Genomic DNA, 70,800 nt, shown 5'->3' with positions numbered 1-70,800 from the left:
TTCCACCTGGTGTACCCTGGTCAATAATCTCCCATTATCACTACTTCATCGTACGTAGATGTGAGGTCAGCCACTTTAGGCCTAAAAATAGAGCGTACATTCTAAATGGTAAAAAGCTATAAACAGTGGAGGTCCAAAGAGACCTGGTAGTCCATGTGCGTGGATCATTTAAGTGTCATGAACAGGCACAGAAAATAATCAAAATGCTATTGGAATGCTGGCCTTTATATCTGGACAATTAGAATACAAGAGGGTAGAAGTCATGCCCTGGTCAGACCGCACCTGGAGTCGTCATTGAGACAGTCATTTACGACCCAGAAGAAAGCCATTCAGCCCATCAAGTTCATGGCAGCTCTCCACAGAGCAATCCAGTCAGTCCCCCCCCCCCCCCCCCAATTATTGTTTCTAAAATCTTACCCAACACTGATGTTAAACTATAACTAGCCTGTAGTTATTGTTGAATAAGGGTGTCACATTTGCCACTCTCCAATCCTCTGGCACCTGCCCCATATCTAAGGAAGATTATGGCAAGCCCTTCCATTCTCTCCACCCATACTTCCTTTAGCAAACTGGATGCAAGCCATCTGGACCAGGTGACTTATCTAGCCAGCCTTTCCAGTACTTTCTCTCCCTCAATTTTTACCTTATCCATTGCCTCTGCTCTCTCTGCTTCTACTGATGTTTTGTCAGATTGCTCTTCCTTAGTAAACACCGATACAAAGTACTCATTATTCTAGCCTTGCCCTGTGCCGCTAAGCATATATTATCCTTTTTGTCCCTAAGAGGCCCCACTCCACCTTACTACCTACTTATTATTTACAAGCCGGTAGAAGATCTTTGGGTTCCCGTTTATGTTGACTGCCATTCTATTTTCATATTCTCTCTTTGCTAGTCTTACTGTCCTCTTCACCTCCCCTCTCAACTTATTGTATATGGCCTGGTTCTCACTTGATGAATTTACCTGGCATGTATCATGCACTGTCTTTTTTGTTTCATCATAATCTCTATCTCCCTCGTCATCCAAGGAGCCCTGTTTTTGGTTCCTCTACCTTTCACCCTTGTTGGAATGTACCTAGCCCGTACCTGAAGCATCTCTTCCTTAAAAGATAACACATTAATCTGTTACAGTTTTGCCTGTCAGTCTTTGGTCCCATTTTATCCTGGTTAGATCCCTTCTCATCGCATTGAAATTAGCCCTCTTCTAATCTAGACATTCTACCTTATATCATTCCTTGCTTTTCTGCATTACAAGTCTAAACCATATGATACGATGATCACTCTTACCCAAGTCCTCCCCCATAGACGCTTGGTCCACCTCATTTCCCAGCACCAGGTCCAGCAATGCCTCCTTTCCGGTTGACTAAGAACATACTATCAAATAAATTCCAGAGATTCCTCCCCCTTTACTCGAACATTATCCCAATCAATATTTGGGGAATTAAAGTCCCCCAATATCAGCACTCTATAGTTTTTTCACATCTCGGATTTCCCTGCAGATTTGCTCATCTCTCTCTCTCTCTTTATTTGGAGGCCTATAGAATACCCCTAAATAGTGTGATATGCCTTTTTTGCGTCTCACCTTTAACCAAATAGATTCTGTCCTTGACCCTCAAAGACATCCCCTCTTTCCAACACTACGTCTTCCCTAATCAGTACTGCCACCCCATCTCCCGCTTTTCCTTCTCTATCTTTTCTGAACATGTTATATCCTTGTATATTAAGTGCCCATTCTGCCATTTTAACCCACGTTTCCGTTATTGCCACTACATCATATTCCCATACTGCTATTTGTGCTTGTAGCTCACCAACCTTATTCACTACACGTTGTGAATTTACATACTTGCATTGTAATTCTGTCTTTGCATTCCTCGTAGCCCTTCTCAGTCTGTTCCTATCCAATAACTACTTCCTTCTCTAGTCCAGTTCAACACCCTCACATTATGCACCTTATTCTTCTTTTATATTTCTATATGCTGGTGCCCATCCCCCTACTAATTTAGTTTAAACCCTCCCCAAAAACACTAGTGAACCTCCCCGTGAGGACATTGGTCCCAGTTCTGTTGAGGTGCAACCTGTGCCTTTTGGATAGCTGCCTTCTGCGCAAGAACTGGTCCCAAAGCCCCAAGAATCTGAAGTCCTCCTTCCTGCAGCATGCTTAAGCCAGGCATTGATGCTCCCTATCTTCCTATTTCTACTCTCGCTGGCATGTGGCACCGGGAGTAATCCAGAGATTACTACCTTCAGATCCTACTCTAACTTCCGCCCTAGCTCCTGAAAATCTGACCCAAGGACCTCACTGCCTGTCCTTGCTATGTTGTTGGTACCAACATGTACCTCAACTTCTGGCTCACTCCCTTCCCATGATGTCCTTTACCCTGGCAGCAGGGAGGCAACATACCATGCGGGACTCTCGATGACTGTTACAGAAATGCCTGTCTGTGCCTGATTATGGAATCTCCTATAACAATTGCATTTCTACACTTTGCTGCTCCCTCCTGTACAGTCCCTTGCCCATTGGTGCCATGGTCAGGACTGCACTCCTTCAGGGTATCGTTGCTCCCAGCAGTCTCCAGTGCTAAGTACCGGTTTGTGTGGCACACACCCTGAAGACTCCTGCACTTCCTGCCTCTTCCTAGTCTTCCGGATGGCCACCCACTTAGTATCCTGAACGTTTACTGCCTGTGAGGTAACTACCTCCTGGAAAATATGATCCAGAAAACTCTCCTGCTCCCTGATGCTCCGCAGTGACTCCAGCTGCCCCTCAATCTTGGAAATCCTCAGCTCACACTAAAGCAGCTGGAGACACGTCCTACACACATGGTCACCCAAGATATGTGAAGGGTCCTGGAGTTCCCACATGGCACAAGAATCACAAGCAACAGGTCGCAGCTGCCCATCCATGATCTAAAAAAAATTCCCTCTTTTAGAATCAATTTGGTACCTTGTTTAAACTATTAATTTTAATATATGCCTCTACACCTGCTCTGTGCTACTACTCTTATTAATTCACTTATGGTTATGTTCACCCTGATTGAGGTTATTAATTTCCCAGCTCCTTATTTGGAAAACTGCCCTAGTTTAGGATAGAAAGAGAGAAATACTCACCACCCAATCACTTACCCACTTTCCTGTGATGTCGCCCCTTGATTTTCTTCTGCTTGGTTTCCTCTTGCAGTGCGCTCTCTCTGTCCGCTGCTATTTTATCCCCACTGTGCTCTCATATCTTCTGCTATTCTCACAGTGCACGCTCTCTCTCTGCAGCTGCTTTATCCCTGGTGCTCTAGGACCTTCCTTGCTGTGCTCTCTCAATACTGTGAGCAGTTCTGGGCACCACACCTGGATAGGATATTTTGGCTTTGGAAGGAGTGCAGTGTAGATTTACCAGAATGAGACCTGGATTCCAGGAGTTAAATTATGAGAAGCAATTATATAAACTAAGCTTGTATTCAGAAGGTTAAGGGATGACTTAATTGAAGATTAAGATATTAAGGGGAACTGAAAGGGTAGGTAGAGCGAAAATATTTCCTCCAGTTGGGGAATGTAGGACTCTAGGACTAAGGGACATAGTTAAAAATTAGCACCAAACTTTCCAGGAGTGAAGTTAGGAAATGTTTCTACATGCAAAGGGTGGTAGACGTTTGGCACTCTTCCGCAAATGGCTATTAATACTAAGTTAATTCTAAATCTAAGATGGATAGATTTTTGTTAGTCAAAAGTATTAGAGATATTAGAGATAAAGATTAGGGCGGCACAGTGGTTAGCACCGCAGCCTCACAGCTCCAACGACCCGGGTTCAATTCTGGGTACTACCTGTGTGGAGTTTGCAAGTTCTCCGTGTCTGCGTGGGTTTCCTCCGGGATCTCCGGTTTCCTCCCACATGCCAAAGACTTGCAGGTTGATAGGTTAATTGGCCATTATAAATTGCCCCTAGTATGGGTAGGTGGTAGGGGAATATAGGGACAGGTGGGGATGTGGTAGGAATATGGAATTAGTGTAGGATTAGTATAAATGGGTGGTTGATGGTCGGCACAGACTCGGTGGGCCGAAGGGCCTGTTTCAGTGCTGTATCTCTAAACTAAACTAAATATGGGGCAATGGTGCATATGGGGAGTTAGGTCACAGATCAGCGATGGTCTCTGACTGGTGGAACAGGCTTCAGGGACTGAATGGCCTCCTTCTGTTCCTATTTTGACCTAACGTTCAAATGTTTGGCTATCTCCCTGACCAATTTATTGACTGTAGAAAGAATGTGTATTTAGATAGCACTTTCCGTGCCCACTGGATATCCCGAAGCACTTTATAGCCAATGAAGTACATTTGAAATGTAGTTACTTGTAATGTAGGAAACATAGCACCCAATTTGCTCACAGCAAGGTCCCACAAACATTAGTGATAATGACCAGATTTAGTGATGTTGATCTGAGGGATAAATACTGGCTGGGGAGATGATAAAGCTCGGATCTATGAACACAGATATATTTTTAGATTTTCTTCTTTGGCCTCCTTATCTCGAGACAATGGGTAAGCGCCTGGAGGTGGTCAGTGGTTTGTGGAGCAGCGCCTGGAGTGGCTATAAAGGCCAATTCTAGAGTGACAGGCTCTTCCACAGGCGTTGCAGAGAAATTTGTTTGTCGGGGCTGTTACACAGTTGGCTCTCCCCTTGCGCTTCTGTCTTTTTTCCTGCCAACTGCTAAGTCTCTTCGACTCGCCACACTTTAGCCCCGCCTTTATGGCTGCCCGCCAGCTCTGGCGAACGCTGGCAACTGACTCCCACGACTTGTGATCAATGTCACAGGACTTCATGTCGCGTTTCAGAGGTCTTTAAAGTGGAGACATGGACGGCCGGTGGGTCTGATACTAGTGACGAGCTCGCTGTACAATGTGTCTTTGGGGATCCTGCCATCTTTCATGCGGCTCACATGGCCAAGCCATCTCAAGCGCCGCTGACTCAGTAGTGTGTATAAGCTGGAGATGTTGGCCGTCTCGAGGACTTCTGTGTTGGAGATACGGTCCTGACACCTGATGCCAAGTATTCTCCGGAGGCAGCAAAGATGGAATGAATTGAGACGTTGCTCTTGGCTGACATACGTTGTCCAGGCCTCGCTGCCATAGAGCAAGGTACTGAGTGCACAGGCCTGATACACTCGCACTTTTGTGTTCCGTGTCAGTGCGCCATTTTCCCACACTCTCTTGGCCAGTCTGGACATAGCAGTGGAAGCCTTTCCCATGCGCTTGTTGATTTCTGCATCTAGGGACAGGTTACTGGTGATAGTTGAGCCTAGGTAGGTGAACACTTGAACCAGTTCCAGAGTGTGGTCGCCGATATTGATGGATGGAGCATTTCTGACGTCCTGTCCCATGATGTTCGTTTTCTTGAGGCTGATGGTTAGGCCAAATTCGTTGCAGGCAGCCGTAATCCTGTCGATGAGACTCTGCAGACACTCTGCAGCGTGAGATGTTAAAGCAGCATCGTCAGCAAAGAGGAGTTCCCTGATGAGGACTTTCCGTACTTTGGACTTCGCTCTTAGACGGGCAAGGTTGAACTAAGGGATACTAAGGGAATTAAGGGATATGGGGATAGTGTGAGAACGTGGAGTTAAGAGTCATAGATCAGAGTCATTTACAGCACAGAAGGAGGGCCTTCAGCCCATTAGGTCCATGCCAGCTCTCCATGCAGCTATCGATTCAGTGAGTTAGAAGACTATGATTGTATTAACAGTGGAGCAGGCTCAAAGGACCAAGTGGCCTAATCCTGCCCCTATTTCTTATGTTGTGTCCACCTGAAATTCTGAAAGGTACCCGACAGTGCAGTGCACCCTCAGTACAGCATTGCAACACCAGCCTAAATTATGGGTTCAGGTCCTTGCCATCACTACCTTAGGACTTAGAGACAAGAATGAGTCACAAGTGAGCAGAAATTCCCCCTCTGGAATCCTGCAGGTCAAATTTCAGTAACACAAGAAATAGCAGCAGTAGGCCATTTAGTCCCTCAAGCCTGCTCCACCAGTCAGTACGATCATGGCAGATCTTCTCCCTCTCAGAATTATTACAGCACAGAAGGAGGCCATTCTAACCATGTCTGCACCGGCTTGCCGAATGAACAATTCACCCAGTGCCATTCCCCTGCCTTCTCCCTGTGACCCTGCACATTCTTCCTTTTATAGAAAAGTTTAATTCCCTTTTGAATGCTATCAGGCATACAAGAAGTGCAATGATACAAATTGTGGACTAAATCTGAAGTTATAAAAAAAACTGTCTTTTAAAAATGAATCTTTATTTTAAAAAGTGAACAATGCATCCAAAATTGCCAAAGAAAAAAGCTTGTCCTTTGTGCATTCAAACTGTCTGACAAGGACGTGTCTTCAAAGCTAAGAGGTATCAACTGAACCCATCCCACACCCACCCTAAAACATTCCAGAACTGAATGTCTACTTCTGAAGCAAAGAACGTGTAAAGTTGCCACATCCTGGGCCATTTTGCAATCACCATGGGGAGGAGACCAGAGCATCTCCCACCAGGAAGTGAGAAGTAATGGCTTTCCTTTAAAAAAAGACAGCCTATAAAGAGACTCCAGAAAGAGAGAATAAAAACAGGGTAGGCGGTGGGGTAGTGGTATTATCACTGGACTGGTAACCCAGAGACCCAGGGTATTCCTCTGGGGACATGGGTTCGAATCCCACCACAGCAGAAGGTGGAATTTGAACTTAATAAAAATCTGGAATTAAAAACTAGTCTAATGATGGCCATGAAACCATTGTCGATTGTTGTAAAAACCCATCTGGTTCACCAATATCATTAGGGAAGGAAATCTGCTGTCCTTACCTGGTCTGGCCTACATGTGACTCCAGACCCACAGCAATGTGGTTAACTCTTACATGCCCTCTGAAATGGCCTAGCAAGCCACTCAGTTGTACCTAACCGCTACAAAGTCTATAAAAAAAGGAATGAAACTGGACGGACCACCCGGCATTGACCTAGGCACCGGAAACGACAACGGCAAACCCAGCCCTGTCGACCCTGCAAAGTCCTCCTTACTAACATCTGGGGGCTTGTGCCAAAGTTGGGAGAGCTGTCCCACAGACTAGTCAAGCAACAGCCTGACATAGTCATACTTACGGAATCATACCTTAGAGACAATGTCCCAGACACTGCCATCACCATCCCCGGGTACGTCCTGTCCCACCGGCAGGACAGACCCACCAGAGGTGGTGGCACAGTGGTATACAGTAGGGAGGGAGTTGCCCTGGGAGTCCTCAACATCGACTCCGGACCTCATGAAGTCTCATGGCATCAGGTCAAATATGGGCAAGGTAACCTCCTACTGATTACCACCTACCGCCCTCCCTCAGCTGATGACTCAGTATTCCTCCATGTTGAACACCACTTGGAGGAAGCACTGAGGGTGGCAAGGGCACAAAATGTACTCTGGGTGGGGGACTTCAATGTCCATCACCATGAGTGGCTCGGTAGCACCACTACTGACCGAGCTGGCCGAGTCCTAAAGGACATAGCTGCTAGACTGGGTCTGCGGCAGGTGGTGAGGGAACCAACACGAGGGAAAAACATACTCTACCTCGTCCTCATCAATCTACCTGCCGCGGATGCATCTGTCCATGACAGTATTGGTAGGAGTGACCACCGCAAAGTCCTTGTGGAGACGAAGTCCCGCCTTCACATTGAGGATACCGTCCATCGTGTTGTGTGGCACTATCACCGTGCTGAATGGGATAGATTTCGAACAGATCTAGCAATGCAAAACTGGGCATCCAAGAGGCGCTGTGGGCTATCAGCAGAATTGTACTCAATCACAATCTGTAACCTCATGGCCCGGCATATCCCCCACTCTACCATTACCATCAAGCCAGGAGACCAACCCTGGTTCAATGAAGAGTGCAGGAGGGCATGCCAGGAGCAGCACCAGGCATACCTCAAAATGAGGTGTCAACCTGGTGAAGCTACAGGACTACTTGCATGCCAACCTGCGTAAGCAGCATGCGATAGACAGAGCTAAGCGATCCCATAACCAACAGATCAGAACTAAGCTCTGCAGTCCTGCCACATCCAGCCGTGAATGGTGGTGGCTCCACAAATATCCCCATCCTCAATGATGGGGGAGCCCAGCACATCAGTGCAAAAGATAAGACTGAAGCATTTGCAACAATCTTCAGCCAGAAGTGCCGAGTTGATGATCCAACTCTGCCTCCTCCTGAAGTCCCCAGCATCATAGATGCCAAACTTCAGCCAATTCGATTCACTCCACGTGATATCAAGAAACGATTGAAGGCACTGCATACTGCAAGAGCTATGGGCCCTGACAATGTTCTGGCGATAGTACTGAAGACCTGTGCTCCAGAACTTGCCGCGCCCCTAGCCAAGCTGTTCCAGTACAGCTACAACACTGGCATCTACCCTGCAATGTGGAAAATTGCCCAGGTATGTCCTGTACACAAAAAGCAGGACAAATCCAACCTGGCCAACTACCGCCCCATTAGCCTACTCTCAATCATCAGTAAAGTGATGGAAGGTGTCATCAACAGTGCCATCTAGCGGCACTTGCTTAGCAACAACCTGCTCAGTGATGCTTAGTTTGGGTTCCGCCAGGGCCACTCAGCTCCTGACCTCATTACAGCCTTGGTTCAAACATGGACAAAAGAGCTGAACTCGTGAGGTGGGAGTGACTGCCCTTGACATCAAGGTAGCATTTGACCGAGTATGGCATCAAAGAGCCCTAGCAAAACTGAGGTCAATGGGAATCAGGGGGAAAACCCTCCGCTGGCTGGAATCATACCTAGCACAAAAGAAGATGGTTGTGGTTGTTGAAGGTCAATCATCTGAGCTCCAGGACATCACTGCAGGAGTACCTCAGGGTAGTGTCCTAAGCCCAACCATCTTCAGCTGCTTCATCAATGACCTTCCTTCAATCAAAGTCAGAAGTGGGGATGTTCGCTGATGATTGCACAATGTTCAGCACCATTCGCAACTCCTCAGATACTGAAGCAGTCCGTGTAGAAATGCAGCAAGACCTGGACAATATCCACGCTTGGGCTGATAAGTGGCAAGTAACATTCGCGCCACACAAGTACCAGACAATGACCATCTCCAACAAAAGAGAATCTAACCATCTCCCCTTGTCATTCAACGGCATTACCATCACTGAATCCCCCGCTATCAACATCCTAGGGGCTACCATTGTCTGAAAACTGAACTGGAGTAGCCATATAAATACCGTGGCTACAAGAGCAGGTCAGAGGCTAGGAATCCTGAGGTGAGTAACTCACCTCCTGACTCCCCAAAGCCTGCCCACAATCTACAAGGCACAAGTCAGGAGTGTGGTGAAATACTTTCCACATGCCTGGATGGGCGCAGCTACAACAACAGCTCTGACACCATCCAGGACAAAGCAGCCCGCTTGATTGGCACCCCATCTACAAACATTCACTCCCGCCACCATCGATGCACAGTGGCAGCAGTGTGTACCATCTACAAGATGCACTGCAGCAATACGCCAAGGCTCCTTCGACAGCACCTTCCAAACCCGCGATCTCTACCAACTAGAAGGACAAGGTCAGCAAATACATGGGAACACCACCACCTGCAAATTCCCCAAGTCACACACCATCCTGACTTGGAACTATATCGCCGTTCCTTCACTGTTGCTGGATCAAAATCCTGGAACTCCCTTCCTAACAGCACTGTGGGTATACCTACCCCACATGGACTGCAGCGGTTCAAGAAGGCAGCTCACCACCACCTTCTCAAGGGCAATTAGGGATGGGCAATAAATGCTGGCCTGGTCAGCGACACCCACATCCCGTGAATGAATAAAAAAAAACATCCAACAGCTTGTTATCCAGCAAGCAGAAGGCATGTGCCCTGTAGAACCCTACATTTACACTAGACAGCAGTGAACTGGAAGTAATCCACTGTCTTCACTGAACTTAATCAAAAGAGAAATCTACAATCATCTCAGGCCTGCACCCATCGAGAACTTGATTTCCAAGAGAATTCAACAGGTTTATCATGACCTCTTTCCCCCTCACCCACTAAAAATCACTATCTCCTTTTTCTCAATCTCCTCTTGTGCGTGCGTGCCCAAATGTGTGCGTGGATGTGGTTGCAACAATTTCGGGATAAGGCGTATTGATCAATAAACAAGTAGGTTTATAAACAGAAAATCACAAAACCTGTTGCTGTCTGCCTGTTTGAAAACTAAAATACCAAGGAGCTAATCCCCAATAAAAATACACTTGCCGAGGTCAGGTGGGAAGTTGAACAGCGGGAACCACCATCGCGCCACATGGCTGTAGCAATGCCTCGTTTAAACCTGCCTCCACCACGCTCTCAGGCAGTGCATGCCAGACCTTAATCACTCGCTGCATGAAAACAGTCCTAACTTCTCTAATCTATCTTCATAACTGAAGTTCCTCATCCCTGGAACCATTTTCCACACGCTCCAATACTTCCACATTTTTCCTAAAGTGCGGTGCCCAGAACTGGACGCAATACTCCGGCTGAACTAGTGTCTTATACAAGTTCAACATAACTTCTTTGCTCTTGTACTCCAAGTCCCTATTAATAAAGCCGAGGATACTGTATGCTTTATCAACCACTCCCAACCTCTCTTACCACCTTCAATGTCTTATGGTCCCTCTGTTCCTGCACTCCCTTTAGAATTGTACCCTGTATCTTATATTGTCTCTCCATGTTCTTCCTACCAAAATGAATCACTTCACGTTTCTCAACTTTGAACTTCATCTGCCACTTGTCCACCCATTTCCCCCAACTTGTCTATTATGTCCTTTTGAAGTTCTGCACTATCCTTACAGTTCACAATGCTTCCATATATGTATATAAAATATAAATAAATCTATTCATCAGGAAGAGCAAAGGTCCTGGCACTGACCCCTGGGGAACTCCACTGCAAGCCTTCCTCTGGCCCAAAAACATCCATTAACCACTACTGTTTCTAGTCACTCAGCCAGTTTTGTATCCCAGTTGTTACTGTCCCTTTTATCCCCACCCCCCTTATTGAGCTTTAACTTTGCTCACAAGTCTGTGTGGCACTGTATCAAATGCGTTCTGAAGTCCATGTACACCGCATAAATAGCATTGCCCTCATCAACCCTCTTACCTCTTCAAGCAAGTCAAACACTATTTTCCCTTGTCAAATCAGTGCTGGCTTTTCTTAATTAACCCACATTTGTCCATGCATCTATGAATTTTGTCCTGAATTCTTGTTTCTGGAAATCTCTCCACCAAAGATAAACTGACAAACTACCTCAACTCTACTTTCCTGCCATATCCCTTGATTTCCCGATCTGTCTTGGATATACTCAACGACTGAGCCCTTTGAGATAGAGATTTCCAAAGATACACTGAAGAAATTTCTTCTCATCCCAGCGAGTGCTCAACTGGTTACTGGCAGGAACTGTGCAGATCCAGGCACCACCATGTGGTTGCAGTCAGAAACACCAGCCTTGGAATATTTCAGCAGATATTTGATACAGCATCATCCAGTGATATGTAATGGAACTGCAGAATCGGAAATTCCTAAATAGGAAAATACAGCAGACTTAGAACGATACAGGGGGCGGCCATTCGGCCTGTCGTACCTGTGCCAGCTCTTTGAAAGAGCTATCAATAAGCCCCAATCTGCTGTTCTTTCACCATATGTCTGATTCTTTTCCCTCAAGTAACCATCCAATTCCTGTTTGAAAGTTACGATTGAAGTCACTTTCACCACCCTATCAGGCATTGCATTCCAGATCGCAACTTGCTGCGTTTCCTCATGTCCCCTGTTTTTTTTTTGCCAATCACCTTAAATCTGTGTTATGACCCTTCTGCCAATGGAAACAGAGAAAATAAGGCAAAACTATCAAAGCCATTCATGATTTTGAACAACTCTATCAAATGACCTCTTAAGCTTCTCTGCTCTAAGGAGAACGCAGATGTCGACATCTGAAAGGCATAAAGACAAGTGAACATTTCTGACACAGACCTTTTATTCTCACTTCAGATTTATTTTCCCTCTTTACCTCTAGGAACTGCCTTTTTACTGGTTCAGACGGTGGTAATTTACACACATTTGGTTAAAATCGGCAATTTTTCAATTTGCATTATCAAACTGAAAGTTTGCAGTTTTCGGAAATGGAACATTATTCCAGCCAGAAAAATAAGTAAATCCACCATCCAACTGTTGTACAATTTCTGATCGTCACATGTTGCTTATTTAAGAGGAACCTCAACATGTCTGACTACTTGATGGGCCAATGGTAATCTCTAATGGTATTTGTTTTCTAATAGATTAGATCATCATATAAATATAGATCGAGCTGGATGTAAGAGTGGCTGAGAAAAAGAGACATGTTAGCATTACAGGAGTAGAAGTGAAGGGCCTACAACCTGACAAGACTTGCTGTGTAAAGCCAGCATCTCCTGGCTTTGATTTTCAGCACCATGCTGAGTTTGTTTTTTTTAAAGTTTTGATTATGGTGCTGCGATAACAGTACAATGAAGGCAGGAGCTGTAATCTTATGATTTACTCTGTTGATGCTCAACTACTGAAGGAAGCACCATCAGTTTAGTAACATTTCGCCTGGAAACTTCCCCACGTGAATAAAGACCCGAGGAAGCTTTAGCTCGTGGGTTTGGGATGGATTTGGGCTTTTCAGCCTCAGCTGAAGGCGTTTAAGCAGTGATCTTAAGGGAGGTATACAAGATAGTCGAGGGAATGTCAAAAAGGTACATCAGGAAAATTAACTTAACAATGGGGCAAGGGGACACAGCTTAAAACTAGCAACAGCTAAATTTAGTACCGATCCCTCGGAACAGACTCCCACATAGTGGAAGTGAAAATCCTGGAATCATTTAAGAAACTATTGGATGCCCTGAAGCCAGGGACTGGAGGATTTATTGAGATGGATAAGTTAAGGTAGCTTTCCTCAATTGTCTTGCGATTTGGATGATTGTATAAGGGGTAAAAGATGGAACACTGTGATGCACTATGCCAGCCAAATATCGTTCCATTAGCAGAGCGGCATATCAAGACTCTTAAATATCCTAAAGTTGTTCTCGTACAATGAATGAACTTGAAGTCCAGCAACTGTTTTGATGATTAAAAACCCAGCCTCGTTTGAAGACCAGTTTTGATGGTGCATGTTTTAAAACTCCTGAACTCGTATGTCTGACTCGATCACTGCAATGGCGAACAGCTAGAGAATGCTGAACCTGAGATAACAGCGGATATGCTCAAGCAACACTGCTACTAGGGTCTTTAGTCCTGTTGAACAACAGCTGTCTCCTGCCCTCAAATAGTAAAATACTCGCTGCCACGGCCGAGTTGAGGCTGTCCACACTAGGAATCATGGGGATGTACAATCGTTGCCCTCTCGTCTTCTCCACCAACAAGAGGGCTTCGAGGCTGAGCCCATGAGTCTCGCCGCCGATCACTATGGCAGTCTGCTCCTGTGCCCAGGGGTGATAGTAACACTGAGCTTCCAATTTAGGCAATGAGAGTGGAAATTCTCTCTCTTCGTCCTCACTATCGCTCTCCTGGTATTCAGTCCAACTCTTGCTGGTGCGCAAGGAGGCCCAGCTCTGGTCACCGATTGCCCGAGATTCAGGAGGCACCACGGAGTTTTCAGCACCCCAGTAGGAATGGTCTGCTACGTGAACACAGGTGCTGGTGGTCAGGTAGTTAGGGACTACGTCCCACTCTAGATTTGAAATGACAGGGATTCGGAAATGAGCGCCCATGCCAGCCCGAAGCACTTTGGGTTCCCAGGCATCCACGCAGCCTGCAGGGGAAAGCAAAAAACAAATTAATTCCCAAGAAATTTTTCTTCAACATCCCAATTATAGTTTGTATAGGAGCATGAGTGCAGTACCTGTGCTTGGCAGTACAAGGCCACTGTAGTGCAGAATCCTCGCTATGCATTACAGGGGGACTTTGGTGCAGGGTTGGGGTGACCAGGCAGTACAATGGGTTAGCACACTGCTTCCCTCACCTTGGAGGTCTTGTGCTACAAAACCCCTCTTTCCCTGCCGGCTACAAGTGAAAAGCATTTGTGTGATGGATACAAGTCCATAGAACACGTGTTCATCGCTCTCAGGATAATGGAGGTGGGACACAAGTGTCACATTGGTACATTTTAAGGAGCACTATGGTGAAGTCACTTTGTTAGGAGCAGAGCTGAAGAATCCCTGCTCTACATCTGACCTCGTGCTTTGTGACCGTTCGAGATCTCTGTGCTGCTACAATTCTGGCCTCTCGGACATCCCCAACACCCGTGCCTTCAGCTGCCTAGGCTCTAAGCTCTGAAATTTGCTCCCTAAATCTCTGCCATTCTCTCTGTCCTTCAAGACACTCCTTATAACCTCCCTCTTTGACCAAGCTTTTGATTACCTGTTCAAATACCTCCTTATGCAGCTCGGTGCCAAATTCGGTTTGCTAACGCTCCTGTGAAGCATCTTAGGACGTTTTACTCTGTTAAACGAGCCTATAAACAAACAAGGAGTACTCCATGCTGCCACTGGCAGCCACAGTAACAGTGTTCCTCAGCGCTGAAATCCCTCACCTTGATCAGCAAAAGTTTATCCTCGTTTTTCCAAGGACCTCCTGAGCATTTGCTGCACAACCGACAGATTCTGTTTAATGGGATGTAGATCAAGAGTTCTCTAAGGATACTTTACAGCTCCATCAGAAACAATGTCGAAGAGGCAATTATTTGCTGATAGTTAGGGGACAGCCTGACATGTTCAAAACAAGGCAGTGGAGAATGTAAACAGTTCTTTGTGGCTGTCCTGATGTGACACTCAGCAACACTCATTGTTGATTTGCCCTATCTGTTGAGTTAGCCAATCAGAGCCAGGCTGGAGGTCAGCATATGACAATCCAATTGGGTTCAGAACAGGGCTGAGCGTGGCAAGGTCCCCCACAGTCAATTAGCCAACCATCATTGTTTTGGCTCCTGTGTGGAGAGTAGCTATATAGGGGGAGGCATCAAAAGTACTGCTAGAACCCATGCAAATAATGCCCCATGTGAGTCAGTGTCAGAGAGGGGAAAATTGAATAAGCGTGTGGGGTTATAATAGTAGAGAGAGACATTGATGACACTAACCTTTTGTCAACAATACTTTGCTGCATCCAGCAGCCACTGCAGATCGTAATATTGTCCCCAGGTTTCCAGGATCTCGGATGTTGTCACAGATAAGGAAGAGGGGTATGGCATGCTCCTGCTGAACTGCTGGATACTTCATCTTGGAATGGTCTGGTCTGACAAAAATCCCTATCAGGAAAAATAAGACCAAGAGGTTAATTTACAATTTATATCCCCTCGCATTCTGTTTGGTCACTGTCCGGTAGCTTTATGGTCCCTATGTGGTCCCTCAAGAGCAGTTAACACCAGAATTTCTATACTGTGTTAAGAGTGAGCATACAATTTTATACTTTCATCCCATAGAGAACATTAAACCAAAGCTGAGCCAGCTTTCTCCAGTTAAAAGACATTTGTTTGAAAAGCAGAGTTCCTCCTTCAACCACCAAGATCAGAAAAAAACTAGTCATGCATCTCATTGCTCGGCGAGATCTTGCTGTGCAAAAAAGGAGCTGCCATTCACCAACATGCCATGCACACAAAACAGTTCTGTGTTAAAACACTTTGGGAATGGGTCAAAGCAATATGATCATAACTGTCATTCATGAAGCAGTATAATTTTTGTAATTTTAGCAGACCAGTGTTGCTTTTCTTTTGCTGTTACATGCCAATGTTTTGTGTCAGCTACCAGTTCTGGAGCCTGTCCCTTGAGCCCTGACATTAACATAACAAAATGAGCATCCGAAAGCAGTCATTCTGAGGACATACCCATTGCTCCCTGGGGAGTTACAAGATCAGACCACATCTTGATCTCTTCAAACTTGACTTTGATTAACTGCACGTGTTTTAATTTCTCCAGAGGCAACTCCTTCAGGCTGTCGACAGTACTGAAGAAAAGAGTCTGCAGTAATGCTCCAGCTCCCAAAGCATCGGTTATCAACCGTCTACCCTCCACCAGGATCTTCCCGTGCTGGTCACGGAATTTCTTGGACTTTGCAATGGTCACGACTTTCCTATTGACAAGAATGATGCATCATTAAGATTCTTAAAAAAATAAGGAACATTGGAACAGCTAGACGCAGAGACAGCAGTCCACCCAGATCACTTTCTACAATCCCAACATTGGCAATGATATAATAACAAAGTAATCACAGTAATCAATCCCCATCAATTAGTCTGCAACAAACCCATAGGAGTTAGGCCATTCGGCCCTTCAAGCCTGCTCCGCCATTCAACTAAATCATGGCTGATCTACCTCAACACCATTTTCCCACACTATCCCCATATGCCTTGATACCTTTAATATCTAGAAAATACCCAGATACAGGATCAGATATTGGGAATCATAGCAAAGTTATTTGTTCCACTTAAAAGTAAGAGAGGGGTAGAGGGGTTTCATTCATAGGATGTGGACGTCACTGGCTCGGCATGGATTTATTGCCTATCCCTAAATGCCATTTCAGTGTCAACCATATTGCTGGAGGTCTGGAATCGCATGTAGGCCAGACCAGGTAAGGATGGCAGATTTCCTTCCCTAAAGGCCATTAAGTAAACCAAATGGGTTTTTACAACAATTGACAATGGTTTCACATTTTTTTTATTAATTGAATTCAAATTTCACCATCTACCAAGCCTGGCCTCTGCTAAGCCAGTGACATTACCACTATGCCAGTGACATTACCACTATGCCACTACCTCCCCACAGCTTGGGTGCTGAAGGCACAGCCACCAATGGCAGAACAATTATCAGGGATGCACAAAAGGCCAGAATTAGAGGCAGACAGATATCTGACTTTTTGGGCTGGAGATTAGAGATTGGTGGGGGGGAGGGGCAGGGGTGCATAGCAAGGCCATGATGAGATTTGAAAACAATGATAAGAATTTTAAAATTAAGCCATTACTTAACCAGGAGCCAATGTAGGTTAGCGAGTACAGAGGGTGAGGGTATGAATTAAGACTCTTAATAAGCAACACGTGGATGATGGAAGATGCTACATATGTAGAAGCTTGTGTTAGAGAGGGTACTGGGTCCTCTCCCAGTGATTGGGTGAAAGAGGTTAGGGTATTAACATTGCTGGAAAGGGATACAGTGTCAGGTCAGTTTTATCCCTTACGCCAACCGCTTGTCGCCGGGAAACGCCTTCTCGTAGGAGAGTCCGTCCAGCGAAGAGGGACTGAGGCGGTCCCGGAGCTGATCTGGGCTCCTAGCCGCCGGCCAGCGCTGCTGAGCGGGATGCGAGTGGCTGTTAGCCTCGGACACAGGGCTCGGCTCCACCCTGGCACCAGCAGCTCCCTCATTCCGCGGATACAGCGTCTCAATCGGCCTCCTCCTCAGCGCTCGAACGTGCCGTCTCCCCACGATGAGGAGCTGCAGTCCCGGAATGCGGGCAGCTCCCCAGTGGCTCACACTTTTACTAAGCGCCGCCATCATGGTCCAGCCAGGAGCTCTGCACATGCGTAGCAATGTAGCAAACCCGAGGTCAGGTGACCACTAGATACAATTTGGTCACATGATCCTCTGTGTACCGCTTATGTGGCTCCTCTTGGGCTCTTATTACCTTTCTTAATTGATAAATACCTCTTTGGGTCAAATCTTAAATCTATTTGACCGCAGTGCTTCATCACCCCCCCCAGAGATGTTATGTTAATTTAATTGGTTAAGTTTCCTTAAAATTTTTGGTGCATCTTGTCTATAGTTTATTAGCGGTGCCCCTGTAATAAGGGGGCACTTATTCTCAATTAGTCAAAATCTTTGCCTTGGTAGAAACCATCCCCTTGTTTCAATCTATTGGTGCTTAGTGCTACACTAATAGATTGGGGGTAGCGCAGTGGCCAGCACCACAGCCTGACAGCTCCAACGACCCGGGTTCAGTTCTGGGTACTGCCTGTGCGGAGTTTGCAAATTCTCCCTGTGACTGCATGGGTTTCCTCTAGGTGCCCTAGTTTTCTCCCACATGCCAAAGACTTACAGGTTGATAGGTAAATTGGATATTGTAAAAATTGCCCCTAGTGTAGGTAGGTGGTAGGAGAATTGAGGGAAGGTGGGGATGTGAGAGGGAAAATGGGATTAATGTAGGATTAGTATAAATGGGTGGTTGATGGTCGGCATGGACTCGTTGTTTTGTTGCTGTAGCTCTCTGACTTTTAAGAAGGGGGGGTGTACTTATTACTGTTACGTATATGCTGGTTACTGGGTTTAGTTTGTAATATCTGATTCAACTCAGAGCAATGCAGATATCACATTTGTGTTAAATAACTAACAGGTTTATTTACAATACATTAACTTAAAAGTTCTTACAGGATTTCAGTACATGTCTTGAGAGCAGTGTGTTCTGTGCAAGTTTCTAGCAGTCAGTTTTAGTTTCGCTTTCAGACTATTCACACTACAGCTCCACCTGGAGGCTTAAACAATCAAACACAGTGACCACAGATAGTGGACAGACTGATACCATCAAACATTACATTTTCCCCTTTTTGAATAAAGACATTATGTTTTAAATGAAAGTGTTCTAAACACAAACATACATACATTGAGTTGTTTTTTAGTGTTCAACTAGTCTGTTTTCTCAAAGTACAGAAATAGTTTTTGAGATAGGAAGGTCTCTTAGGTCTTCGATTAGATCTACGAATTTGAGGTTGTGGATCTGTTTGATCAGCATTATAGGCGAATCATTGATATCATTCATAGGAAAAGGAAATGTATCCTCATAACCACTGTCCTTGAAATAGCCTGGTCTGCTCCCTATCAAACTCTCCTCTATATCAATTGTCAGCTCCTGCACCTGCTTCGTCAACTGTTGAAACATCTGTGACGTGAGCTTGTTCAGGGTGCTTCTCACTTGTCGGTATAGTTCCAGTGTTTTTGCATGTCAGAATCATCAGAAACATCATTGCATTTTAATGTAGGTTTCCATGCATTCTCAGACTTCTTCAGCTGTGTATCATCATTTACAGTTATATTTGCAATAATCTTCCTTGGCACTCTCCTTTGCCCTTGCTGTGATGTCCTTGGTCCAACATTTATCACTGCTCCTGCTCGCCCACTTTGTGGCTGCCTTCCAAAATCTGTATAGGATAGTGTGAGGTCTGGACCCTGAGACAGGATTCATGAGCGGTCCAAAGGTCTTGCAATTGGTTTGGTCTGGTTAGTCTTGTCAAGAACAACATCACTGATTGCTGGCAATCCATCTGGCTCATGGGTACTAGCTGCTATGACCTGGAAATTCCCGGTCATATCACTTCTTACCTTCTGGATTTAGCAATTTCCCGTGCTCTTCTTTGAAGCCGGACACCAGGCTGTCAACAAGGCTTTCTTTGGTGCTTGTCTCAGTGCTTTCACTTTCGGAAACAGACTCTGAACCATTCTGTTTAGGTTCTAGCTCCTGATCCCCATTTTCTTCCATGTCTGCTTTATCAATTTCATTAATGTGTACTCCAGTGGGGTCAACGGGTTTGAATCCAAGCCGATCAAAAAGGTTTACCCCCATAAGGCTTCAGCCTTTAGCTACATAGAAAGTGAAGCTGTCTAGGGTGACATTTTTGTAGCGTACTAGAACTACGATCATCTCCAAAACTGGAATGATAGTGTCATCATAAGCTTGAAGAGTGCCTGTTGCAGGAGTGAGAGACAATTGTGAAAAGTACTGATGGTAGAGTTTGCCGCTCAAAATAGATATTTTCACGCCAACATTGATAAGAAGTGACACTGAGATGCCTGCGATCTCGACTGAGCACTCCTTAAACTGACCTGGTGCTTTACTTTTTGTGATGGGATATGCATATTGTACCTCACTCTCAGGAAGAGACTCCCCTATGTGTCAAAATGATGAAGTCTTTTCCTTCGACAACCTGCACATCTTTGCAAAATGGTTCCATTTTGAACATGAGTTACCCTTTTCCCCTCAAGCTGGACAATGGCATTGTGACTTGATGAGGATTTTCACAATTTGGGCACAGTTTCGAAGGTAACTGACCATGATGGGGTACAATTTGATGAGCTTGCTGTGGTCTTCTTGTCTTTAACCACTGAAGCTGGTTGGGCAAACTGTGCCTGCAGCCCTGATTCTAAGGTGCATGTGTATGTAGCCTCTTTGAATGTAACATGGCAGATTCAATCTGGACTGCTAAGATTATGACTTTTTCCAAGGTTAAATCATCATCATCCATGAGAAGATGTTCCATAATTCGTGGAATTGAAGTGTTTTCAATTCATTGGTCACAAATTAGTTTGTTGTTTAGTGTGACAAATTTACACGTAGACGCCAATTGCTGCAATGCTGTCATGTGATCTCTGGTGGAATGCATATCGCTCTATCATCATGCTTTTCTTTGGCCCAAAATATTTTTCGAGAGCAATTACCGCCATATCAAATGTAGATGTATCTTCTGTGAGCTGCTCGAAGACACGTTGTCCTTCTGCTCCTAAACAATGTACGAGTATTGCTTTCATATTGCTGCTATATCTGGGCTGTCCATCCCCGTAGTGAGCAAGTAGGTCTTGAACCCCAAAATCAATTGCTCCCATCACAAAGGAGGATTTCCTGGCATCGTAAGAATAGATTCTGGAACTGGTAACATTAGATTTTGTTGAATCATCTTCATCGCCACATTTTTGTTATGTTACGCTGGGTTGCTGGGTTTAGTTTGTAATATCTGATTCAACTCAAAGCAATGCAGATATCACACTTCTGTTAAATAACCAACAGGTTTATTTACAACACATTAACTTAAATGTTCCTACAAGATTTCAGTACATGTCTTGAGAGCAGTGTGTTCTGTGGAAGCTTATAGCAGTCAGTTTTAGTTTCACTCTCACACTGCAGCTCTACCTGGAGGCTTAAGCAATCAAACATAGTGAACACAGATAGCGGACAGACTGATACGATCAAACACTGATCGATCAAACACTACAATTACCTCTTTTATTGATGAAAGCCTTTGATTGGTCCTTATTAAAGAGGTAAAGGAGGGACTGGAATGCATCATCACCCCAGGAAATGTTATTTTAATTTCATTTGTTAAGTTTTCTTTGAAGTTTTTGATGCAGTCGTGAGCTTATCAGAAGTGTGCACTTATTACCTCAACAAAAGCAAAATACTGCAGATGCTGGAAATCTGAAACAAAAACAGAAAATGCTGGAAATGCTCGGCAGGTCAGGCAGCATCTGTGGAGAGAGAAACAGAGTTAATGTTTTAGGTCTGTGTGACCTTTCATCAGAACTGGCAAAAGTTAGAAATGTAGGGTGGAGGGCAGGAGAAATTAAATGACAAAAGATTTCATGGTGTAAAGCCAAGGGGAGTGGTAATGCGACAGGTAAAGAAACAAAAGAGTGCCTGGATGAAGTGTAAATGGCAGGATAGCAGCCATCTGAACACAAAGTAAAGGGATTAAGAAAGAAACAAGAAGGGGGAAAATGGTGAACCAGCAAAAAAAAATGAACCAAGAGAAAAATGGTGGCAGAGGTTATGATCTAAAATTGTTGAACTCAATATTGAGTCCGGAAGGCTATGAAGTGCTCAGTTGAAAGATGAGGAGCTGTTCCTCAAACTTGCGTTGAGCTTCATTAGAACGCTGTAAAAGGTCAAGGACAGAAAGGTCAGAGTGGGAGGAGAATGGGGAATTAAAAAGAGAAGCGACAGGAAGCTTGGGGTCGCGCTTGCGGAGTGAACAGAGGTGTTCCGCATAGTGGTCACCCAGTCTGCGTTTAGTCTCCCCAATGTACAGGAGACCACATTGTGAGCAGCGAATACAGTATACCAAATTGAAAGAAGTACAAGTAAATTGTTTTACTTGGAAAGAGTGTTTGGGGCCCTGGACGGTGAAAAGGGAGGACGTAAAAGGGTAGGTGTTGAATCTCCTGCACTTGCATGGAAAGGTGGTATAGGAAAGGGGGGAGGTGTTGGGGGTAACTGAGGAGTGAACCAGAGTGTCGCAGAGGGAACAGTTCCTTTGGAACGCTGAAAGGGGAGGGGAGGGGAAGATGTGTTTGGTGGCATCTCGCTGGAGGTGGTGGAAATGGCAGAGAATGATCCATTGTTTTATGGCCTTAAGATGGGAAATGGGGTAGAACTACGGGCCATCTCAGCCATTCATTCTTGCTCTGTAACTCTGTATTTTCCTACATCCATCATTGTGTCCACTAGATGTGCTCCAGGTGGCAGGATTCTGTTAGATTTTCAGGTTGGGTCATAACAGTGCAAAACTCTAGATGACTTGAGCACATGATGCCTTTCACAGTTGAAAAGTCATTCTATCTAAGCTGAAGTGTTTTGTTTGCTTATTTTCCTTTAACATGAAATTAAATCAAAGAGGAGCAAAATGCTCTAAGCTCTTTTGTTCAGACTGTAACACCAGTTGTCTTACCGCTTGTCCTTTATTTAAACTTAAATGAACCTTATTTGTAATGAAACACTTTGCACAGCTTTATGACAGGTTATGATAATCTCAAGAGGATACATTCACTCATCAAATCCCTCAATATCCTACATATCTGTTTTAGTTCATTCAGGACTCTCTGAAGCTTCCTGGCCTTTCCACCATAGACCATAGACCTCAGTTAAGGGCTATCTCAATGCTGTTGTATAATGAACTAGTTTATCGTGATGCTACCAAATGTTAACCTGGGGATGTCCCTGTGAGAGTTGTTGAGATATTTTGCCTCGACAATCCTTCGAGCCAGCATTTGATTCCTGATCTCAGTGTCTAACACATTGCACTGACATCCAAAGCTGCCTACTCCTCACGTCTGCTATAGTAACTGAATTCTTGCCCTCACAATTTTCCTCAGTGCGGAAGGTGTTTGGGAAAAATATATAAAAGTATTTCTGTAGTGATGGTACAACTGACTTTATTGCCCTGAGCTAGTTTGGGAAAATATCAACCAGTGTTTGAATTACTATCCAGGGACCCATGCTGGATATGACACACTGGGATATTGAGTGCGGTCAGAATTGCCCCTAGCAGTCTTACCTTGTACGTGATGAATGGTCACTTGGGTGAGATTAGAAGTTTAGTGGCATATCATGGGCCCTAACTTTAAAGGCAGTATATCAATTCAAATTGTTGTTGTAACTCAGTATTTATGTTCTTTTGGGCCTCCTTATCTCGAGAGACAATGGATACGCGCCTGGAGGTGGTCAGTGGTTTGTGAAGCAGCGCCTGGAGTGGCTATAAAGGCCAATTCTGGAGTGACAGGCTCTTCCACAGGTGCTGCAGAGAAATTTGTTTGTTGGGGCTGTTGCACAGTTGGTTCTCCCCTTGCGCCTCTGTCTTTTTTCCTGCCAACTACTAAGTCTCTTCGACTCGCCACAATTTAGCCCTGTCTTTATGGCTGCCCGCCAGCTCTGGCGAATGCTGGCAACTGACTCCCACGACTTGTGATCAATGTCACACGATTTCATGTCGCGTTTGCAGACGTCTTTATAACGGAGACATGGACGGCCGGTGGGTCTGATACCAGTGGCGAGCTCGCTGTACAATGTGTCTTTGGGGATCCTGCCATCTTCCATGCGGCTCACATGGCCAAGCCATCTCAAGCGCCGCTGACTCAGTAGTGTGTATAAGCTGGGGGTGTTGGCCGCTTCAAGGACTTCTGTGTTGGAGATATAGTCCTGCCACCTGATGCCAAGTATTCTCCGGAGGCAGCGAAGATGGAATGAATTGAGACGTCGCTCTTGGCTGGCATACGTTGTCCAGGCCTCGCTGCCGTAGAGCAAGGTACTGAGGACACAGGCCTGATACACTCGGACTTTTGTGTTCCGTGTCAGTGCGCCATTTTATGTTCTTTTCTTTTGGGCCTCCTTATCTCGAGAGACAATGGATACGCGCCTGGAGGTGGTCAGTGGTTTGTGAAGCAGCGCCTGGAGTGGCTATAAAGGCCAATTCTGGAGTGACAGGCTCTTCCACAGGTGCTGCAGAGAAATTTGTTTGTTGGGGCTGTTGCACAGTTGGCTCTCCCCTTGCGCCTCTGTCTTTTTTCCTGCCAACTACTAAGTCTCTTCGACTCGCCACAATTTAGCCCTGTCTTTATGGCTGCCCGCCAGCTCTGGCGAATGCTGGCAACTGACTCCCACGACTTGTGATCAATGTCACACGATTTCATGTCGCGTTTGCAGACGTCTTTATAACGGAGACATGGACGGCCGGTGGGTCTGATACCAGTGGCGAGCTCGCTGTACAATGGCATTTTATGTAGTGTGTTTAATATAACAAAATGTCCCAAAGCATTTCACCAGAGGGTTATCAATCAAAATTTGACAATGAGCCACAAAAGAAGATATCAGGACAGATGTCCAAGAGGTTAGGCAAAGAGGTAAGTTTTAAGGAGCATCTTAAAGAAGGAGAGGCAGCGAGGTTTAGGGAGGGAATTCCAGAGCTTAGGGCCAAGGCAGCCGAATGAATGGCCACCAATGGCAGAACAATTAAAAAGCAAGGCCCTGCCACTTTAGGAGAGGAGGAATAAAATTGTTTCAGGTCGATTCTGAGCAGAAGGAAGACTATGAGAGTCATACAGTTCTAATTGCAGGGTCTGTATCGGAAACATTAACTTGTCTGCTTGCTCCACAAGTGCTAATTAACCTATTGAGTTTTTCCAGCATTGTGTGTTTTTATTTTAGCATTTTCATTTGTTTGCTTTTTTAACAAAAAAAAATACACAATTTGTTCCCCCAAGGTGCAATGGATAGCATTGAGACTTTTCCTATTCATTTACTGGGGCAGAGACTCAGTGTTGAGCAAGCAGGAAGTTGCTGGAGGTGCGCATGCGCCGATGTAGCAAAATGAAAAGGTCACGTGAGGCGGCTGAGCCTTGCTTCTGGTTATCATGGTGTTGGGCAGGGCGCTGCATTTTGTGTTCAAAGTAGGAGATCGGGCTCGGACCGCCAGGTTTTACAGGGATGTTTTGGGCATGACTGTGAGTTTGGTGTTTATAATTCTCTACCAACTTGGACGTTTAAGCAGTAGCTTCTGTGCAGGTCTCCCTGCGTTTTCAAGTTATTCAACTAGAGCAATACCCCACCACCAACAAAGCTACATGTATCAGCTACACACCCCTCTCAGCATTGTTTCATTTGGGAAAATCGTGCTTTTTTGATTAAAACCCCAGCCTCTACAAAGAAACAATGCAAAAATAGACCTGTTTAGTTTTGCAGTAGATGTACAGGCTGTTAAGGTTGGGTAAGTGATTTGTTATCTCTCTGATTCGTTCAGGAACTGCATTTTCACAACCTCCAGATATTATGTGCTAAATTTTAATGCCAAGGTAGCAAATCTGGTTAAAATAAGTGGCCTGTCAAATTGTTGCCCTATTTTTATGTTGATTTTAAGTGGCACTGACAAACGTGATAAAATTCCTGGTTTTGTAAAAATTCACAGACCCTGCAGCTTGTGGAAAAACATAAAGGTCTATTGACAGAATGTACAGGAGTTTAGCACAACCTCCGGCTAACCCCAGAATACATACAGATTACTGTTGATCAAGGCTTCCTGTCTGGATGTTACATAATCTATATGCCTTTTTCAAATGATCCATAAGGAGAGCATGAGAAATAGGAGCAGGAATAGACCATATGACCCAACGAGCCTACTCTGCCATTCAATACAAACATGGCTGATCTTCGGCTTCAACTCCACTTTCCCGCCCGCTCGCCATATTCCTTGATACCAAAAATCTGTCTATCTCAGCTTTAAAATATATTCAATGATGGAGCATCCACAACTGTCTGGGATACAGAATTCCCAGGATTTACAACCCTTTGAGTGAAGTAATTTTTTCATCTCCGTCCAATATGATTGGCCCCTTATCCTAAGACTGTGCCCCCATGTTCTAGATTTCCCAGCCAGGGGAAATGACCTTTCAGTGTCTACCCTGTCAAGCTGCTTCAGAATTTTCAATGAGGTCACCCCTCACTCTACACTCTAGAGAATATAGACACAATTTACTACTCCGCCTCATATCATAGGACAACCCTCCCATCCCAGGGACTAATCTAGTGAACCTTTGCTGTACCATCTCCAAGACATGTATATTCTTCCTTAAATATAGAGACCAAAACTCTGCACAATACTCCAGGTTGCCCCAATGTCAATGAAAATAAGCATATTTGCACCTGCCCACCCCCCCCCCCCCCCCCCCCGGCACTGTTTTGAAGGGGCACAACTAATAAAGGAACATTAACTTCAAATGTACTTTTCAACAAAGCATAAGGAAACTTAGAATTAAATCATGATGTTCATGTCTGTGAGACATTTAATTCCTTGCAATGCCCACGAGTCAAAGAATGTGTGTGACTATGTGGCAGGCACAGATTCTGACCAGTTTTATTCCTCACCTATCATTCCTTTATCCCCATCAGAACTTGGATCATGGTATAGAGTATTCCATTTCAATTCTGAAGTACCTATCCTTTGAGCAAACTGATAGTTGCAGAGGTAATGTGGTAAATTAAGGGCCAATCACACCCTAACTGTTATATTAGATGCTCTTTTGTCCCTAGAAAAGCCTTTATTGTCTCCCATTCTGGTTGTTTTCACTTGGCGTGGCCCCTATGGTCACCAGATTTGAGTGCATCTGGCTGAACCGCCCATCACTGGGTCTGGCTGGAACATAGCACCTGATGGCGAGTCTCACTCTTCAGTGCTTTATGAGCATCCTGGAGAGCAAAGATGACCCCTGGCTTCTTTTCTGCATTACCAATCGTCTACTCAAATCCTTCTCATCTGTTCTCACCTCTGAGGTTGAGAAGCTCGTGGACTTTGTCACCAAGGTTGGGATTGATCACTTGGCTTCCCACCTTTCCTTGCGCACCAAACCTCCCAACTACCAAATCTACATCATTCCCTAGTTTCCCCTATGCCTGGGCCAAGCTCATCCCATCCACAAGACCCATCTCCAGCTCCTCTTGTCCCCATTGGCACCAAACAGCTGACCACCAAATTTTCCTTCCTGGACCAATATGAACTGACATTATGAAGTGTGATGATGAAGTATTGTCATCCTCACTTTTAACTTCTGTCATTGCAGTCCCTCCCTCCTCAAAGAAAGATTAGATTAGAGATGCACTCAAATCCTGCAATACAGTAGTTATTTTGCTGGACTAGTAACTCAGAGGCCTGGACTAAATAATTCAGTTGAAGGTGAGTTCAAATCCAAGCACTGCAGTGTGAAAATTTGAGTTCAGTTTTAGTTTAAATCTGAAATTTAAAAAAAAGCTGATATCAGTAAAAATGACCATGAACCTGTCAGATTGTCATTTAAGAAAAACTGGTTCACTAATATCCTTTAGGAAATTTCCAATAGGAAATCTGTTGTCCTTACCTGGTCTGGTCTAGCCTTTATGGAACACTGTGATTGATGCTGAAAAGCTTTCTGCCTTGCAAGCCATTCAGATGTGAAGGCTCACAACTGCCAGAATCTCAGAGCCATGAGGGATGAGCAATAAATGTCAGCAATGCCCTCATCCCTGGAATAAGTTATTAAAAATTATGGGGAGGTTCTTCATTGGTAGTATGAAAGGACCCATTCTACATGTCTGTTTTATATGTTGGTGCAGACTGTTGTCTGACGTGTTGATACATATAATGTTATGCTCCCATTCCCACACTCCTGAATGTACTGACTCATAGCAGCCCCCATGTACCTTGTTACATGTGGGCATTCTTTATGTTTGAATGTAGAAGGTGAGTACCAGCTAATGGATCAAGTATCTGAGATATGTGTTTGCACATTCCGAGGAGTAGGGACAAACATCTGGCGGGAATGAGTGGCAGTGGGATCTGTGCTAGCATGAGGTCGTTATGGTGTTGGGGAGCTTTGGTAACCGATTTATTGAAGAGCATTCTAGAAGGCTCCCAATACATTTGCAAGTTATCCAATCAGGAGCCAAGCCATTCAAGCTAGGAAGTTCCTAGTTTCAGTCACCATTTCCTGCTGAGGCCATTTCCGTAGTATCACCCTGCCTCAACTCATCTGCTGAAACCTCATTCATGCCTTTGTTACCTCAAGACCTGAATATACCAACACGCTCCTGACTGGTCTCCCACATTCTACCAAAACTCTGCTGTCTGTGTCTTTACTCACACCAAGTCCCATTCATCTATCACCCACTGTGCTCGCTGATCTACATTGGCTTCTAGTCAAGCAACACCTTGATTTTAAAATTCTCATTCTTGTTTTCAAATCCCTCCGTGGCCTCGCCCCTCCCTATCTCTTTTATCCCCTTCAGCCCTGCAATCCTCTCCGATAGCTGCACTCACCTAATTCTGATATCTTGAGCATCCCTGATTTTAATCGCTCCACCATTGGCGGCCGTGCCTTCAGCTACCGAGGCCCTTAGCTCGTGAATTCCCTCCCTAAACCTCTCTGACTCTCTAACCTTTCTTTGGTAGTTTAAGACGCCCCTTAAAATCCATCTGTTTGATTAAATATCACCTTACTTGTCTCGTCCAATTTTGCTTTATAACGTTTCAGTGAAGCATCTTGGGAAATTTTATGACATTAAAGATGCTGTGGAATATAAGTTGTCATTGAGTTACCTGGTCTTAGTTGGGCAGTGTTTTGGGCCCTCCAATCACCTCAGTGCTCTTAGATTAGGGAGGCAAAATAATGGGCAGTGTTCCTCAACTAACGCCATCAGCAACTCCTGCAGATAGGATCAGGCTCTATTTTGGCCTCCCCACAGTCCAGTAGCATGTGGACCCTTACAATCAAAGCTCGCGCATGAATAATGGCTGCTTGGATGATGTATGGGAAGAGATCCAGTGGTCATGAAATCACATTCTCACAAATAATCTGTGTGTTCCGAAATGAAGGGAAAAATTAATGTTGGTGGCAGGGAAGGACGTTTGGACTGGCTTTGGCTTTGACTTTCACATGTTGGATGTTTGTGCAGGTGCTGAGACACGAGGAGTTTGAAGAAGGCTGCAAAGCAAGCTGCAATGGGTGTGTAGAACCTTTTTATTTATTGGTTGTGGGAGCGAGGGTTGATGAACACAGAGATATACATTTTTTCACTTGATTTCCAATGACCAGAAAGCTCCTGATCTTCCATGATTGCTTGGGCAGACACAAGGTTTGCCGAGAGTGTTTATCAACCCAACCATTAAAGAATCCTCTACTGGTAATGGATCCGGTTTAATCTGCTGTAATTGCTCAGAGATTGCGTTGGGGAGAAAGGGCAGCAGATTTTCCGTTGGTGCTGAAACTGAAAGCATGCTTTTTATCTATTTGCGGTTGAAATTGTGCTACAGATAATGAACGGGGAAAATCTACCCCTGTCGCTACCCAAGGTGAGTTTGTGGTCAAGAGAAAGTGGCTAAGTGATTTCCCCTGTCCAATGAGCAGGTAAGAAAGATGGAATATTCAGGGCAACTACACCTCTAGCTTGGTAGAGGCACAGGAGAAGGTTGCCCACAAGCCCTTGTCTGGGTGGTGACCTGCAATGGGGAGGCATAAAATTTAAGTATCCTCCATCTCGCCTTTTGTATGTATGGTCTTGAGGCCTATCCCAGTTAGCGGAAGTGAACTTGTACTGCATGGAAGCACAACATCAACCAAAGGCTGAACTGAGAATCCAGAGTTCACTTTTCCCTGCAGGTTTAACATTGATGTAAATTGGAGTGTCAGCTTGACTCAGTGGTAGCACTTTTTGCCTCTGAGTTAGAAAATGTCAGTTCGAACCCCTCACCAGGTACTTGAGCACATAATCTACCCTGTGGCTTCAGTACAGTACTGAGGGAGTGCTGCATTGTCAGAGATGCCATCTTTCAGCTGAAACATTCGTCTGACTGTTTCTGTGGATGCAAAAATTCCCATGGCACTGGAGTAGGGTAGTTCTCCTGGTGTCATGGCCAACATAACCTTGAGTTAGTGCCAACAAAAGCAGATTGTGTGGTCATTTACCACGTTACTGTTTGTGGGTCCTTGTGTGCAAATTGGCTGCTGCTTTTTGCTACCTAATAACAGTGACTACCCTTCAAAAATAATTTGTTTGTTGTGAGAAGATTGTCCTATGAGGAGAGATTGAGCAAACTAGGCTGACGTTTAGAAGAATGAGAGGTCGTCTCATTGAAATGTATAAAATTCTTAAGGGATTTGACAAGGTAGATGCTGAGAAAATGTTTCCCCTGGCTGGGGCATCTAGAACAATCTCAGGATAAGGGGTCGGCCATTTAGGACTGAGATAAGAAATTTCTTCACTCCAATTTACATCAATGTTAAACCTGCAGGGAATAGTGAACTCTGGAATCTCAGTTCAACCTTTGGTTGATGTTGTGCTTCCATGCAGTACAAGATCACTTCCGCTAACTGGGATAGGCCTCAAGACCATACATGCAAAAGGCGAGACAGAGGATGCTTAAATTTTATGCCTCCCCATTGCAGGGCGGCACAGTGGCGCAGTGGTTAGCACCGCAGCCTCACAGCTCCAGGGACCCGGGTTCGATTCTGGGCACTGCCTGTGTGGAGTTTGCAAGTTCTCCCTGTGACCGCGTGGGTTTTCACCGGGTGCTCCGGTTTCCTCCCACCACCAAAGACTTGCAGGTGATAGGTAAATTGGCCGTTGTAAATTGCCCCTAATGTAGGGAGGTGGTAGGGAATATGGGATTACTGTAGGGTTAGTATAAATGGGTGGTTGTTGGTCGGCACAGACTCGGTGGGCCGAAGGGCCTGTTTCAGTACTGTATCTCTAAATAAAATAAATAAATAAAGGGTTGCGCATCTTTGGAATTCTCTACCCCAGAGAGCTGTGGATCCTCAGCCATTGAGTATATTTAAGACTGAAATCAATAGATTTTACTAAGGGAATTAAAGGATATGGGGACGGTGCAGAAGGTGGGGTTGAAGTAGAAGATCAGCCATGATCTTGTTGAATGGTGGAGCAGCCTTGAAGGGCCAAATGGCCTACTCCTGCTGCTCTTTAGTGACAACCTGAGGATGTGAACAGCACAAGCCCAGTTTGTTGTTCCAAATGTTTTCTAAATTGCATTACAGCCCTTACGATGGCAAGTGGAGTAAAACCATGGTGGGATTTGGCCCAGAGGACAGTCACTTTGTGTCAGAATTGACTTATAATTACGGAGTAGGTGACTATCGTTTAGGGAACGACTTCCTGGTGAGTGGTTCTTTTTAATGTTGCATTTTTTGTTAAAGATTTCTTTATCTGTCTGGGGATGGAGGGGGTAGATTTTTGTTGGGTAAAAGTATGAAAGAATATGAAGCAGCGTTGCTAAATGGAGTTGATGTAGAGACGCCATGATCTAATGGAATGGTGTTACAGGATCGAGGCGACGAATGGCTCACTTCTGTTCCTATACGAAGGAAGCGAAAGGTGTGTCCTTCCTACAGAACATCAAAAATTTCATCTGCAGCACGTTGGCAATGTTAAATTATTTCTCCCCCCTCCCTACAGGGGATTACTCTTCAGTCGAGTGAGGCAGTCAGCAATGCCAAAAAACAGGGATGGACACTGACTGAAGATGGAGACGGGGTGTTTGTAACTGAGGCCCCTGGAGGATACAGGTTCTTTTTGGTGGATAAGGAACGGCCAAAGACAGGTTTGTAGACTGATTTTAGTTCCTTTAATCAATTGCTTTTGTGAAAGTTCTGGACCCAGTTTGGTAAATTGAGTGTGCAAGATGTGAAATGAGTAATTCCTGACAAAAAAAAATGTTAAAAACCTCTGATCAGCAAAAAAAAAAAGTAATCACTTCACTGCCCCTGCCCCTGCGGGCGGCACAGTGGCGCAGTGGTTAGCACCGCAGCCTCACAGCTCCAGGGACCCGGGTTCGATTCTGGGCACTGCCTGTGCAGAGTTTGCAAGTTCTCCCTGTGACCGTGTGGGTTTTCGCCGGGTGCTCCGGTTTCCTCCCACAGCCAAAGACTTGCAGGTGATAAGTAAATTGGCTGTTGCAAATTGTCCCTAGTGTAGGTAGGTGGTAGGGAATATGGGATTACTGCCGGGTTAGTATAAATAAATAATAAATTTAAAATAAATAAATATTTTGGTGAATTTTGTTACAATTTTGACATTTGTTTAGATATCGCTAGTGTAATTGCAGCATTACAAATGTTCTTCTACATACTGGACAGAACAGTAAATTGGTACTTTGTGTGTGATCTTTGTAAATAGGTTTTGTAAACCAAGTGCTTGGTTTACAAAGTCAAATTGAGTGGGCAACTGAGGTGGAATTGCCATGTGAAAAAGCAGAAGGTTGCCGGAGTGCCTCGTGAATGGTTTCATAGCACCGTATTGTTGGCTCCCTCTCTTCCCACCCCCTGTGCATTCATTCCCTTATCTAGCCCACCTTCTTGCTTTCTCTCTCTCTCTCCACAGCAAATTTCCACCAATTACTAACTCTTCTTTTTGGTCTATTTGCTCTCTGGACATCCACATGCAGAGTTTTACATCCTTTTACCCGCTCCAGCCATTAGCTGTTCTGTGCCTGCAGCATTTAGCCCAGAGGAAATTCATCTAATAGCTTAGCAGTTTTACCCTTTCAATGCCAAACCCTCCTAAATACCCTACTAAACCTATATTTTGTGACAGGAAGCCATGTGTTATATGCGTTGATTGTCATATGCCTGTGGATGTTTTATCTGTATTTGTGGGATTGGGGGATATGCATATGCCTTCACCATTGCTGCGAGCAGAGTTTTGTGTTAGCCTGCATCCCTCAGGAGCACCTTGCAGCTCGTGGAAAAGGCTAAGCATTGGATTACGGCACAGGAAGTTTGACTAATCAATGGTGCAATTCGAGTTGTTGCATTCATTTTTTTTTTGTTGTCACTTCAAATGGTAATGCAGTGTTGCTCGTGCAGATCCCGTGCAGAAGGTAACCTTGGGGGTGTCAGACCTCCAGCGCTCAATCCATTACTGGTCCAATTTGCTTGGGATGAAAGTCTATGAAAAGAATGATGCCAGGAAGCAAGCCCTGCTGGGATACGCAGATGACCAGGTGAGCTTTCACCAAACCACATGTACAAGATTCCATCAGTACAGACAGGTTGAAGGTGGGGGAGAAGGAGAAACTGAAAGAAATGCAGAGATGCAGATTCATACCACTGTGTACTTTGAGCAGATATTACACTCTGAATTGGTCTTGGCCTTTGAAATGTTAACCAGCCAGTTGGCAGATGCCATGAAACACACATTTGAAACACACATTGCTGGATGGTCAGCCTTCAATTTCATAACTCCGTACTCCAGATTGACGAGAAGTTCCATGCGTAATCAATATAATTAGATTGGATTCTGTGGTGCTGTTTGCACCTCACTTGGGGTTTTCAACATTCGCTAGTTAAGAAGGGAGCAGAAAGACTAAGTAGTTCTTGCTCCCCACGTTGGTTTTAATCGTGATTCAAACTTAGGCGATTGGTCTTCCATTTTAAAACATCGCTTGATCAGGGTGACAGAAGTGGCAGCATCTGGGTCCATAGTTTAGGTTCAATAGATTTCATGGCCTCTCTTCCAGTGGGAATGGTGTGAGAGGGGTTAAAATCTTAAAGTTCTATCTCTCGGTTCCAACCCGCCACCATTCCTGCTGTTTATATTTCTACTGCCCCAAGATCAATGCATTGATGAGGCTCCCCCAAAGGCAGGCGGGAGGGCCCTTGTTACGGTTTGAAAGTCGCGGCACCTGATGACATTATTGACGCCACGGTGTAGAATGAACCGAGCGTCGGGGGAGTCCTGCGCAGTTGGCTGCTCTGAGACGCTAAATCTAGCCACATATTGGACGAGAGGAAGTGAGCAAAGAGTTTGTCATCTGCCCGCACCTCCCCACAAGAAGCTTCCCGTCCTTAAGTTAATATCGCGCCCATGAGTCCAATATGCACCCATTTGGACTATATTTTCTCTTTTTTGTGCATATTCAAAATAAGGGGGAAGCCACTTAGGACAGAGATGAGGAGAAATTTCTTTACTCAGAGGGTTGTAAATCTTTGGAATTCTCTACCCCAGAGGGCTGTGGAAGCTCAGTCATTGAGTATGTTTAAAGCATTTCTAAATACCATTGACATAAATGGATATGAGGATAGTACGGGGAAAAAGGCATTGAAGTGGATGATCAGCCATGATTGTATTGAATAGCGGAGCAGGCTCAATGGGCTGAATGGCCTACTCCTGTTCCTATGTTCCTATATTTAATGTGGCTTCCAAGGCTAGCAACAACAACGTTTATTTATATGGTGCCTTTAACATAATAAAACACCCCAGGGTGCTTCACAGGAGCATTATTAAACAGAACATGGCACTGAGCCACATAAGGAGATATTAGGGCAATAAATTCTTATTGCTGAACTTCAGTGGGTTTTTTTCAAGGAGCTTGGTGAAAGTTGTCTCCACAACGTGCTTGAAATCATAGAATGGTTGCAGCACAGAAGGAGGCAATCCGTGTCGGCCCTCTGTAAGAGCAATTCACCTAGTCCCAATTCCCTGCCTTTTCCCCATAGCCCAGGAAAGTTTTTCTCTTCAGGTAATTATCCAGTTCTCTTTTGAAGGCCTCGATTGAATCTGCCTCCAACGCACTCTCAGGCAGTGCATTCCAAATCCTAACCACTCGCTATGTGAAAAGGTGTTTCCCCATATCGTTGTTGCTTCTTTTGCCAATTACCTTAAATAGGTGTCCTCTGGTTCTGGATCTTTCCACCAATGGGAACAGGTTTTCCCTATCTACTCTCTCTGGACCCCTCCTGATTTGAACACCTCGATCAACACCTCTCCTCTCAATCATCGTCTCTCCAAGGAGAATAGCCCCAGCTTCTCCATCCTATCCACGTAAATGAAGTCCCTCATCCCTGGAGCCACTCTCATGAATCTTTTCTGCCTTCACATCCTTTCTAAAATGTGGTGCCCAGAATTGGGCTCGTATACCAGTTGAATCCGAACTAGAGTTTTATACAGGTTCATCAGAATTTCCTTGTTTTTGTACTCTATGCCCCTATTTATAAAGCTCAGGAGAGGGATTGTGGACTGCGGAGACTCTCAACAAAGTGGGTCCCACCATAATAGGGTCGTGTTGCCGCCCACCCCGTTCCTTGTCCTAGATGGACTTGTAATTTTTTTTTCCTTTTGTCCCCTTTATTTTGGGAGTGGGAGCTCCGTATCTGATTCTGTAACCAGTGTACTTTACAAATACTATCAGGGGAAGGCTCAAAGCCACAATGGTAGGTTTGTGCCTGGAGTTACGGACACTGAACCTCCCATGTTGGCATGGTGGAGATTTGGGTGTTTTAGGGAGGGGTTTGCCTCTCACTACAGTTACATCTGGGGACAGTGAGCAGGGTGCCAACACCTGACTCTCATGCTCTGGGGGAGGGGAGGTGGTATTGCAATAAAATAACGTGAGTGGATGTGTAATGTCTCTGCTATTTTACAAGGGAGAAGCCATTGATTTGAGAGGCTGTTTCCGCCCCAACCTCCACCACCCCTGGCTGGAGAGTCTAGAACTAGAGGGCATAGTCTCAGTGTAAGGAGTTTGACTATTTAGGACTGAGATGAGGAGAAATTTCTTCACGCAGAGGGTTGTGAATCTTTGGAATTCCCTCCCCCAGAGGGCTGTGGATGCTCAGTCACTGAGTTATATTCAAGACTGAAATAGATAGATTTTTGGACGCTAAGGGAATTAAGGGATATGGGGATGGTGCAGGAAGTTGGCGCAGAAGATCAGCCATAGTCTAGTTGAATGATGGAGCAGGCCCAAGTAGCCAAATGGCCTACTCCAGCTCCTGTTTATTATGTTCTTCTGTAACATTGGTGGCATATTAGCCATTGACACCCAGGTCTATTTGTTTTTCTATCTTACTTTGTATTGCAGTGCAAGCTGGAACTGCAGGATATTGGGTGCGCTGTCGATCATGGTACAGCCTACGGAAGAATTGCTTTCTCTTGTCCAAGAGACCAGGTAATGTGGGGGAGGGGTTTAAATAGAGAATTTTGCAAGGAGAGTAGGGAGAGAGGGGATTTCCCACCTTAAAGGGGCAGGAGCTATCTTGGTGGAATTTAATTTTCTTTGAGGAAGTTGGGAGACAGAAGAGAGGAACCAGAAGAGTTCTGTGCCATTTTAATGTTATGTGTGAAAGCCATTGCGTGATTTATGCCAGTGTGCTCTGAGGAAAATGCTTGGTCTTCTGGTGGAGTTAAGCTGGAGAATTGCTGCTTCCCCAACCTCTTCCCATTTTCCCCCCCAAAAAAACAAACATTGTATTTGTGTAGCACCTTTAAAGTTTTAAAAAAAAATCCCCAGCTGCTCAGTTGGCTGCGGGAGATTGTATAATGACTGATGCTGGATATTAAGCTAAGGAAAGAAGGTGTTAGAAGGGTTGACCAAGAGCTTGGCCAATAGAATGGATTTTAAGAATGCCCTTAGAAGGGGAGATGGAGCTGGAGTGGTGGTGGGTTATAGGGAGGTCGGGCCATGAACCAATTGAATGGTGGAACAGGCTCAAGGGACTGAATAGCCTACACGTATTCCCCTGCTCCTAATACCAGAGCATGAGATGCTTTAATATGGCCTTTGCCAAGAACTCCTGTTGGAGAAAAAAATGTTTTAAAATAATTTTTCAGGCAGCTCAGAGGCTGACGCCCTCTTCCCACCACCCTAAAGTCACCGCCCCCCCCCAACCCCGCTACTTAACACCGAAATCTCCTGCAGTAAAGCTTCAGTTCTGCATTGCACCCAACAATCCCAACCATGCAGCTGACCCTGGAGTCAAAAGGTCAATCCAGGTTGGGGGGTGGCATTTGGGCGATGGGCGGAAGTCCGGCTTTGCTGGGGCTGCGGCTCTGTCACAAAACCCAGGCTTGTCCGGCTAGGCATGGAGTAAGGGGGAAATACCCTGAATGGTTGCTGCCAATGTTTCTCAACAGAACGAGCATCGACAAACAGTTTCTTTTTGTCGCTTTCAAACTCTCAAATGTCAGCAGTCCTCCGCTGCCTGAAACTGCTTCGGTCTAAGAATTGCTCCATTGTTAATAAGTTGCCAGGTATCGAGACCCAGATGAAGAGGGAGAATCAGAAGATCCTGACGCCATTGGTGAGTCTAGACACTCCTGGAAAGGCAACAGTGGAGGTTGTGATCCTGGCAGACCCGGTGAGTTCCCGCATTCTGGGTCAGTGGGCAAAAGTTTCTGTTTGCCCTGGTCTCGGGGGTAGGCATTTACTGACCAGGTGATCATAAATAACCACTGGGCTCCAGCAAGTGTGCAAAGTGACTGTGGGGAGAGTTCTGCGCTTTGATTTTGCATGCTGTTTTATGCTGGGCAGTGCAACGTCACGGAACACTGACAAATTTTCATTTGATAACATTTCTGTCAAACACCTTGGAATGTTTTACTCCATTAAAGAGCTCAACAAGGTTGATACAGGAAGGGCGTTTCCCCCTGTCTGGGGGTTCTGGAACCGGGGGACGCAGTCTCAAAATAAGAGGTCGGCCATTTAGGACTGAGATGAGGAGGAATTTCTTTACTCAGGGGGTAGTGAATCTTTGGAATTCTCTTCCCCAGAGGACTCTGGAGGCTCAGTCATTGAGTATATTCAAGGCAGAGATTGATAGATTTCTAGATATTAAAGATATCAAGGGATAGTGCGGGAAAATGACAGGTAGAAAATCAGCCATGATCTTATTGATTGGGGGGGGGGGGGGGCAGGCAGGCTCGAAGGGCCGAATGGCCTACTCCTGCTCCTATTTCCTACATTCCTATATAAATGCAAGTTGTTGTTAAAGGGGCTGCAGTAAGAGAGAGGCTGTGCAGAATTTCTGACATTACAACAGTGACTAAACTTCAAAAGTACTTCGTTGGCTGTAGAGCACTTTGGGACATCCTGAGGACGTGAAAGGCACTATATAAATGCAAGTCTTTTTTTTCTTTCTTTTCTGACAGCACCTACCCATCTGTTCCCCCCCTTTCTCGGGAGGCAATGAGCCTTTATGTTCAGCCTGGCTGAGGTCAGGAACCATCCAGAACGCAGAAATTAAACCTGCCCCTTTTACGCTATTGACGTGTTAACAACAACTTGCATTTATATAGCTCCTATAACATGGTAAAATATCCCACGGCGATTCTCACGAGTGCTTTCAGACAGAACTTTGACTGTCAGCAATGTTGCACTGCCTCAGTGATGTCCTTTATCCCTCCTCCTCCAATGAACGACTGGCTTTCCTTTAAATAATTCTCAGATACTTGGTGAGCTGGGTTTTTTTGTACTACATGGTAGTTAGGCAGGTTTAGCATTGCACCCAGGTTCTGTTTACGGGAACTCAGCCTTCTGCTTTTAATCATCAGGATGGCCATGAAATTTGCCTTGTGGGTGATGCAGCTTTCCGTGAGCTCTCCAGGATGGATCCCAATGGCAGTAAGCTACTGGATGATGTGAGTACAGCAGGCACATAACCTTTTTCTCATGGGAGCATGAAATCAACCCACAGATAAGCAAAATGTTCAGATAGAACTATATCCCATTCCTTCCCCTCCCCTAACTCATCTTTTATTACAGCAGCTTAAAATCAAACAGCTCAGAGAGAGGCCATTCAGCCCAACATGCCTGTGCTATCTCTTTGAAAGAGCTGCTAAATTAGTCCGACTACCCTGCTGTCTCCTGGTCATATTTTTCTTTTCAAGTATTTATTCAATTCCCTTCTGAAAGTTACTACTGAACCTGCCTCCACAGCCCATTCAGGCAGCGCATTCTAGTTCATAGCTTGTATTTATATACCAAAAAATCTTGCAAGGCGCATCACAAACAAAGGAAAGGAAGAAAAAATGAGTTTGAGGGGAGCAGGGAATGAGTCGCGGGTAGGAAGTGGGCAGCGAGCTTGGGGAGGGGCGCGGGCAGGGGGGAGGGGTGCGGGGAGGAAGCCAGGGGAGAGGGGGTGGGGAGGGAGCCAGGGGAGAGGAGCAAAGTGATGGGTTTTGAAGTTTTTAAAGTTGGGGAGAGAGGCTGACAACTGAAGGGATTTAAGGAAGGAGCAGCAGAGACTTGCAGCCAAAGGCTCTGTCACCAGTGATGGGACAGAGAGAAGGCAACAGACTCAAAGGACTAAAGATTCCAGGGGAACATGTAAGGCTAGAGGTAGATGCAGAGCTGGGATGGGTTTCATAGATCAGGATGAGAGTTTTAGATTCAGTAGGTCGAAGGACAGTGTAGATCAAGTACAGTAATGGTTAAGCTTGGGTTTAGTGTGGGAAAGGATGTGAGTAGTGCAGAATTGGACAATGTGCAGCTTATGGAGTTTGGGTGAGTCTTGGAGCAATTCACATCTGGCGATATTCTGCATTGTAATTTTATCTTTGATATGGAAACAAATTCACCATTTACAGTCCCCAGAGCCTTGCACCACAGGGAGCCATCGTGTCCTCTGTCCATGTTGTGTGGCATTTGTTTTGGGTGAGGGGGGTGGGGGTTGACCCCCAAGAATTATTTGAGTAGAGCCCTTCCCATCATTCACATACTTTTCCCCACTAACACTTTAACCAACAACCCAGGCAGGAGAGCGCTCGATGGCAGCTGGAGTGGGAGTTATTGATGGAAATTGGGATTTGATCCCAGATCTCTTGGTCCTGGGGCACATTGGGAATAAGTCAATTTTGGGAGTGGGGGTGTGGGGAGGGGGAGAAACAACTCAATTGCTCGTGATGAGAATTGCAGTGATAATTAAAATGAGTGATCAAAGGGCTTGTTGTCTCCAGTTAAGTTGTAAGAACTTGTAACCATTAAAAATGATCTTTGTCTGTTTGTCAGATGGAAAATTATGAGTGGGTTGGAGTGCTTACAATAGGAATCCTAATATAGGGTTGTAATGATTGGTAATGTCAATATGAGCTACAACAAGCTTAATGCTGTGGTGTCAGTAGTCCTGTGTCTCTTCATGTTGGTTCCTCTCCACTCCAAAGTGAACTGGAAAAGTAGGGAAGTGTCTGATCCCCTAACAATCAATTTTCCTGCTTGGGTAAAGGCAGTAATCCTGCTTCTTTTCCCAACAGGCTATCGCAGCAGACAAGAGCAACGAATGGTTTGCAAAACACCGAAAGCAAAAGCCCTCTGCTTGAACTGGGCGGAAATCGTTCAAACACATCCCCCCTCTGACTGTCTGCTTGTGGAAGGTTTTGGATCCCCGATTCTGAACCTAGTCCCACAGAAGTGAGAAGGGAAGATCGTCGCGAAAAGCTTTCGTCGCCATATTTGTTCTCTGAAGCAGATACTCTGTTCCTCCTTCCCACTGAAAATATGATAAACAAAATGGTTTAAAAATAAAGACTCCGGTTGGATACATTGTTCACACAGTAGTTCTGCTTGGTGTTTCTCTCTCCCCCTGCCTAAATACCCAAACAGTTGCTTCCTTTCAACTGTCAAGATTTCGGCCTATGGTTTCACTTCATCAATGGTAGATGACTGTTCATTGTGAGATGGGAGTGGGTGCTGTGAGAAGGTGGGGTGGTCACCTGATGTCCTGTGCTTTGTCCAGTTTTGTTGCCAACAGCTAATACAGCTTCCTGCAGTGACTGGGCACAATTTTACATCCTGGTGCTCTTTGCTCCCTCGTTTTTATACGCCAGTTTTAATTTGTGACCAAATCATCTAAATATACAAAGCCCTGCATTAGAATTGGCACGGGTGCAGATTGAGATCTTCAGATTAGAGCACAGAGAGACATGCCCTATGCACACTTTGTAGATATTATGGGTGTTAATGTCTTCAGGTTAATGGGGATGACTTGGAGTCAGTGTGTTGCCTGATGCTTGCTGCCAGTGTCGGACACGTGTGGATTTTACTGAACCCATTTCCACTCTGAGCCACGTTAAGTAGATGCTTTGATCTTGAGCTCAGAGCAGAGCCCCAGACAGAAGTGACTGCTGGGAAGGGAGAGACAGGAAATCTGGAACTTAAAATAAACAGTTGGGTCAATTTGCCATTCATAGTTAACGCAGGTTACGAAGATTCAAACGGTTCGCGTTTTTTGTTCTACAGTTCGTTGGTTAGCTACTGCTGCCACCATGTATTACTCCAACTAAACCGAGCACATCATGAGCTAAGTTCACTAGAATCTGTTTTCCTCTCTCAGGTCTGTGATAATACCACCTTTTGCATTCTGCAAAGAATGAGCAAAATATATTTGTGGTTGTTGATCATTGTTACACTTCTCTTGCACCCGATTCCCATGTGCTCCCATTCCACCGCTGAAGGCCAATCTTTCAGCCACTGTGCTGAAATTCTCTTTCCTGAAACTATTTTCCTAGCTATCTCCCTCCGTGCCTTCGCTGGTCGTCTATACACCCCTCAACCGGATCTGCAATCGCTTCACCTCCTAAGTTCCTTCCGCTTTCCCATGTGGTCCCACCATTTACCCCCTCCTTAAATGTTCAGGCATTTAAATGTCGAATGCCACAGAAATTAAGCTTTCAGTGTGGAACAGTTGATTGTGACTCTTAATTGTGGAATAAAGTTTTACAAGATGACAGTGTGGTGTGCAATGCTGAAAGTGCTATTTTAAAGTTGCTCATTCCCCCCCCAGGTTAGATTTATCGGAAATTCAGGAGAACCTTCTTTACCAAAAGAGTGGTTTTAGAATATGGAACTTGCTACCACAAAGAATAGTGGAGGCAAAAGCAAGGATGCTTTTAAGGGGAAGATAGATAAACACATGAGGGAGAAAGGATTAGAAGGATCTGTTGATGGGGTGAGATGAAGTGGGATGGGAGGAGACTCATGTGGCGCATAAACGCCCTTTGGGCTGAATGGCCTGTTTCCGTACAATACAATAGATGTCATTCAACCATTGATGAGGGCAACAAAGTAAAACATTCAGCGATTGAGAGCAGCGTTTATTTTTTAGAACGGGTTCAATCCTGGACAGATGGGGCTGCACTGTGCATTTGGTTACATAACAAATCACTGCGCTTCAACATGCTTCATTGTTAGTGAAGTAGTTTGACATGTTTTGAGTTGCAATTAGATGCTGATAAATGGAAGTCTTTTTACAGTTTTAAAGTAGTTGACGCAGTTGTCAGTGGTGAATAAAATGCTCTCACTCCCTACAAATGTTATGGAAGGAAGTGATCAGCAATGGTTATCTGAGGCAGTCATTTAAAATAAAAGCCTGTTATGACAGATTAAAGATTGTGGATTTTTTGTGTGGATTAAAGTTAAATAAATGATGCTTTATATTAATTTTGTTCCTGTTGCACAAGTCGCTTGATCTGCGTCCTCAGCCAGAACTGTGCAGACAACTGGATTTCGACGTTTGTACCCATGATTGGAACTGAAGTGACATGTGGTTTTCTTTCATTCAATGTGACAGTGCAGCAATAACGCAGTTGTGTACGACATGGTTGTTTTCCTGAATTAAGTATTCCGTTTTGTCCCTGATGCAGCAGAGGTTTGTGGATATTGTACTGAGTGCCATGAAAATGATCAAGGCTTCCAGTTTGTAGTCATCACAGAAAAATGGGCTGATTCAGAACACTGGCAAAATCACAGAATTCCATTTAACGGAAACAGATTATTGTAATTCTGTAATTACAAAAATCACAAAAGTCCGAGTGTATCAAGCCTGTGTCCTCAGTACCTTGCTCTATGGCAGCGAGGCCTGGACAACGTATGCCAGCCAAGAGCGACGTCTCAATTCATTCCATCTTCGCTGCCTCCGGAGAATACTTGGCATCAGTTGGCAGGACCGTATCTCCAACACAGAAGTCCTCGAGGTGGCCAACATCCCCAGCTTGTACACACTACTGAGTCAGCGGCGCTTGAGATGGCTTGGCCATGTGAGCCGCATGGAAGATGGCAGGATCCCCAAAGACACATTGTACAGCGAGCTCGCCACTGGTATCGGACCCACCGGCCGTCCACGTCTCCGCTTTAAAGACGTCTGCAAACGCGACATGAAATCCTGTGACATTGATCACAAGTCGTGGGAGTCAGTTGCCAGCGTTCGCCAGAGCTGGCGGGCAGCCATAAAGACAGGGCTAAAATGTGGCGAGTCGAAGAAGTTGGCAGGAAAAAAGACAGAGGCGCAAGGGGAGAGCCAACTGTGCAACAGCCCCGACAAACAAATTTCTCTGCAGCACCTGTGGAAGAGCCTGTCACTCTAGAATTGGCCTTTATAGCCACTCCAGGCGCTGCTTCACAAACCACTGACCACCTCCAGGCGCGTATCCATTGTCTCTCGAGATAAGGAGGCCCAAAAAAAGAAAAGAAAATTATAAGAACACGAAATAGGAGCAGGAGTCGGCCAAAACGCCCCTTGAGCCTGTGCCGCCATTCAATAAAATCATAGCTGTTCTACCTCAACTCCACTTTCCTGCTGGATTCCTTTAGTGTCCAAAAATCTATCGATCTCAGCCTTGAATATACTCGAGAACTGTGCATCCACAGATGTCTGGGATATAGAATTTCAAAGATTCACAACTCACAAGAAATTTCTCCTCATCTCAGTCCTGTAATCCTGAGACTGTGCCCTTAGTTCTAGTCTATCCAGCCAGGGCAGACAGTCTCTCAGTATTATGGGAACAGCACCCCTGTTACCTTTTGTCGGTAAAGGCACTGCTTTCTGCACAGAAAAATGAGCCCTAGTAGAGAATGTAGTCTCTAAAAATATCCTGTGTAGTGAAAATGCAATTTGACTTATTCAGTCACTGTAAATCAATGGCCCTGAAAATGATATATCTGGTTAAACCCCAGTGAACGTTCATCAGTTGGAAAAAACTACATCTGGATCAAGATTTCTGTAGACTGCTTATATTATAAATGTATATGTATATATAATATATTTGTTTTTAAAAATGGGCCATTTCTACCTCAGCTCATTTAATCCATCTGACTAGCCAAATCTGAATGTAACACTTTGTTAGACATGAAGTATATTCAGAGTTTTTAATATGTGAAGGATGTTATGTGTACTGAGCACTGAAAGCTCCTAACTGGAAAATGTTGCCTGATTCATAAATTCGACATCATGGGAGTGATTTGAATCCAGTGCTGAGACGTGGCTTGTTTTCAGCTGAGGCGTCCCTGTGGGGAAACTTTGCTTTGGAGGGTCCTGCTTGTACATCTTTTGGGGCCAAGTAAGTATTTTTAATTACTAGTCGATCTTACGTGGCACTGCCGGCAGTAGGTCAGGGAATCTTAATAAATCAAAACAACACAATTTTATTTAATGTTCCTATGATTTTTCAACCTGTGTCTCTTGTAGAAGTGTCCCAGAGACTAGAATAATAGAATGGTTACAGCATAGCAGGAGGCCATTTGTCCTGTTGAGTTCATGCCAGCTCTCTATGAGCAACTCAGCTAATCCGCCCTTTCCCCATAGCCTTGCAAATCTTTCCTCTTTAGATAATTATCCGATCCTCTTTTGAAAGCCACGAATTAATCTGCCTCCACCACACTCTCAGGCAGTGCATTCCAGATCCTAACCACTCACTGCATAAAAAAGTTTTTCGTCACGATGCCTCTGGTCCTTTTGCCATTCACTAATTACACACAAGCAAAGAAACAGGGCATTCAACCCAACAGGTCCATGCCAGTGTGTATCCGCCACACTAATTTCAATTCCTGAAGGGTTGGCAATGCTAGCTGTGACTGAGACTGATTGCTCAGAGATCCAATTCAGTGTAATTTTGAGAATCGATACTGTTGAGTTTCTTCAGTGTTCCAGAGATGATAACATTGCCACTGGAGAAGTCATAGAGTTATACAGCAAGGAAACCGGCCCATCGTATCTGTGCCGGCCATCAAGCACCTAACTATTCTAATCCCATTTTTCAGCACTTGGCCCGTAGCCTTGTATGCTATGGTGTTTCAAGTGCTCATCTAAATACTTCTTAAATGTTGTGAGGGTTCCTGCCTCTACCACCTCTTCAGGCAGTGTGCTCCAGATTCCAACCACCCTCTGGGCGAAAACTGTTTTCCTCAAATCCCTTCTGAACCTCCTACCCCTTACCTAAAATCTATCCCCCTGGTTATTGACGCCTCCGCTAAGGGAAAATGTTTCTTCCTATCTATGCCCCTCATAATTTTGCATACCTCTATCAGGTCTCCCCTCAGCCTTCTCTGCTCTAACGAAAACAACCCGAGCCTATCCAGTCTCTCTTCATAGCTGAAATGCTCCAGCCCGGGCAATATCCTTTATTTGTATTAAATTTCAATAGAATAAAAAATGTCTGTGCTGGTGCTGTTAATGGGCTGTCGCATTGGTCCAATATCTCCACCCTTCTCAGAGTGGTAAGAAGCAAGTATTGTATCTTTCCTCAAGCCTACAGCATGACATGGGGGACAAACATTACAGACAGAGTTTCAAGAGCATCACCTCCCACTCCGACCTCTCACTTCAAAGTATTTACAAAAGTAAAATGAAAGGCATGATGCGTTGTTTTATTTTGACATGCAGCTGGAAATTTACAAGCAGACGACAATCTGCAACCAGCCCTCACCAAAAGGCAATTAACTCCAACTGACCCAACGTTCCCTCACCAATTGACAATTAAACTCCAACTGACCCAACATTCCCTCACCAAAAGGCAATTAAACTCCAACTGACCCAACGTTCCCTCACCAATTGACAATTAAATTCCAACTGACCCAACGTTCCCTCACCAATTGACAATTAAATTCCAACTGATCCAATGTTCCCTCACCAATTGACAATTAAATTCCAACTGACCCAACGTTCCCTCACCAATTGACAATTAAATTCCAACTGACCCAACGTTCCCTCACCAATTGGCAATTAAACCCATTTTCCCCAAACAATACCTGAACAAGGGCCTTATCGGAACAAGATAAGTTGTCAGATGGGCATTATAATGGCGCTCCAGAGTCTGGCTTCTGATAAGTAACATTACAGCAACTTCGATTATATAAAATCAAAATTATTTTCAAAGGTATTGCTCAGTGGTTGCAATGTATCATGTAATACATTTTGAGCCTGTACAGGATTAGCTAGATATCTTAGAAAAAGTCATGAGTATTGTTTTCCCATTAAGACTATGACAGATTGAGGCTACACATGGCCTATTTGCAACAGTCAAGAGGGACCAGAACTACAGGCTTTACCTGGTGGAGTTCAACTCGCGATGGCTCCTTCGACAGCACCTTCCAAACCCATGACCTCTACCACCTAGAAGGACAAGGGCAGCAGATGCATGGGAACAGCACCACCTGCAAGTTCCCCTCCAGGTCACACACCATCCTGACATGTATTGCCATTCCTTCACTGTCGCTGGGTCAAAAATCTGGAACTCTCTTCCAAACAACATGTGGGTGTACCAACGCAACATGGACTGCAGTGGTTCAAGAAGGCAGCTCACTGTCACCTTCTCAAGGGCAATTAGGGATGGGCAACAAATGCTGGCCTAGCCAGGGATGCTCACATCCCATGGCTGAATAAAAAAAGACTTAGATTATGTCATCTATCTCATTCCAATATTGGTAATGTCCTGCACTATGACCTTTTGACCTTGACCTCAGTTTCTCAGTAACAACTTCAGGGATTCAGTCAATGCTCTGACAACTTGTTAGTAAATCTCTGGTGTTAGTCACAGATGATTATATCATTTACACACAGTGTAACAGTATATATTACAATTGGGGCTTGTTCTTTTTGGGGAATTAAAGTAGCTGGAAACATAGGGTTAATGGTTATTTCAGTCTTAGAGCATAAATCTGATTACTAATCCCCTCCCCAATTCAATTTGACAGCAAACCCTCCAGCAGAGCTCCTCTACTCTCCAGCAGAACCCTCCTCCCATATCCCCAGCAGAGTTCCTACAGTCTCCAGCAGAGCTCCCCGAGTCTCGGGCAGAACCCTCCTCCCAAATCCCCAGCAGAGTTCCTACAGTCTCCAGCAGAGCTCCCCGAGTCTCGGGCAGAACCCTCCATCAAATCCCCAGCAGAGTTCCTACAGCCTCCAGCAGAGCTCCCCGAGTCTCGGGCAGAACCCTCCTCCCAAATCCCCAGCAGAGTTCCTACAGCCTCCAGCAGAGCTCCCCGAGTCTCAGGCAGAACCCTCCTCCCAAATCCCCAGCAGAGTTCCTACAGCCTCCAGCAGAGCTCCCCGAGTCTCAGGCAGAACCCTCCTCCCAAATCCCCAGCAGAGTTCCTACAGCCTCCAGCAGAACCCTTTTCTCAAGTTCTTAGCCGACGTCCCCTGAAGCTCCAGCAGTTCTAATGCATAAAAACGTATTTCCTGAAAGATACTTATTTAATAGAGAAATTGATGCTCTATATATTCTTTGATGTTATACTGGTTGACATATTTATGCAGTTGATTATTTTATTAGTTTGTTGAATTGCCATAGGACTCAGGGAATCAACGCTGATATATTTTTATTAAAGCTACTCTATTTTGACAGGAATGATTCAGATCAGTTTTTTGCCAAGTTGACGTTGATTTAATGATTTATTTAAATTGAAATAAATTGTGTTTAATCATAACTCTTGAATTCTGTGCCAATACTGCTGTCAGTGTGCTGACAATCTGTTAGCAGATCTCTTTGATGTTATTCATAGTGAGTCGATGGATAGGTTATTTATATAACATAATATAACACTATATATTATAACTGGGGCTGGTTTTAGGGTGGGGCAAGCGACGAGGATCATTGGATTAAAACCCTTTGACAATTCTTCAAGCACTTTTAAAGGTTGTTGCATGTTTAGCTCTTGTAGGTCTCATTAACCTTAGCTTTCCATTGCTGCAGCTTGGCTGGAGCCACAGGTGTACTGGCTCCCCTGAAAGGGTTCGTGACCCCCCTCGTGAATTTTTGAACAACAGCCGTTTGCATTTAGTGCATTGAACGTAGCAAAACGTCCTAAGGTGCTTAACGCGAGTTATGTCAATAAAAACCTTTGGACCTCGAGCCACAGACAAGAAAGGAGTTGGTGTGGGTTGGGGGAGGTTGTGTGGGTGGCTGATAATAAAGCATCATGGAAGCCATTCACGAGGGTACTTGGGGAAATCCCATGTTTTCCCTATTGACAAACCGCCCCATGGCTGGTGCTCTGGTTGGGATCCCATTCTTTGAATATTGATATCAATTGGACAGGATCCTTGCAAACGTGGGCCATTTAGCCCCACGAGTCTGTTCCGTCATTCAATTAGATCATGAATGATTTGTATCGTAATTCCATTTACCTGCCTAAGTTCCCTAACCCTTAATACCCCTTGTCGAGTAAAAACCTATCTCAGTTTTGAAATTTTCAATTGACCGCCCCCAACCCCCGAGTCTCGACAGCTTTTTGGGGGTGGGGGGGGGGGGCGGGGGGAGTTCCAGATTTCCACTACCCTTTATGTGAAGGAGTTCTTCCTGACATCACCCTTGAACAACCTAGCTCTAATTTTGAGCTTATGCCCCCTTATTCTGCACTTGCCCAGCTGTCCCCCCTCCCCCCATCTTCTACAGCAGAGGGAATAGTTTCTCCTTGTCTATGTTAATAAATCTTTGAATCATCTTAAACACTTCAATTAGATCACTGTTTAATCTTCTATACTCAAGGGAATGCCCACCAATTTATGCAACTTGTCCTCACATTTTAACCCTTTTAGCCCTGGTATCATTCTGGTGAATCTGTGTTGCGTCCAGTCCAAGGCTCATATATCCGCCCTGAGATGTAGTATCCGAAACCGAACACAGTGGAGACAGCAAACTTTAAATCACTGTCGGGTGTGATGAGGTGCTGAGTAGCAGCCGCAAAGTCAGGTTGGTCTGGGGTCAGTGGCTGAAGGGGTCAGGTTGGTTCAGGCCAGGAAGAGTTGAGAGCATGCGATCTCCTGCCTAATGGGGACAGAGGGGAAGAGCACGGTGCAGTCCTTTTGCAATAGGACTTTGTAGAAGAACATGCAAGAGGACCCAATGTGTTAAGATTTTTGTCAGCAAACGCTGAATGCTAACTTCAAAATGATGACCTTTGACCTCTATTCAAATGAATGAGACTTGGCAAATTTGGCATTATAATTAAAGTGAAGGATTTGGCAAGATATGAGATTCCAAGATCAAATCCCAATAATTTCAATATCTGCTTGGGTGTAGCCCGTGTATTGCAATTTGACAAAAAGTCTTATCCCTACTGTCATGAGGCCAATGTGTGTGTGGGGGCGGGGCAGGAGAATGTTCTGAACTGCTAGTTCCTGAGCAGTTCTGAGTGATACTAAATCATTTGCTAGAATCATTATCTTTTGCCACAGTGTCAGCTGCAGTTTAATTGGTAGTGTCCTTGCCTCTCAGTCAGAAGGTTATGGGTTCAAGTCCCACTCCAGGACTTGAGCACAAAAATTAAAGCTGATACTCCAGTGCAGCACTGAGGGAGTGCTGTACTATTGGAGGTGCTATCTTTTGGATGCAACATTAAACTGAGGCCTCGTCTGCCCTGTCAGGTGGATGTAAATGATTCCATTGTGAAGAAGAGGAGGAGAGTCCTCTCCAAATGTCTTGGGCAATATTTATTCCTCATTCAACTTCACAGAAAAAAAGAGATAATCTGGTCATGATGACATTTCGGTTTGTGGGATCTTGATGTGTGCAAATTGGGGTTGCTGTGTTTCCTACATTACAACAGTGACTACACTTCAAAAAGTACTTCATCGGCTGTAAAGCACTTTGGGATATCCTGAGGTTGTGAAATATAAGTGCAAATCTTTCTGTCATACATTGATGTAATTGCAAAAATATATGACATTATATAAGTTAAGACGCACTTTGGTCTGCCTGGAACGTGCTGGTCTTCCAGTACAAAAAGCTGTTGACGACCGAGTGTTGCAGACTGGCACATTCCAAGGTCCAGGCCTACGTGATGAGGGACGCGCTAAAGCTTGGGGCAGCCACAGCAAAGGCTCAATGGGGAAAGACCACTGTATAAAGGTCCCCCCACCAAGGTGAACTGAGGTAAAAACAAGAAATGCTGGAAATACTCAGCAGGTCTGGCTGCATCTGTGGAGAGAGAAGCAGAGTTAACGTTTCAGGTCAGTGACCCTTCTTCAGAACTGGTAAATATTAGAAATGTAAAAGGTTATAAGCAAGTAAAACGGGGGTGGGGCAATAGATAACAAAGGAGAAGGTATTGATAGGACAAGGTCACAGAATAGCTGACCAGAAGGTCGTGGAGCAAAGGCAAACAATATGTTAATGGTGTGTTGAAAGACAAAGCATTAGTACAGATAGGGTGTTAACGGACTGAAAATTGAACAGCCGCAAGTACAAACATGAAATAAAGTGGGTAAGCAAACTGAATAACTAAGATGAAATAAAATAAAATAAACACAAAAAAAATATTAAAAAAGAATAAAGTAAAAAAGAACTAGAAATAAAAGTAAAATGGGGCCCCGTCATGCTCTGAAATTATTGAATTCAATGTTCAGTCCGGCAGGGTGTAGTGTGCCTAATCGGTAAATGAGATGCTGTTCCTCAAGCTTGCATTGATGTTCATTGGAACACTGCAGCAATCCCAGGACAGAGATGTGAGCATGAGAGCAGGGGGGAGTGTTGAAATGGCAAGCAACCAGAAGCTTGGGGTCCTGCTTGCGGACAGAGCGGAGGTGTTCCACAAAGCGGTCACGAAGTCTGCGTTTGGTCTCCCCAGTGTAGAGGAGACCACATTGTGAGCAGCAAATACAGTATACTACATTGAAAGAAGTACAAGTAAATCGCTGCTTCACCTGAAAGGAGTGTTTGGGGCCTGGGATAGTGAGGAGAGAGGAGGTAAATGGGCAGGTATTACACCTCCTGCGATTGCAGGGGAAGGTGCCATGGGAAGGGGATGTGGTGGTGGGGGTAATGGAGGAGTGGACCAGGGTGTCATGGAGGGAACGATCCATTCGGAATGCTGACAGGGGAAGGGAGGGGAAGATGCGTTTGGTAGTGGCATCACGCTGGAGGTGGCGGAAATGGCGGAGGATGATCCTTTGGATATGGAGGCTGATGGGGTGGAAAGTGAGGTCAAGGGGAACCCTGTCGCGGTTCTGGGAGGGAGGGGTAGAGGTGCGGGAAATGGGCCGGACACGGTTGAGGGCCCTGCCAACAACAGTGGGGGGGAATCCTCGGTTGAGGAAACTGAGGGGCTGGAAACTGTGTAAAACCCCCTAGCTGTATGCACCGGAGAATGTTTGACCTGAAATCTCAATGTACATTGTAAATCTAACCTGTAATGACAAGTGTAGAGAGGCATCTCATATACTGCCTTGAAAGATACTGATCTGCATTGCACTTTATGTAATGTCAAATTTGAACTGTTATGTATGTTTACAAATTTTATGAATAAAGTATTGTTTTGGGGGGAAAAGATTGTCACAGTGTTAGCTGTGGTTTAGGTGGTAGCATTCTCACGTCTGAGTCAGAAGGTTCAAGTTCCATGGACTGGAGCACAAAAGTCCAGGCTGACACTCCAGTGCAGTACTGAGGGAGTGTTGCACTATCGGAGGCGCAATCTTTCAGATGCGACGTTAAACTGAGGCCCTGTCTGCTCTCTCAGGCAGATGTAAAGGATCCTGTTGCACTATTGTGAAGACCAGAGACTTGAGCATAAAATCAAGGCTGACACTCCAGTGCAGTACTGAGGGAGTGCTGCATTGTCAGTGTTGCCGTCTTTCAGGTGAGACCATAAACTGAGCTGCCCGTATGCCATTTCAGGTGGATGTAAAAGATGCCATGGCACTTTTTCAAAGAAGAGCTGGGGAGTTCTTCCTGGAGTGTTGTGTCCAGTACTAGGCAATGTGTTTGAAGAAGGATGTGAGGGCATTGGAGAGAGTACAGAAAAGATTTACGAGAATGGTTCCAGGGATGAGGAACGTCAGTTATGAATATAGATTGGAGAAGTTAGGACTTTTTCCTTGGAGAAGAGAAGGCCGAGAGGTGATTTGATAGAGGTATTCAAAATCATGAGTGGTCTGAACAGAGTAGATAGAGAAAAGCTGTTCCCAGACGTGAAAGGATCAAGAACGAGAGGGCACAGATTTAAAGTAATTGGTAAGAGAAGCAAAAGTGACATGAGGAAAAACTTTTTCACACAGCGAGTGGGTAAGGTCTGGAATGTACTGCCTGAGTGTGTAGTGGAGGCAAGTTCAATTGAAGCATTCAAAAGAGAATTAGACTGTTATCTGAAATGGAAGAATGTGCAGGGTTCCGGGGAGAAGGCGGGGGAATGGCACTAAGTGAATTGCTCATTTGGAGAGCTGGTGCAGACACGATGGGTCGAATGGCCTCCTTCTGTGCTGTAACAATTCTGTGATTCTGTGATTCTGAAGAGGAGAGTTCTCCAAGAGTCCAGTCCAATATATGTATCCCTCGATCAACGTCACGCATAAAAAAAAGCTGTCGATGACTGAGTGTTGCACACTGGCACATTCCAAGGTCATTATGTGGTCATTATGACATTGCTGTTTGTGAGATCTTGCTTTTTTCCCAAAAATATACTTTATTCATAAAAATCTGTAAAAAAAAAAATTACAAAACAGTTCAAAACAGCTCCAAGTTGACATTCCAGAAAGTGCAAAGGAAATCAGTTTCCTTCAATAAAGAAGTGAGTTGTCTCACAACCCTTCCATTCAATTTTACATGCAATGTACATTTTACGGCAAAACCATATTTTGGTGTATACAGCCCGAGGGGTTTCCCATGGGTCCAGTCCCTCGGTTCACTATGGCAGGAGGACCTTACACAGGGGTCTTTCCCCATTGAGCCTTTACAGTGGTTGCTCCAAGCTTTAGTGCGTCCCTCAGCACGTAATCCTGGACCTTGGAATGTGCCAGTCTGCAACACACGGTCGTGGACAACTCTTTGCACTGGAAGACCAGCAAGTTTCAGGCAGACCAAAGAGCATCTTTCACCGAATTGATGGTCCTTCAGCAGCAGTTGATGTTTATCTCGGTGTGTGTCCCTGGGAAGAGCCCGTAGAGGACAGACGCCTGTGTTACGGAGCTGCTTGGGATGAACCTTGAGAAAAAACACTGCATCTCTTTCCACACCTGCTTTGCAAAGACACATTCCAGAAGGAGGTGGGCAACCGTCTCTTCCCCACCACAGTCACCTCGAGGGCAGTGTGCAGAGGCGATGAGATTCTGCATGTACAGGAAGGATCTGACGAGGAGGGCTCTTCTCACCACCAGCCAAGCTACATCTTGGTGCTTGTTTGAAAGTTCTGGTGATGAGGCATTCTGACAAATGACTTTGGCAATCTGCTTGGGGAACCATCCGACAGGATTCACCATCTCCTTTTCCCGCAGGGCCTTGAGGACATTCCGTGCAGTCCATTGCCTGATGGATTGGTGGTCAAAGGTGTTTTCCCACAGAAACTTTTCCGCGAAGGATAGGTGGTACTGCACGGTCCAACTGGATGGAGCGTTCCGCGGCAATGTGACCAGACCCATCCTTCGCAACACCGGGGACAGATAGAACCTCAGCACATAGTGACACTTGGTGTTTGCGTACTGGAGCTCTACGCACAGCTTGATGCAGCAACACACGAAGGTGGTCATCAGGATGAGGGCGACGTTGGGTACATTTTTCCCGCCCTTATCCAGAGATTTGAACATCGTGTCCCTCTGGACCCAGTCCATTTTGGATCTCCAAATAAAGCAGAAAATGGCTTGGGTGACCGCCACAGCGCAGCAGTGGGGTATGGGCCAGACCTGCGCCACGTACAGCAACAACGCACCTGATGACCAGGTTCTTACCCACAGTGGAGAGAGATCGCTGCTCCCACGTGCTCAGTTTATGGTGTACCCTGGCTACTCGCTCCTTCCAGATTTTGGTGCACGCCCCAGCCCCTCCGAACCATCTCCCCAGCACCTTAAGGTAATCTGACCTGACGGTGAAGGGGACAAAGGATCGGTCAGCCCAGTTCCCAAAGAACATGGCCTCGCTCCTGCTGTGGTTAATTTTGGCTCCCGAGGCCAGTTCGAACTGGTCGCAGATGCTCATCAGTCAGCGAACGGACAGCGGGTCCGAGCAGAAGATGGTGACGTTGTCCATGTTCAGGGAGGTTTTAACCTGAGTGCCTCCACTGCCTGGGATTGTCACCCCTCTTATGCTCGCATCCTTCCTAATAGACTCAGCAAAGGGTTCAATACAGCAAACAAACAAGACAGGGGAGAGAGGACAGCCCTGTCTGACTCCAGATTGGATCGGGAAACTTTCTGATTCCCACCTATTGATTGAGACTGCGCTACTGATGTTTGTGTAGAGCAGTTGGATCCAATTGCAGATTCCCTCCCCAAACCCCATTTTGGAAAGCACGTCCATCATGTAGGTGTGCGATATCCTGTCAAAAGCCTTCTCCTGGTCCAGGCTGATGAGGCAGGTGTCCAGTACATAGGCGATCGTATCCCAGAGTAGCGCGAGACTATCAGAGATCTTCCTGCCGGGTACAGTACAGGTCTGATCAGGGTGAATCACCAACTCCAGAGCAGATTTGACTCGACTGGCTATGACTTTGGACAGAATCTTGTAGTCAATACTAAGCAGCGAGATGGGCCGCCAATTTCTGATTTCTGCCCTCTCCCCCTTCCGCTTGTAGATGAGGGTGATGATGCCTTTCCTCATGGATTCTGACATGCTGCCGGTCTGAAATATACTTCCAGCAGGTCCGGGCCGACCCAGTCCCACAGGGCCGAATACAACTGAGCCGGTAAGCCATTGCTTCTGGGAGTTTTACTCGTCTCGAAGGACCTGACAGCCTTTGTCAGCTCGTCCAGAGTTAGCAGCTTGTCCAGTCTCTCCCTCATGCTGTCATCTAAGATCTCTGTGATAGGTGACAGGAAGGACTGGGAGGCTCTACTGTCTATGGGCTTCGCACCGTACAGCCCAGCATAAAAGGATTTATTAGTTAGAGATACAGCACTTAAACAGGCCCTTCGGCCCACCTACTCTGTGCTGACCATCAACCACCCATTTATACTAATCCTACACTAATTCCATATTCCTACCACATCCCCATCTATCTCTATATTTCCCTACCACCTACCTATACTAGGGGCAATTTATAATGGCCAATTTACCTATCAACCTGCAAGTCTTTGGCATGTGGGAGGAAACCGGAGCACCCGGAGGAAACCCATGTAGACACAGGGAGAACTTGCAAACTCCACATAGGCAGTACCCAGAACTGAACCCGGGTCGCTGGAGCTGTGAGGCTGCGGTGTTAACCACTGCGCCACTGTGCTGATCCCTAGTATGTCGGACTGCGAAGACGTTACCGAGCCATCCTCTCCCTTCAGGCTGCTGATAACAGAGCTCTCTCTGTGTACCTTTTGGAAGAAGTAACGCGAGCACGTCTCATCCTGCTCAATGGAGCGGACTCTGGACTGGAAGATGATCTTGGAGGCCTCTGTGGCAAAGAGAGGGGGCCTGCTGGCTCTTCAGCTCATGGAGATCCTCCTTGACCTCGACCCCCATCGACTGCAGCCGGAGCAGATTTTGCATACTTTTCTGGAGTTGGGACATTTCCCTCTGTCTCTCTGTCGTCCTCTGAACACCTTTGAGGATAAAGAACCTCTTGATATTCTCCTTGATTGCTTCCCACCACTGAACTGGAGCCTCAAAGATGTTGTGGGATCTTACTTTTTTTAATTTCCAAAATATACTTTATTCATAAAAATCTGTAAAAAAATACATGACTAAACAGTTCTAAACAGCACCAAGTCAAAAATTACAAACAGTGCAAAGGAGGTCAGTTTCCTTCGATGCAGGAGTAAGTTGCCTCACAACGCTTCCATTTCATTTTTCATGCCATATACATGGCTTGGCCATGTGAGCCGCATGGAAGATGGCAGGATCCCCAAAAACACATTGTACAGCGAGCTCGCCACTGGTATCAGACCCACCGACCGTCCATGTCTCCGCTTTAAAGACGTCTGCAAACGCGACATGAAATCCTGTGACATTGATCAGAAGTCGTGGGAGTCAATTGCCAGCATTCGCCAGAGCTGGCGGGCAGCCATAAAGACAGGGCTAAAATGTGGCGAGTCGAAGAGACTTCGTAGTTGGCAGGAAAAAAGACAGAGGCGCAAGGGGAGAGCCAACTGTGCAACAGCCCCGACAAACAAATTTCTCTGCAGCACCTGTGGAAGAGCCCGTCACTCTAGAATTGGCCTTTATAGCCACTCCAGGCGTTGCTTCACAAACCACTGACCACCTCCAGGCGCTTACCCATTGTCTCTCGAGATAAGGAGGCCCAAAAGAAGAATACATTTTTACATTTTACAGCACCCAAAATTTTCCCAATACAGTTCGAGGGGTTTCCCATGGATCCTACTGTGTGCAAACTAGCTGCTGTGTTTCCTAAATTACAACATTGACGACACTACAATAAGGTACTTAATTGGCTGTAAAAGAGCTTTTGGATGTGCTGAGGTAAATACAAATGCAAGTCTTTTCTGTCATACATTGACATAATTCCAAAAAATATACATCTAAGTTAAACTTAACAAACAGGGAAATATAATGTATAGCATATAGGTTCTGTAATGCATGGTCCGATACATATAAGATAACAAGCTCATCTGCATTTCCCTGTGTGTGTGTGTGTGTGGGGAGGGGACTGGTTGCTGATCGATGAGTGGCCGGTGGATGGATTGCGCCTGGCTCGGGTTCGATTGGGGAGCCTGGAGGAGTGGTTAGTGTTTCCGGCGGAGCAGGCTCGGTGTTGCTGAGGGCCTGAGGGCGAGGAACTGGGGGTTTGAGGGTGAGGGAAGAGCCTCTTTGTGAGCATGGCCGGCAGCAGGTTGGAGAAGTTCGGCAGCATTTTCACCAGGTAATGGCGGAATAATGAATAAACTCAGTGATGGGAGATCCTCCTCACAGGCCCATTGACTGACCAAGTGTGACCTCCTGAGTCAGGAGGTTGTGGGTTCGAGTCCCACTCCAGGGGACTTGAGCACACTCCTGTTAGTTGCTGATCTCAATGCAAAAAAAAAGACTTGCATTTATATAGCGCCTTTTCAGACCACCGGACTTCTCAGTGCTTTACAGCCAGTGAAGTACTTGTGAAGAGTAGCCACTGTTGTCATGTTGTTGGTTCTGCTGATTAGGTTCACAGCTTTTGCAGCGTTTCCAGGATCTTATATGACTACCTCCTCCTGGGTTAGTGTAAAGTTATTTGATTCAGCTCCCTATCGGAGACTGCTGTTAGCCTCCTGGGATGTGGGAGTAAAAAAAAAAGGAAGAGTTGCATTTAGATAGCACCTTTCCTGACCTCAGGGTGTCCCCAAAGTGTTTTACAGTTAATGGAGTACTTTTGAAGATTGGTCACCGTTGGAATGTAGGAAATGCGGCAGCCAGCGTGCGCACAGCAAGCTCCCACAGACAGCAATGTGATAATGACCAGATAATCTGTGTTAGTGATGTTGAATGAGAGATAAATATTGGTGAATTTCCCCCGTTGTTCAAAATAGTAGCATGGGATCTTTTACTTCCACGCAAGCAGATGGAGTGTCCGAGGTGCCCTCTTTCAGTTGAGACATTAACCTGGGAACCCCGTCTGCCCCCTCAGGTGGACGTAAAAGATCCCACAGCACAACTGTGTAGAAGAACAGATGTTCTGCCTGGTGTCCAGGCCAATATTTATCCCTCAATGGGCATCGCTAAAACAAATTATCAGGTCATTATCATATTGGTGTTTGTGGGAGCTTGCTGTGCGTAAATTGGCTGTCATGCTTCCTACATTAAAACAGTGACTACATTTTAAAAGTACTTCATTGGCTGTGAAGTGCATTGGGACATCCTGAGGTCATAAATAGTGCAGTAATAGTGTAAGTCTTTCTAATTATTTGTTACACATGCTCCATTACTTAATCCACTAATGTACATTACAGCAGGCAGAATGCATTAATGGGTTAAAAATAAGCTGGAAGTCTGTGAAATAAAAGCAGAAGATGTTGGAAAGCAACAGCAGGTCAGTCAGCATCTAGAAGGAGTATGGTATGAACCCACTGTGACTGGTTGTGATACTGAATTTACTAAATCTGGTCATTTGCCAGCTAGCACCTGAAAAAAAAAATGAAAGCAGCCAGTTTTCCGTAAATAGCCCCAACTGATTCATTAATATTGACCCGGGAGGACAACCTGACTCTCGCCCTGCACTGAAGTGGTCTGAAATGGTCTAGCAAGCTACCAGTGGTCAGTAAATGTAAGCTGGCCAATTTCGTCCTCTTCCCAAGCACATTTAACACCAAAGAAAATTGGTTAATATCTTGTGTGGAGAATTTCAAAAGTTCTACACCTGAATTGTTAACCTGCCTCTGTTTTTCAGGTGCTGATAGACCTGCTCTATATTTACTCTCTGTGCCAAACCAAAGCATTTGGGGAGAGGGGCAAAAACAACTCTGAAACCCCAGCAACTTTGGCTCCTTTTGCCTCTGGTACTTGACTGAGCCTTGCCCTTCTCAGAATTATTGTGAGATTAGGAATAGAGGAGCAGGAGTAGGCCATTCAGCCCCTTGAGCCTGTTCTGCCATTCTGATCTGAGTTGCATTCCTGACTGCCCTCTATATGAGGGTTGAAGACACCATTTCATAAGAATTCAGACTTTGGGTTTGTCATGGTAGACAAAGACAAAAAGTCCGTTAATTATGTCATTGCTGTTGTTTAAAATGTAGGGTCCGAGATTTGTTGCGTTCTGGTGTCATGAAAGAATCGGAGAAACCGTGCTGGTACGATGTTTACGCTGTTTTCCCTCCAAAGCATGAGCCAGTCTACGAGAAACCAAAGGAAAGGTTTGGAAAAGTGCAAGACCCAGTTCAGGAGATTTTTTACCAGGAAGACACAATTCGAGCGTAAGTTCTGCTTGCCATTTTAGAGACAGCAATGTTTCAGATGTAGAAACAGTAAATGCTGGAAATACTCAACAGGTCAGGCACTATCTGTGGAAAGAGAAACAGAGTTAAACCTTCTGTCAGAGCTGAAAAATGTTTGAGATGTAACATATTTTAGAGATTAGAGATACAGCACTGAAACAGGCCCTTCGGCCCACCGAGTCTGTGCCGACCATCAACCACCCATTTATACTAATCCTACACTAATCCCATATTCCTACCAAACATCCTCACCTGTCCCTATATTTCCCTACCACCTACCTATACTAGTGACAATTTATAATGGCCAATTTACCTACCAACCTGCAAGTCTTTTGGCTTGTGGGAGGAAACCGGAGCACCCGGAGGAAACCCACGCAGACACAGGGAGAACTTGCAAACTCCACACAGGCAGTACCCAGAATCGAACCCGGGTCCCTGGAGCTGTGAGGCTGCGGTGCTAACCACTGCGCCACTGTGCCGCCCCTACGCCACTGTGCCGTAAAGAGGCAGGGAAAGAGGGGGAAGGGTGGAAAGAATAAGAGGAAAGATCTGTGATAGGTTGGAAAACAGGAGGGATTAATTGATCAGAGGGATGATGTTGCAAGGGAAAAGGTGGGGTGGTAATTGGACAAATACAGAAACAAAAGATGTGTCTAGTGGAGCTGTAAGTGGTGACAGCTGAACCATTACCAGCACCTCCTGTCTGTAAAGATGGAAACAGTGGTTCTGATCTTCTAGATGTGTCTCATTCAATGTTTTCTCCCTGAAGCAAGCAACTGAGATCATGAGAGAATTAGCGATAAAGGAAAGCTCACCAATGCAAAAAGAGATTGATGACTTAGTCACATCATTTAATCGGATCTGGTGTAAATCTAACTTATTTTTCCTTTCACCAACCCAATGACTGTTCTTGGTGTTGATCATTCTTAGTTCCGGCTGAAGTCCCAAAGTGCTCTTTCATCACTGACTTATCCTGGAGTAACGTCTGGGTTTACCTGAGCTATACCTACCTAGATGAGATCTATGAGGTCCTCTCCTCTTGGGAGCTAAGGAGCCTCAGTGTCTCCAGTCCTGCTTCATAATTCTGTTTCTACTTCACAACTGTTCTTTCCACTGAGTCAATTGGTTAATGTTTCCCTTAGTAATCAAAATTGAATATAGTGCCCGAGGTACTGGGGCAATGTACAGTTTTAACATTATCTTCTTTAGCTTATACTCTACTGATTTGACAATATGATTCAGCATTCAGCTGCCTTTACTTCTGTTCTGCAGTGATTTGACAGGTTACGTACCATATCTGCAATCACGCTCGGGATCTGTCTCAGCTTTACCTTGAGCTATTTCTGAGTACAGTGTTGGCTTGGATCTGTCATTAGCTCGTTCACCTCCAGATCAGAACATTGTGGCTTGCACTTGACCACATCAGCCTGACACTTCAATGCGGTATTGAGGATGCACTGTATTGTCCCATGTGCCATCTTTCAGTTGAGACGTTAAATTGAAGCCCTATCTGCCTGTTCAGATGGATGTAAGAGTTCCAGTCACAGTATTTGAAGAACAGGGACGATCCTCTTACTACCTCCTGTAGTATGGGGATGCATCACACTTCCACTTACAATCTCCTCCTGCACGAGGGCTAAGATCATATAATGACTGGGTACAGGTTCAGATCTGTGTTCCACCACTGCCCACCCTTCCCAGAAGACAGCCATGCTGCAGGGTTTCCCAATTTTCAGCAAGTGAGGCTGCGATTTGGGAGGCCTTAAACAATGGGGAAGGGAGAAAATCTACAACAACTGACAAAGAAAAGCACCTCACTGTGTACAAAATTACCTGTGTAGACTGGGACTTGTCTGCGACAGATTGTTAAAACGTAAGGCTGTGCTGGGATGCAAACGTTTCACTCTGAGGCCCTTTTAATTGCAGGAAATTCTACGAGGTGTATGGGAATGGGCCAAGACCATTTGACCTCACACGATCCAATTTCGTCTCCACATGCCAACGGTAAGGAAAATCCTTGTTAATATTTCCACCTCCCTTATCTCCAGCCCCATCAGTTAAAATAGTTGCACTGTCACAGTGCCCAATAAATAATCTAACGGGCTGCTCTTGGATATCCTCTGGTCGTGGCAAACAGCTCCATTTGTGTGACTCTCAAGGCTTTTACATTAGAGAATTGCAACCAAGTAGACGCCTGGATGCCAGCTGTGGACGGCACTCCTCGGTACAAACCGTCAAGCCCACAGTCACCTAGCCCTGTTACAGATCCACAGAAGCTTCACACCAGGAGCTGGCCTCATGCCCGGAGATCCAGCAGACCCATGGAGACTGGCACCCAACAACGAACCTAACCAAGAGTGGGGCACAGAGGAGATGCTCCTCAGGTCAGAACAACAGACCAGTGGAAAACTGGCCCCAGCAGCAGAAAGCACAGTTCTGCTGCACTGTGGAACTTGGCTGCTCACCCAGATATCTTGATATGACATAAAAGTGTAGCAAGCATGTAGAAAGAGTTCTCACAATGTGGTCTCCTCTACATTGGGGAGACCAAACGCAGACTGGGTGACCGCTTTGCGGAACACCTCTGCTCAGTCCGAAAGCATGACCCTGAGCTTCTGGTCGCTTTCCATTTCAACACTCCCCCCTGCTCTCATGCTCACATCTCTGTCCTGGGATTGCTGCAGTGTTCCAGTGAACATCAACGCAAGCTCGAGGAACAGCATCTCATTTACCGATTAGGCAAACTACAGCCTGCCAGACTGAACATCGAGGTCAATAATTTCAGAGCATGATGGGCTTATTTTTTAGTTTTTTCTTTTTTCTTTTTTATATGTTTATTTTATTTTAGTTTGTTTCTACTGTGCCTACCCACTGTTTTTTTCATGTTTGTGCTTGGGGCCAGGCTGCTCAGTTTTCTGTCCATTAACACCCTCTCTGTACTAATGCTTTGTCTTTCAGCACACCATTAACACACCGTTTGCCTTTGCTCCATGACCTGGTCAGTTATTCTCTGTGACCTTGTCCTATCAACACCTTTTCTTTTGTTATCTTTTGCCCCACCCCCACTTTACTTGCTTAAAACCTTGTACGTTTCGAATAGCTGCCAGTTCTAGTGAAGGGTCACTGACCTGAAACGTTAACTCTGCTTCTCTCTCCACAGACGCTGCCAGTCCTGCTGAGTATTTCCAGAATTTCTTGTTTGTGATGTAGGAAGAGTTATTAGATTAACCAAGGGGTGACTGTTATTTATGAAGCAATGCACTGAAGCAGTGTAATGTGGGTTTAAGTTGTTAGTCTTTGCTGTGCTGCAACACGGTGACTTCAGGTGGAGACTGCCATGAGGACAGGACCATGTTTCTGTGGCACTTTTGCACAACTGTGACGGTGGGAGCTCACTCATTGTCCGGCCTGTTTCTAGATTTGTGGAAAAGTACCAAGATCTGGAGGCACAAGGTGAAACCGATGAAGAGAAGTTATTTGAGGCAAGCGGCAGGGCACTCCTGGCCGAGGGAATCATTTTACGAAGAAGAGGCGGAGCAGGAGTAAGTATAACAGTCTGTTTACAGCTGGACAAGCTTGACTGCTAGTACTTGGTTGTGGTGGGGAGGGAAGGAGAGAATGTCTTCAGTCACCTTGACCAGCTTCAGCTGAGCCCAGTTATGATGAGGTGAAATAGGACTTGTGCCCAGGCATCGGAATTTTCCACTAATAGTTACAATAGATACTGCACTGGAGTATTTTGCAACAAAAATATAAAGCTGTCTCTTGGCTTGGGGCAAATGCACCTCATAGTGTGGGACATATTGCCCAGTGGATTATTTAGGCTGTTTTTTCCCTCTTTCAGTCAAATAAGAGCAAGAGATCAAACCCTTGATGCAAACAAGGTCAAAATAAATATTAATGGTGCCATCAGTTTGATGTAGCAATATCAGTTAGCTCCCTCTGATGTCTGATTGTGGTACTGAGTCACAGAGACCAGGGAGGAGGTCTCTGCTGGTCTCAGCTGCTGTGGCAGTCGGGCCTTTGCTGCTACCCTAGGAGTGAAAGTATGTTTACCAGAGTTCTGCATATTCTCCCCAGTTCCTATGAATTGTGTATTATATGTGTTACAAACTAGTTGGCTGGAATGGCAATGCCTCAGTTTTTAAATTCTCATCTTTGGGTTCAAATCCCTCTTTAGCCTCGCCCCTCCCTATCCCTCTAACCTCCTCCAGCCTTGAAAGCCTTCGAATTCTTTGTGCTCCTCCAATTCAGGCCTCTTGCACATGCCCAGTTTTTTAATCGTTGCAGCATTGGCAGCCATGCTTTCAGCAGCAAGGTCTAAGCTCCGGAGTTCCCTTCCTAATCCTCTCCGCCTATGTACCTCTCCTTTCTTCTTTAAGGCTCTCCTTAAAACCTACCTCTTTGAGCCACATATGGAGATATTACGACAGGTGACTAAAAGCTTGTTCAGTGTCAAACTTTGTCTGATTATGTGCCTGTGAAGCACCCTGGGATGCTTTACCATGTTAAAGGGTGCTATATAAGTGCAAGGTGTACTATTACCTCACACACTATTCCACTCCATTGCATTACTGCCTTGTTCTGAAGTATCCATTCATAGTCGATGTGGAGGTTGCCCTGGCTGCCTACCTCTTTGGATTTTTTGGTGCCCAGGTGGCCTTGGAGAGTGAACACATAGTGTCTGTCAGCATGCTCTAGATCTTTTAAGACTAGTGAGCACGGCCAGGAGTGCAGTGCCTTATAGACACTGATAACATTACCATTTAGTTGGGAAAATTCCCTTTGCTTATGTTGAGCTTCTTTTAGTTTGATTAAATCATTCACTGCTTACTTGTATAAGTGATGCCCTTCAAGGGGCAATTGTGCTGATTCTTGTTGGTTCATCATCAGTCTCTAACCCGCCACAATAAACTGCTGCGACTTTCAGATATCAAGTTTTGTGAGTGGAGGTCCCCAGGAAGTAGCGAAGCGGGACCCAGTGTTGGATCTGAAATTGCAAGACCTGCTGAAAGGGATGCAGGAGGAGCAACAGCAACAAGCCCAGAAGGAGGGCCACCTTCAGACACAAGGCGAGACACAGCCACAGTGACATGATCCTGTGCTCCGGACCATTTAAAAACTCTTTTATACAAGTGGAAATTAACAGTCCCACCCCCAATCCTAGGGCCTGCACTTGAGCTGCTAAAGCAATACCCAAAGTAAGTATTCTTGTGCGTAATGGTATAGTTAAAGGGGAAATCTGGCTGTTGGTACTTAATAAAGCCAGTCCACTGAGGAGAATGGATTCCAGTTCCTTCATTAAGGTCATTAGCTCTTTAAGTATAACCTGTTATTTAAAAGAATTTGACCCTAATTTGTTGTAAATGCTGATGACATTCCCCCCCCCCCACCAAAATATTTTTTATTAACATCAACTTCAGTAGCGGTAAGTAGTTACTTGTCCCTGAAAATTCAGCTGCAGAACTGAGCGCGAATCGAGGATTTAGACACGGGACAAAGTTGCAGTCGTGACATCCTTTTTCCGCCTCCCCCATTGCAACCGCCCCCTTTGTTGGGTCTTTTCTTTAAAATAAAAATAATTTTTCTTCCCTTTGCTTCTTTGAGGTGCTGTTCTGTAGCAGCCCTCCAGTAACTCAACCGAGTGACCACTCTTCACTTGCGAGATGAGGCAGTCAGTATTGACAGGCTTCTCAACCACATTGTGGAAACTAAATCGAATTCTGGATGTCCATACTGTATGTGAAAAGATCTGATGGTTACAGTCCTGTCACTGTGTGAGTACTACACTGGTAAAATCATGAAGGGAAACATGATTCTTGGGCTATTCAAACGGATTCTTTGTTGTTACAGTGTATCTGTGTGACATGTTTTTAGACCACACCACTGGCAGAGTACCTTGTAATCTGAGGTACTTTGACCGTAGAATGGAATCACCTCCTTTAGATATTTTAATTATTAAAAGTAGTCTTTGTTTCCATCACAGTTTCTGTTCTTTATTTCTACACTAATGCCCTTCAACATGCGTCCTATGTGTTTCTCTTGTTCAGCCCATTTGCTGCTGCAACTCACATCCATCACTTTGTTATCCCCAGACTCGACTATTCCAATGTTCTCCTGGCCGGCCTCCCACCTACTGCCCTTTGTAAACTTGAGCAATTCCAAAACTCTACTGTCCATGTCCTTACTCGCATCAAGTCCTGTTCACCCATCACCCCTGTGCTCACAAACTGACTGTTACGACCTCACTTGAGACTGTTGACTTTAAAACCAGAGATATGAACTTCCCAATTCATTTGAAGAATTAAACAAGATTTCATATTTTAAGACTTTTGCTGTAACAATTAAACTAAAAATCAACATTAACTCAACAGTACTTTGTAAGTAGCTAATACACTAAATTACAGAAAAAGGTGTTTCCTCTTAACTTATTAAAACACTTGAAAATGCCACACCGTATTTATATGTTACATATAAATGAAGTGGTATCCTTGCAGCTAAAAGTCACAAACTCCTCACAGTTGCAATGGGTTGGATCTCCCAGTCCTTCTCAAAGTCAATGTCCTCCTTTCTCACTTCCGAGCACTTTCGACCTGGACTTCCATGAATAAGGCGATCTCTTGTGACCCTGCTTTTTTTTCCCTCTGCAAACCTCAACTTTCAAATCAGTTCAAGTGTTCGTAGCCTTTCATTGTATCAGTGTTCTGAGAGCAATTGTTCCCTCTCTTCCGAGGCTGCCACTTTGTGTTTTCCATTCTTCTTTAGAGCCTGCCTGGCTTAGGAAAGGCCTGTTAAATTTACCCAGAATCATAAGTCAATAGTCACTTGCCTTTTTCAATATTCAGAGTTCACAAGTCCAGCCACAGCAGTTCCACCTGGACCTGCCTTTGTTTCCAGATGTTAAAACTTTCAAGTCAAGTTTGCATTTGAGAGTCCCAGGCTCCCTGTTTACGATCTGAGAGTCTGGGAGAGCAAAACCCATTGTCCTTCAGGTGTTACAACCTTGTATTCTGCTTTCAAAAGGGTCTTTGATCTGGGTTCCTTGTTCTCATGGTAACCAAGACGCCTGGCTTGTCTGTGGGCAGATTTGGTGTGAGGTCACATGTCTCCCCTGACTCCATTTACACTGCATTAAAAATCACAGTTTTTAAAACTTAATTATAATACAAAGACCAGCATTCAGAACCCTACATTGGCTCCCTGTCCAGCAATGCCTTGATTTTAAAATTCTCATCCTTGCGTTCGAATCCTCCATGGCTTCGCCACTCCCTATCTCTTAGTGTGCTTATTTAACTTCCAATTTTAGTGCAGTAAATAAATAATTGGAGGCATGGCAGGGCTGCTTACACCTGTCGAATGCACATCATGTATCATGTGGGGACTCCAGGACCCTACCCATGCCCTGGACAACTACATGTGCAAAAAATGCCACCAAATGCAAAAACTTGAGCCAAAGCTTGGAACTCGAGGAGTAACTGGTGTCACTGCGAGGATGAGAGTTACATGAATAGCACATTTCAGAAGGTGGTCACCCTGCAGCTTAAGAGAGCACAGGTAGAGAGGGATTGGGTGGCTCCCAGACAGACAAGAAGGACAAGGTTGTGCAGGAGTCCCTGGACGGCATCCCACTTTCTAAGTGGTATTCAGTCTGAGTACTAATGGGAGAGAAGGTTCCTCTGAAGAGTACAGTGAGTGTCATGAGCAGAGCACCATGGGTGGCTAAGCTGTGCAGGGAGGGAGGAGAAAAGGCCGGAGAGTAACAGTGTTAGGGGAACACACAGGCGTTTCTGAGGTTGCAGATGTGATTCCAAGACGGTATGTTGCCTCCCTGGTGCAAGGGTCGTGGATATCACTGAGCGGCTACAGAGCATTCTGGAGGGTGAGGGTGCACAGCCAGAGGTCATGGCCCACATTGGTACCAACAATATAGGTAGAAAAAGGGATGAGATCCTGCAGGCTGAGTTTAGGGAGTTCGGAAAGAGATTAGCAAGCAGGACCTCAAAGGTAGTAATCTCTGGATTGCTCCCAAGGCCACGTGCTGGTGAGTGTAGAAATAGAAGAATACACCAGATGAATGCATGGCTGGAGAAATGGTGCAGGAGGGAGGGCTTCAGATTTCTGGGGCATTCGGACCAGTTCTGGCGAAGGTGGGACCTGTAAAAGTTGGGCGGTCTACACCTGAACACCGGGACAAATATCCTTGCAGGAAGGTTTGCTAGTGCTGTTGCAGATGGTTTGAACTAGATTGGCAGGGGGGTGGGAACCTGACTGAGCGCAGTTTCAGATAGGACAAATTCAGGACAGGGAACGGGAGGCAGAAAATTAGCCTGTGACTCTGAAAGACAGAAGAAGCAAAGGTTTAAAAGTGTGCAGCACAGGAATTTGGCAGTGTTAAAATGTATTTATTTAAATACAAGGAGTGTAGCAAATAAAGCCGATGAGCTGAGGGCACAGATAGACACATGGCAGCATGATATCATTGCTGTAACAGAAACTTGGCTTAAAGAGGGGCAAAAATGGCAGCTCAACATCTCTGGATATAAAGTTTTCAAGCAGGATAGAGAGGGGGATAAAAGAGGAGGGGGTTTAGCATTATTGGTTCAAGAGTCAATTACAGCTGTGAGGAGGAATGATATGCTAAATGAGTCATCAAATGAGGCCATATGGGTTGAGCTCAGAAATAAAAAAGAGGCAGCCACACTAAGAGTGTACTATAGATATAAGGAGATAGAAGAACAAATATGTGGGCAAACTTCTGAGTGTAAAAACAATAGGGCAATAATAGTTGGCGATTTCAACTATCCTAATATCAACTGTTATAGCCAGGTGAGAAAGAGTTCTGTGGTTCCCTTTCAGCCTTCACCTGGTCTTACTGTAACAGGGTTTAATTTTAAACACACCGTGTTTTTAGCTCCCCCTTGGTGAATCCTTGTTCACTGCTTTCCAATTATAAGGCAAAGAAACCAGCACAAACAGGCTTTCCGAGGTTTAAAGAAGAAAAGTTGAAATTTATTAAACTTAAACTCTAATTCGGTTAACGCCTACGGATACACGCCGCGCCCCACGCTAGCTTGCATACGTGATACACGCATGCAAATAGAGACAGAAAAGAGCAGAAGAAAAATAAAGTGGAAAGGTTGGAGGTAATGTCTGAAGAGTTGTTACAGTTCTTCGAGCTCACTGTAGAGTCCTTGATTGTAGGTAGATCTTGCTTTTTGTTGGGGCCCAGTATTATTCTTAAACCTGGTTTGCTGTAGGAGACTTTTCTCTCTTGGGGTTCATGTGTCTTCAGTGGATTCAGAGGCTTGTGAGAAAGAGATGGGAGCAGATAGGAGAGAGATCTTCTCAGTCCAGGAGTAAACAACTTTCTGCCCAAACTGTACAAATTCAAAAAACACAGGTTGCCCAGCAGGTTAGTCATGTGACTAGCTGGTTTGACCATGTCTATTTGTGCATTCGGCCATCTTCGCAGTCAACCTGGAATGCGAGCTCCCCCACCTTCAATGTCTGGTGATCAAAAGTCCATTGTGGATTGAATGTCAGGGAATGGCTGCTTTGTCCTTCCAATCACTGTCTGTTAATATGCAAATGTCTTATCCAGCCATGGCTGATCTGTTCAAGTCCTCCCCTCACTCCAGTGACAGCTTAAAATCACAGTTCATGACAAAATTAATGTGCCTCATTCTTGGCAGGTGGGGGCCTAGCATGACAACTGGGATAAAAATAGTGTGAAGAGCAGAGAGGGCACAAAATTCTTGAACTGCATTCAAGAGAGCTTTTTTAGCAAGCACGTAACAAGCCCAATGAGAGGGGGCGCAATTCTAGATTTAATCTCAAGAAATGAAGCTGGGAAAATGGATGAAGTAGCAGTGCGTGACCATTTTGGAGGTAATGACCAGAATACAGTTAGATTTAGCATTATTATGGAAAAGAACAAGGATAGAACAGGAGTAAAAGTTCTAAAGTGGGGGAAAAGCAAATTTTACGAAGCTGAGCGGTGATCTGGAGAAAGTGGACTGGATACAACTACTTGCAAGAAAATCAGTGGCAAACCAGTGGGAGGCATTCAAAAGTGGGATTCTACAGGCACAGTGTAGACATGTCCCCACAAAGAAAAAGTGTGGTACTGCCAAATCTAGAGCCCCTGGTTATCTAGGAGCATACAGGGTAAGATAAAGCAGAAAAAGAAAGCTCATGACCGTCGCAAAAAACTTAATACTTTAGAAAGCCTAGATAAATATAGAAAGTGCAAGGGTGAAGTAAAAAAGGAAATTAGAAAAGCAAAGAGAAGACATGAAAAATATTGGCAGGTAAAATCAAGGAAAACCCAAAAGATGTTTTATCAGTACATTAAGAGCAAGAGGATAACTAAGGAAAGGGTAGGGCCTTTCAGAGATGTATGAGGTAACTTATGCGTGGATGCAGAAGATGTGGGCAGGGTTCTTAATGAGTACTTTGTTTGTGTCTTCACAAAAGAGAGGGATGATGTAGACATTGTAGTTAAAGAGGAGGAGTGTGAAATGTTAGATACAATAAGCGTAATGAGAGAGCAAGTACTAGAGGGTCTGACATCCTTGAAAGTGGATAAATCCCCAGGACCTGATGGATTGTATCCCAGGCTGTTAAAGGAAGCCAGGGAGGAAATGGCAGATGCTCTGAGGATCATTTTCAAAACCTCACTCAGTACAGGCGAGGTACCAGAGGATAGGAGGTCTTCAAATATTGTACCATTGTTTAAAAAGTGCGCGCGCGATAGGCCAAATAATTATAGGCTGGTTAGTCTGACCTCGGTGGTGGACCAATTATTAGAATCAATTCTGAGAGATAGGATAAACTGTCACTTAGAAAGGCATGGATTAATCAGGGATAGTCAGCATGGATTTGTTAAGGGAAGGTCGTGTCTTACCAATTTAATTGAATTTTTGGAGGAAGTAACCAGGAGAATTGATGAGGGTAGTGCAGTGGATGTTGTCGATGTGGATTTTAGTAAGGCATTTGACAAGGCCGACTGGTCAGAAAAGTAAAAGTCCATGGGATACAGGGGAATGTGGTGAGTTGGATCCAAAATTGGCTCAGTGACAGGTAACAAAGGGTAATGGTCAACGGAAATTTATATGAATGGAAAGCAGTTTCCAGTAGCGTTCCACAGGGCTCAGAGTTGGGTCCTCCTTGTTTGTGGTATATATTAATAATTTGGACTTAAATATGGAAGGCATGATTGGGAAATTTGCAGAATGGCACAAAAATTGGCTGTGTAGTTGATAGTGAAGAGGGTAGCTGTAGACTCCAGCATTATATCAATGGTTTGGTTGAGTGGGCAGAAAAGTGGCAAATGGAATTCAATCTGGAGAAGTTTGAGGTAATGCATTTGGGAAGGGCAAACAAAGCGAGGGAATACACAGTAAACGGGAGGCTATTGAGAGGGGTAGTGGAAGTGAAACACCTTGGAGTGCATGTCCACAGGTCCCTGAAGGTGGCAGGACAGGTAGATAAAGTGGTGAAGAAGGCATATGGAATGCTTTCCTTTATTGGCTGACGTATCGAATACAAAAGCAGGGATATAATGCTGGAACTGTATAAAACACTGGTTAGGCCACAGCTGGAGTATTGCGTACAGTTCTGGTCACCACATTACAGGAAGGACATAATTGCTCTGGAGAGAGTGCAGAGGAGATTTACAAGAATGTTGCCAGGGCTGGAAAATTGCAGCTATGAGGAAAGATTGAATAGGCTAGGGTTGTTTTCCTTATAACAGAGGAGGCTGAGGGGTGACTTAATTGAGGTGTACAAAATTATGAAGGGCCTAGATAGAGTAGACAGACAGGACTTATTTCCCCTAACGGAGAGGTCAATCACTAGGAGGCACAGATTTAAGGTGATTGGTAGAAGGAATAGAGGGGACATGAGGAAAAACTTTTTCACCCAGAGGGTGGTGGG

The 70,800-nt window shown here is 45.1% G+C and overlaps 3 protein-coding genes across 5 annotated transcripts; 2 read left to right on the top strand and 1 right to left on the bottom strand.

Moving 5' to 3' along the window:
- Positions 1-6,302: 6,302 nt before the first annotated feature.
- On the bottom strand, positions 6,303-17,555 carry mrm3a (mitochondrial rRNA methyltransferase 3a). The gene is made up of 4 exons (XM_068010617.1): positions 17,210-17,555; positions 15,864-16,108; positions 15,120-15,287; positions 6,303-13,796 (listed from the first exon to the last, which is right to left on the bottom strand). The coding sequence occupies exons 1-4, from the start codon at positions 17,548-17,550 to the stop codon at positions 13,249-13,251; spliced, it is 1,302 nt and encodes a 433-aa protein (XP_067866718.1). The 5' UTR covers positions 17,551-17,555; the 3' UTR covers positions 6,303-13,248.
- A 7,317-nt stretch (positions 17,556-24,872) lies between these two features.
- On the top strand, positions 24,873-40,365 carry glod4 (glyoxalase domain containing 4). 2 transcript variants are annotated; one of them, XM_068010616.1, is made up of 9 exons: positions 24,873-25,005; positions 28,982-29,031; positions 31,081-31,201; positions 31,499-31,643; positions 32,908-33,044; positions 35,904-35,990; positions 37,066-37,122; positions 38,372-38,458; positions 40,070-40,365. In XM_068010616.1, exons 1-9 carry the CDS (start codon positions 24,916-24,918, stop codon positions 40,133-40,135), a joined length of 840 nt encoding a protein of 279 aa, XP_067866717.1. In that variant the 5' UTR covers positions 24,873-24,915; the 3' UTR covers positions 40,136-40,365. The 2 variants fall into 2 exon arrangements, with proteins under 2 accessions (XP_067866717.1, XP_067866716.1); XM_068010615.1 differs by having other exon boundaries at positions 37,066-37,179.
- Positions 40,366-56,671: 16,306 nt separating this feature from the next.
- mrps23 (mitochondrial ribosomal protein S23) lies at positions 56,672-64,843 on the top strand. 2 transcript variants are annotated; one of them, XM_068010613.1, is made up of 5 exons: positions 56,672-56,822; positions 58,666-58,842; positions 60,790-60,867; positions 62,282-62,405; positions 63,794-64,843. In XM_068010613.1, exons 1-5 carry the CDS (start codon positions 56,779-56,781, stop codon positions 63,953-63,955), a joined length of 585 nt encoding a protein of 194 aa, XP_067866714.1. In that variant the 5' UTR covers positions 56,672-56,778; the 3' UTR covers positions 63,956-64,843. The 2 variants fall into 2 exon arrangements, with proteins under 2 accessions (XP_067866714.1, XP_067866715.1); XM_068010614.1 differs by lacking the exon at positions 60,790-60,867.
- The last annotated feature ends 5,957 nt before the right edge of the window (positions 64,844-70,800 follow it).

This window comes from Heterodontus francisci, chromosome 30 (assembly GCF_036365525.1).
Source record: "Heterodontus francisci isolate sHetFra1 chromosome 30, sHetFra1.hap1, whole genome shotgun sequence".
Classification (NCBI taxonomy): domain Eukaryota; kingdom Metazoa; phylum Chordata; class Chondrichthyes; order Heterodontiformes; family Heterodontidae; genus Heterodontus; species Heterodontus francisci.
Note: the sequence above shows the minus strand (reverse complement) of the source record. Positions and strands in the feature narration are given on the sequence as shown.

What these genes read in the sequence shown, in the direction of transcription:
- mrm3a (XM_068010617.1), bottom strand. Translation starts at nt 17,550, where the DNA reads ATGTGCAGAGCTCCTGGCTGGACCATGATGGCGGCGCTTAGTAAAAGT. An exon ending in AACTCCCCAGGGAGCAATGG is followed by an intron (nt 15,288 to 15,863) that starts GTATGTCCTCAG and finishes TTTTCCTGATAG; the next exon opens with GGATTTTTGTCAGACCAGAC. An exon ending in CAAAGTATTGTTGACAAAAG is followed by an intron (nt 13,797 to 15,119) that starts GTTAGTGTCATC and finishes TTTCCCCTGCAG; the next exon opens with GCTGCGTGGATGCCTGGGAA.
- glod4 (XM_068010615.1), top strand. Translation starts at nt 24,916, where the DNA reads ATGGTGTTGGGCAGGGCGCTGCATTTTGTGTTCAAAGTAGGAGATCGG. An exon ending in GGGATGTTTTGGGCATGACT is followed by an intron (nt 25,006 to 28,981) that starts GTGAGTTTGGTG and finishes ATGTTTGTGCAG; the next exon opens with GTGCTGAGACACGAGGAGTT. An exon ending in TCTCTTGTCCAAGAGACCAG is followed by an intron (nt 35,991 to 37,065) that starts GTAATGTGGGGG and finishes ATTGTTAATAAG; the next exon opens with TTGCCAGGTATCGAGACCCA.
- mrps23 (XM_068010613.1), top strand. Translation starts at nt 56,779, where the DNA reads ATGGCCGGCAGCAGGTTGGAGAAGTTCGGCAGCATTTTCACCAG. An exon ending in CAGGAAGACACAATTCGAGC is followed by an intron (nt 58,843 to 60,789) that starts GTAAGTTCTGCT and finishes TTTTAATTGCAG; the next exon opens with GAAATTCTACGAGGTGTATG. An exon ending in GAAGAAGAGGCGGAGCAGGA is followed by an intron (nt 62,406 to 63,793) that starts GTAAGTATAACA and finishes TGCGACTTTCAG; the next exon opens with ATATCAAGTTTTGTGAGTGG.